Source organism: Cricetulus griseus, chromosome 5 (assembly GCF_003668045.3).
Source record: "Cricetulus griseus strain 17A/GY chromosome 5, alternate assembly CriGri-PICRH-1.0, whole genome shotgun sequence".
In the NCBI taxonomy this organism is placed as follows: domain Eukaryota; kingdom Metazoa; phylum Chordata; class Mammalia; order Rodentia; family Cricetidae; genus Cricetulus; species Cricetulus griseus.
The window spans coordinates 165661376-165733464 of record NC_048598.1 but is presented as its reverse complement, the minus strand read 5'-3'; the positions used below and the strand labels follow the sequence as shown (position 1 = coordinate 165733464).

At 42.6% G+C, this 72089-nt stretch overlaps 2 protein-coding genes across 2 annotated transcripts; one reads left to right on the top strand and one right to left on the bottom strand.

Moving 5' to 3' along the window:
* Positions 1 to 4824: 4824 nt before the first annotated feature.
* On the top strand, positions 4825 to 10779 carry Agr2 (anterior gradient 2, protein disulphide isomerase family member). Its single transcript, XM_035444886.1, has 7 exons — positions 4825 to 4963; positions 5212 to 5275; positions 5388 to 5440; positions 6641 to 6714; positions 7786 to 7849; positions 8563 to 8646; positions 10730 to 10779. The coding sequence occupies exons 1-7, from the start codon at positions 4825 to 4827 to the stop codon at positions 10777 to 10779; spliced, it is 528 nt and encodes a 175-aa protein (XP_035300777.1).
* Positions 10780 to 21173: 10394 nt separating this feature from the next.
* On the bottom strand, positions 21174 to 51112 carry Tspan13 (tetraspanin 13). The gene is made up of 6 exons (XM_027419750.2): positions 50860 to 51112; positions 30138 to 30305; positions 28927 to 29007; positions 27721 to 27834; positions 26426 to 26539; positions 21174 to 22195 (listed from the first exon to the last, which is right to left on the bottom strand). The coding sequence occupies exons 1-6, from the start codon at positions 50920 to 50922 to the stop codon at positions 22121 to 22123; spliced, it is 615 nt and encodes a 204-aa protein (XP_027275551.1). The 5' UTR covers positions 50923 to 51112; the 3' UTR covers positions 21174 to 22120.
* Positions 51113 to 72089: the final 20977 nt, after the last annotated feature.

Below are 72089 nucleotides of genomic sequence, written 5' to 3'. Positions count from 1 at the left end.
TGTAGCAAATCAGAGATGTGTTTAATTATCAAGAGATACGGCTGAGGTGTGTCTCAAAAGAATCCATGTATCGAAATCCTCAGTGCCTCAGAATGTGACTGTACATAGAGAGGGTCTTAAAGAGAATTTAGGCTACAGTCTGATGGCGTAGTTCTGCAGCTGCATCGGAACACTTGCTAATCATGTGTAAGGCTCTTAGTTTGAGCCTCAGCACCATAGTAAGTAAATAAAGCAGAAGCAATGGAGTTGAAACAGGTCATTAGACTCAGTTCTAATGTAATATGACTGTTCTTCTCATAGGAAAGAAAATTAGGTCACAATGGGTACAGAGGAATACCAGGTGCAGGCACATTAAGACTTTGTCTACAGGCCAAGGACAGAAGTCATAGAAAACCCTAACCCTGCTGACACACTAATGGTGACATGGAGGCTAACCTTGCTGACACACTAATGGTGACAGGGAGGCTAACCTTGCTGACACACTCATGGTGACAGGGAGCCTAACCTTGCTGACACACTCATGGTGACAGGGAGCCTAACCCTGCTGACACACTAATGGTGACATGGAGACTAACCTTGCTGACACACTCATGGTGACAGGGAGCCTAACCTTGATGACACACTCATGGTGACAGGGAGCCTAACCCTGCTGACACACTGATAGTGACAGGGTATCTAACCCTGCTGACACACTCATGGTGACAAGGTATCTAACCCTACTGACACACTCTTGGTGACATGAAGCCTAATCTTTCTGACACACTCATGGTGACGGGAGGGGAGGGGGCTAACCCTGCTGACACACTGATGGTGACAGGGCACCTAACCCTGCTGACACACTCATGGTGACAGGGTATCTAACCATGATGACACACTCATGGTGACAGGTTATCTAACCATGATGACACACTCATGGTGACAGGGAGGCTAATACTGCTGATGAACTCATGGTGACAGGGAGCCTCTAGAACCATGAGAACCTCTGATGCTTCAGCCTCCCAGGCTATGTGGCTCCTGTTGAGGCAATCCTAAGAGTCTAACGTTCCAAGTGTCTTCCCCTTCCTTAGTTCACTCTACACTCACAGGAGTTGTGAATGTCACTCAGATCAGTTGTATAGCACCCCAATTACATATATGGAAACTGCAGTTTCAGAGGTGTTTAATGCCATCTCTGATATCAACATCCAGGGAGCAGAAGAAAGATGCTGACTGAAATCTTGACTCTCGATCCCATGCATTTTCCTATTTCTAGAATGATGGAAGAGAAGAGCTCTGGCTTTGCTGGCACTGTGCCCTCAACCAGTTATAGGGTCTTCAAAAAGACTGTGTTTGTTTAGTATCTCCATTGCAAAATCTAAAAAAAAAAAAATGAGGTTTACACTGAAATAAGGGCCTATGTGAGAGCAATTCTAGTCTCAAGGCTTTAGCTCAAATCTTTTTTTTTAATTGAACTATAAAAGATGGTCTCTGTAGATTCTTTTAAAAGCAGAAGCAAATGCAATTATTTTTGAGTCACTAGCCCAGAGAATCCAAGCCTCTGCTAAAAGAAATGTATACACTTCAAAATACTTTTAGATATGGTGAGGATAATTCATTTTAAAAGTTACTTTCTAGACCTTCCATCCCACAGACTCTTTCCTGTTGAAAATCCCTCTGTTCAGTTTTTTTTAACAATTGCATATGGATTTGTGAGCAAAACACAGAACTGAATTTTCCTAAGAGAAAACTCAAATTTTAGTTTTTAACTTCTCAGTAACTAGATAATCGAGTAGAGGTGGAGTCTAGACATTTGTATGAAAAATGAGGTGAGTGGATTCCTGTTTGTCTGCCTAACAGGAAAGTTTGTCACTAAATAAAAAGTACTTCTGGAGTGTCTTTAAACTCTTTGGAGGAAACTTGCTGCACGAGCATACACACACACACACACACACACACACACACACACACACACACAAACACACACACACAAACACACACATATATATATATATATATGTATATATATATATATATATATACTGTGTATACTGTATGTATATATACTGTGTATATATATACACACTCACACACACATACACATACATACACACACACTCACACATAGACACACATATACACACTCACACATACATATACTCATACACACACATACACACACGCATACACACACTCACACACACACACTCATACACACACACACCAGCAGTCCAATTATTAGCCCACAATCTTAACTCTTCAATAACTTCTCCCAGTTTGAAATAGTCCATGGGTGGATGGTTTGTGTTTTTTATACCTGTAGTTAAAGCATCTTTTTTAAAAGAGGGAGCATAGAGTAGAAGGTAATGAGTACGCTAGTCAAGCATGGCCATCTGTGTGAGAGGATAAGAAGGGGTAGAATTGTGAGTCGTCATTTTTAAGCTAAATAAATGCAATCTGCCTGAGAGGGAGGAAATGAATATCTAGAAACCACAACTTCCATCCAATCACATAAAGACAAATCAACCTTCGGACAAATCAAATGTCTTCATTTAAAGCTTACCTGGATTTGGCACACTGCCCAGCTTTTACAAAACTACTGACAATAATACTTTCACCAATCGTTCCTTTATAAAAAAAAAAAGAAAGAAAAAAAGAAAAAGGAAGGAGAAGAAGTAAAAAGCTTTTGCTATGATTGCTTTAAAAAAAAAATCAAGACCCACATCAACAACAACAAAACTAAAGACCTTTTTAACCCAGAAGAGACAATTGCTTGGCAGGAGGAAAGTTTGCCTGTGAGTTAGCAGCTTGAGGAAACAGGATTAGTGGGTGGGATTGGGATGTGCTCTGCCCATAAATAGAGGCTCAGGGCTCTTCTGGCACATTCAGAAGCTTGGACGGCAACCCGGGCAGCTCACACAAAGCAGGAGGGTGGGGAGCCCAGGTAAGACAACTGACAATCAATTTGGCGGTGCACTTGCTAGAGAAAGCTATGGCCTCTGATTGCTTGCACAGTTGCAGGCAGCAACTGACAAGCTCAAAGCAAGGCTCCCAGGGCAGGAAGCAGGCTCTGGAGAGAGTCTCACCTAAGCGGCAGAAGCTTGCCCTTACTTTGGCTAAAAGTAGTGGAGAATGCCATTCCTGTCTAGGTTCAGTGTGATGCTTTGCCCCTCAGGAAACTGGAGGTTCGAGAGTCAGTGGGTGAACTCACGAGTTTTCAAACCTGTGTTAGGGTACAGAAAATTCCGTGTCCATCTCTCCAAATGCCAAGGGCTCTGGACTGTGAAACCTCAGCTCATATTACCCCCTGGGAATATTTCTTGCAAATCAGGAAACAGTTTTCTTTATGCTTCTGCAGTTTTCAAGACTGTCAGAGGGGAGAGCTGGCACTTTCTGAAGTAACAGCAACAGAGTCACTGAAACTTCCAGCAAGGACATTCATTAACACGAGATGGCAATGGAGTGACAGTAAAATGCTAGGTGTCGCTGGCTTATAAGCTTAAGTTGTAATTGCAGACTTTCAGAAGATGAAAATCATTATTAGCATTCCTGCATCCATACGAATGTAGAAACGTATGACACTGTGTTACTGCTTTAGCCTGTATCTTTTCTGAGCCTCTGTGTGGCCGTACATTGTGACTTGGATAACTGTTGGTCAGTTAATTTAAGGCATCACTTGGGTTGGTGACTGACTTCTTTTTACTACTCTAACGTCTAGCAAAGGTTCTCATTTGGGCTCACAGTCTATGAGGCTCTTCTCTCTCCTAAGCACTTACACCATGACACTCTACCTGCTTCCTTGGTAGAGTCTATTTGACTTAATGAAGAACGATACCAATACTACAGATGGACCCTCTAGTTCTGCATTGCTTTCTGGGCACCATTAGAATTTGGCATTACCAGATTCGAAGTCTTCAGTAGCCCAAGGTACAGACCATACGTACTTTGAGTGACATGAAACACAACCTGCTTGGCCTTCCTTCCTGCACTCATGCATTCTGTCTTGTCATTTAGAGCCCTACTCATGGTCATCTGCTGCAGCTTTTCCTAGTAATTAACTGTCCAATAGCAAAGGAGGAGAAAGGGAACTTAACACAGAAACATCCTGGGTTTTATTCTCCATGTCATGTTCATCACAGACTACATCTGTGTACTGGAGTGTATGCCTTCCCCTGCCACACAGGCCCAGACAAGGGCAAAGAATGTTCATTTTATGTGCCTTGATCAGTTCACAGCTAACACTGTTTGAGCAGATCCTCAATAGAGAAAAGGAACGAGTCTCCAGAGAAGAAGCCAGCATTCTGTAAATGAAGTAAGATGTGGTCATGTTATTGACATCCATTCTTTAAGGCAAGCTGTCGCTTCCATTGTAAGGGTGAATGTTCAGGAAAAGAGACGGGAGTTAACACTTTTGCTCTGAACTCATCCCCAAAATCTTTTCATCTCTCTGAACTTTAGAGTCTTCATCTACACAGTGAGAAAGGGGGGAAAGAGGTACCCCAAATTACCTACCATTACTATGCTTTTTAGTATAACTTTTAAATGTGCATTTCCCTAGCAGCCAAATATATGCGTCTACCTAGTTATATATTTCCTTAAAAAATATGTGTTATTCTACTGTAAGATAAGATACAACAAATATTATGTATTCACTGATAGAGAAAGTGAAGACAGTGAAGGCAGATAGACAATGGCTGGACACCTCAATAAGCATTCCTGGGAAACTCCTCCTCCTGTCCACTCCTGTCCCATCTTATCTCAGCGTAACCCGGTTCCCGCTGCTTTCCACTGTTGTGATACACTCTGTAGAGTCTAATTCCTTCCTGTTTATTTCCCGTGTAGATTGCCATGGAGAAAATTTCAGTGTCAGCATTCCTGCTTCTTGTGGCCCTCTCCTATACCCTGGCCAAAGATACCACAGTCAAACCTGGAGCCAAAAAGGACCCAAAGGACTCCCGGCCCAAACTGCCCCAGACCCTCTCCAGAGGTAGGTGTCAACTTTTTGCTGGCTCCCAGCTGCAACTTAATTCATAAAGGTATTAAATGTGTCTGCTGAAGATATTTGTGGATTTTTTTTTTCTAGATTTAGCATAGTTAATAATCAGGTCTTCCCGCTCCGGAGGCTTTTGTTCTTTAGTACTAAGTACATATTATCTGGGTTTTTACCATCACTTTTCAACAGGCTTGAGCCTGAAACTGTGGTGGATTTAAAGATACCAACTCCTTTTGTTCTAGGTTGGGGCGATCAGCTCATCTGGACTCAGACATATGAAGAAGCCTTATACAAATCCAAGACCAGGTAAGGCCGGTTACATGAAGCTCCTGGAGTCTCTCATGAGCGCCATCTAGTGGTGACTATCAGGTGTTCATGGCATCCTAATAAACATCCCATAATGTCTTCTCTCTCGCAGCAACAGACCCTTGATGATCATTCATCACTTGGACGAATGCCCACACAGTCAAGGTACTCTGTTCTCCTAAATTTCTTTTAGAAGCTTTTGTGTCGGGTCAGGGTTTGGATCACTCATCTTTACGTACCTAGGACCTAGCACTGTTTAAACAAGAAAGAATATCTTAAAACATTTAAAAAGACATTTGGATGTTTCCATGTTTTGAATTAACTATTGTTGCATATTTTGAGTATGAAATGCTGTGGATGGGGGTGCTGGAGAGATGGCTCGGCGGTTAAGAAATGCTGGGGTTCATCGATTAACTTCTTCCATCTTTTTCATGCGATATATCAACAAATACCATTGGATTTACTGTTAAAAGATATCTCCAGTCAGCACTAGCTTCCCACACATGCAACCTGCCCACTTGTTCAGGCTCCCCATGTTTGGTGCAATATACTCAATGCTGTCTTCACTTAATAATTCTAGCATGAGGGGCTCTGTATTTTCATTTCCCGCTGGTCTTTGTATATTAGGTAGCTCTTCTTGCCCAAATCCAAATGCCTTCTATTACCTCAATGCTACCACCTTAATCCAAGCCAACATGGCACCTTGTCCACCATACCAAACCTATCACCACTGACTACAGCAGTCAGCCCTCTACACAGAAGCCAGACTGAAGCTGTTCAATACAACTCAGATCCTTCACTCGTGTGCCCCGGGTGGCTTCTCATCACAAGAAAATTTAAAGCCTGATTCCTGGAATCCATCCAGCCGGAGCTTGGTTTCCCTTTCCTGTCAAGATCACATATTCCCACTTTATCCAGCCTGCCTTCATACAGCTCATCCCTATTAACCAAGGCTTTATAGCAACCTGTCCCCAATGGTCTGGACACTCTCTGACCTCAGAGTCACCTCCTAAAAGAGATGTGCCAAGACAAATTAGTAGCTCTTTAAGCCTTCACCTCACTTTATTTGTCCCCTGTGTATGTATAACTATATGAAATTACATATGTAGTATGCATTGGTTTATGCTGTGGTTCCCACACAAGCATCTGACCTCTGGAAGTGTGCTTTTCTGTTCAAGGTATTTTCCCTAGTGTATAAAATCATGTCTGCCAAAACATAGTTACTCAGTAACATCACAAATCATTTGCTGGAGGGGCAACGTAGGCATTGTATTTAAAACACTTTTCAACTTAAAAGAAAAGAGAAAGCAAAAGTCCTAATCAAAACTGAGATAAAGCACAATTGCTTTTTTTCTTATATTACAGCTTTAAAGAAAGTGTTTGCTGAAAATAAGGAAATCCAGAAATTGGCAGAGCAGTTTGTTCTCCTCAACCTGGTTGTAAGTTCCCCTCATCATCACCCATGTCTCCTCTGGCTTCAACGTCTGATTCGCCCTTTCTGTGCATCTCAGTCATGCTGCATTAACTAGAATCTCATCCCAGTATCCCATCGTACAGCTGAGAAACCCACAATCTTTTACTTTATTAATAATCTTATTTTGAAATTTTGCATTACTGGCATTGGGGCCAGCACCTGGCACATGCCAAGGAACATTCTGCCACTGAGTCATGTCCTCCACCTCTTTCTTAGTAATTTATGTGGCACACATGTTTTATTGTAATTAATAATCTTATCTGAAAAATATTCTTTAATGGTCAGGATCTCTGTGCTGCTATAGTAACCGGTTTTCGGTATTTTTGCAAATCACTGCCTTTGCCCATCTCCTTCGAGTCCTGGCTCACAAATCCCTGTAACTTCTTTCTCTCCATGGGCGAGAGCTCTGGTTGTCCAGATCTTCCCATGCGTCCTGGACTTTCGCTTCAGGAGGAATCCTGTCTCACTTCTCCATCACCAACCCTCCCGCCTTAGCCAGGCTTCCACTCTCTAACAAACGGTCCAATCACAGCTCCTCCAAGTCTTCCTCCTTGAGTTGTTTGGTTCTTTTTGAGTATCACATCCCTTCGCTTCTTGCCTCCTGCCCTGTATCACAGGCTGCTCTTTCTGCTCTGTGACACGTGTCTTCTCATCTGTGTTGTGAACTTTTGCAGAGAGGTTCCCTGGCAGTACCTTAGGCCCATGGTACACTGAGAGACACAGTCTCTTTTCTGATTAGCTTTTTAAATTAGTTTTAAATGTAATGGGTTCCACTATGGCACTTTCATATGCACTTTGTTTTTGCGCCTCTACCCCGACTAGTCTCTTTGCTAATCCCTAGAGCCCTACTTCTGTTTATATACTCTATAACCCTTTTCCAGTCCCCCAACCCTCTCTTAATTGTTTCACCACTCATGGTGAGTGCCCTTTCTAGTTCCAGAAAGATTTAACAGACACTTTTTTGCATTGGTAAGTTTGAAAATACCTAAAGAATAACATACAGCTGTTTTTCTTTTGTTTTGTTTTTTGATCACAGTATGAAACAACAGATAAGCATCTTTCTCCTGATGGCCAATATGTCCCCAGAATTCTGTTTGTGGGTAAGTGGAGGTTCCAGTGACACAAGACACACTGAAGATTCTGCAACTGCAGCCATAGCTTGTCTCCCCCAACATCACACCTCCCCACCCATACCTCACCAGCCACATCATTGTGAGGTCACCGACCCCTAGCAAGGAGCATGGGATTCTGGGCAGGATAACGCTAAGTGTCACATACACTTTCATCAGAAAGTGTGAACTATTATCTCCACAAACACTTCTCTCCCCTGTTCATTTTAACTCCCATCCTATGCTCCAAGCACATCTAGAAAGATAGGGCCATGTTTTCACCATCGGCTACCAATTACTCAGCTTTTACTTGGTCCTTATGTATTAACATGGCAGAGCTACGTGTTTCTGCTCTCCATATAAGCCCAGTGTGATCCTGTGATAAGTTCTCAATAAGTGTTCATTGAATGGCATCACAAATATATGACGTTTGGCTTTAACCAGTCATAGTCACTTAAATTGTAAGTAAGCCCACTACCTAGCAGAGCTCATCAAATGGGCATCCCGGGTAATTCATCAAAGCTTGCATTAAAAGTAAAAGACAGCACCGTGGAGCTAAGCTGTCAATGTTCCCTGAACTGCTCTGCCCTACTCCGGTGGTAACTCCCGAAAAGAGACGAGGTGGAGCAAGGACACAACAGCTTCAAAACACAATAGGGGCTCCCTGGAAGCAGAAGTGTTCCATCTTCATTCTATTTTTGCAGACCCATCCCTGACAGTGAGAGCGGACATCACTGGAAGATACTCAAACCGTCTCTACGCTTACGAACCTTCCGACACGGCTCTGTGTAAGTGTTGCCTCCAGCTCGGTCGGAGATCCCTGTTGCTATAGTGATGGGGAGAGACCCCGACTGAGATGGGCTAGACCTCTCTCTGTCCTGGGGTACCTGAGAACCAGTTTGACCTGTCCGCAAATCACATGCTTCACTCCACGTTGTAAACATCTCAGTGAAGGATGAATCGTTCAGTTGAGCTATCGGCCTCTCCAGGAGAAACTATCAGCACAGTCTGCCCCTCAACTTCTCTCCCTGCACAAGAGCCCACAAACCCTTCTGTCACAGAACTGCCGCAGAAGTCACCATAGGCTTGCTTCGCCGCCCCCCGCCCCAATTAATGAGAAGGGAAATAATTTAGTCCATGTTGCTGTGGTTAAACTCAGGTTCACCTTTGAGATCGTGGGCAAATGACCTGGAGAGTGGCTAACTCACTTTCTTGGCTGCCAAACGTGAGGGGGAGGGGAAAGATGAGGGAGAGGGGTTGACTTGAGGCAGATGAGGCCAACAATTCAAGAATATATGAGTTGTGACACTAGTTCTTCTGGGAAGACATTGGGTTTTTGTCCTAGGACCAGGTCTAGTCACTTGCAGTGGCTCCTAGAACCTCCCTGTGCGAATCTTAGGCATAACCCATACGCAGCTTGGTTTTGGAGTCACACCGGCCCCATTACTCTGCATGCACACTGGCGGTATGTTCATCCTCACAGAACTTTCTGTTAGATGGTCATTAGACTTAGGATAGTCATTACACGGGGTGGGGGTGGGGGAGCCTGGACCTAGAGAATGTGAGCACTCCCACAGCTCATTAGCAATGTCTCCAGTACAAAGGGCAGCATGTTCCAAGCGTGGGCATTTATGAGTCTCGGGGCTTGCTTTCATAAAGTGGAACTCATTAAGGGCAGATACCCAGACAGATAAGATCACCATGCCTTCCCTGTTGAATAATTACTTGTAGAAGTGAATAGTAGCCACTCAGAACATCCCCCAGATACCTTGCTCCATTTTATCAGGCGCTACTGAAGGGATAATGATCTCAAGTTTGGGCTCTGAAGCAGCAGTCTCATTACTTGTCCACTGTGTGACTTAAGTAAACAACCCAGCCTCTCTGAGCCTGTCCCATTGTGAAGTACAAAGTTTTTGTGGGGATGGGAGAATTCATCTGTACAAAAACCATTGGCAGGCTGACAGTCCTCATTTGGTATGCCACAGACTTCTAAAATAACTTGCAGTAGTTGCCCACACCTGCTAACATTTTTCATGAGCATAATTTAAAATCTGCTTTTAAGTCAGCTGTGGTGGTCCATGCCTTTAATCCCAGCACCCAAAGGGAGATCTCTGTGAGTTTAAGGCCATCCTAACCTACACATCAACTTCTGGACCAGCCAGAAGTACATGGTGGGCCTCTGTCCCGATAACTAATTAAATTAAAATTAAATTTGCTTCTACACTAACCAAAACAGTTTTCTGACACAGAGTTTGTGCAGCTCTGGGAAGAAGAAACTGAAAGAAGAACTACTAAAGAACTAAGAACACTGAGAACTGGGTTGCCAACGTTTTACTCCACTATAGAGAGAAAAGTAACAATAAGATTACCAACTATTCCCACTAAGACAATAGGACACACTCCTGTCAAACAATAGACCCAGTCCCCAAGTGCCTGGGTTTATTGTACCACCAGTGTCTGTCTCAGTTACTTTTCTATAGTTATAAAGAAGCACCATGGCCAAGGACACTTACTGTCAAAGAAAGAGTTTATTGGGGCTTGCTTACAGTTTCAGAGGGTGGGAACATGGCAGCAGGCAGGCAGGCATGGTGCTGGAGCAGCAGCTAAGCACCCACATCTGATTCATAAGCAGGAGTCAGAGAGAGAGAGAAAGAATGGGCTTGGTCTGAGGTTTTGGAACTCAAAGCCTTCCTGGCCCCAGGGATAAATCTCCAACAAGGCCACACCTCCTAATCCTTCCCAAACGGTTCCTCCAACTAGGGACCAAGCATTCAAATATTTGAGCCTCGGGGGGGGGGGGGGGGCATGCTCATTCAAACCACAATGTCATTTCTAATGGTAGCTTAACTGTCCTAATTTTTGTCCCACCAGTGCTGGACAACATGAAGAAAGCTCTCAAACTGCTAAAGACAGAATTGTAGAGCCAACTGTGCATTGCACCGGGTGATGAGAAGGCAGAAGCACTGTGAACTGGCTGATTACCTTACAGTTTAATGTTACAACAGATGTGTTTTTTAAACACCCATACGTGGGGAAACAATATTATTATCTACAGTGAAGCAGGATTTTCTAAAAAATAAAGTCTTGGGAATACGCCAACTGAAGGGTTGTTTCTATTGGTTTTTCATAGAAAAAGCTATTTGGACCAACCTGGCATAGCAGGCCATGGCTGATATCCCTGTAGAGGTGGGACCACTTTCCTGAATTAGAGGCGAGCTTGAGCTACAGTGGGATGCTGTCTCAAAAATTGAAGAAAAAAAAAACCATATTTTTCAAATTAAAAAAAGTGAGGAAGGAGGGAAGGAAAGGCTATTTGGTTCCAGTTGCCATTCACTCAATGGCAACACTGAACACAGGAAATGCTCATGAAGGAGCAAGACAAACCTAATTCACACAACAAAGATAGGAGCTAGCAATGTTGTTGCTGTCATCCTGACACGCTATAGGGGATTCTTGACAAGACGTGAGCTCACCCTGTAGAAGCAATAAACAGTGCATGCTTTAGTGTAAAGGATAATAGAGGAAGGCAACACCCCCCCACACACACACACCCATACAGAACAGAATCACATGCAGAAACAGCCATTCCCATACTAGTAGAAACCCCTAGGAACGCTCTTAGTAACTCAGTTACAGACAGATTTTTGCTCCACTTAGTGATCTCAGAGAAACTCTCTAGCACATAGAAGAGTCACTAGTGGGCCTGTTCTTAGCCTACACTGTAAGAACGCCTTAGAGATGCAGACAAGTGCCCTTCTCCAGGTGCAATCTGGAGGAGCTGGAAACCAGGCCTAGAGTGTGCTCAGACTGATTGCCTCAGCTTATCCGAATGGGACTGGAAGGAGGCAAAAGGCAGCAAGGGTCTGTGGTGAGATCTAGGTCAGAGGTCACTGCTGTTTGGAGAAGGAAGCCCAGCATGAAGCGGTAAGGTAGTTTTGCCTGCCCCACTGGATCTCTCACATAGTGTGGGCTTCCTGCCAGCTGCCCCCACTGGCCCCCAGTGCTCTCAGGGTGGGAAGCATCACTGGATAGTTTCTTTTCTGAACAGATGCTTTGGCACTGTTGACTTTCCCAGAGTGCTTTTCTGCCTCTCAGAGGGATGGTGAGCACATGGGTGACCTGGTGACACAAAAGCCTAAGCTGAAATATCATGGGGACATGAGCTTACCTCTCACAATCAGGAAACTTGCGTGTCTTGAAAAAGGGAGAGTATTCCATTTAGGAAGCTAGAGGTGCAGGCAAGACAGCTCAGCAGGTAAGAGCACCTGCCTCAGGGATCTGAGCTCAGTTCCTGGGATCCCCACGGTGGAAAGGGAAGATAACTCGTGCAAGTTGTCTGCTGACTATACATGTGAGCCATGGTATACATATGTACACACATACACACACACACACACACACACAGAGAGAGAGAGAGAGAGAGAGAGAGAGAGAGAGAGAGAGAGAGAGAGAATAAATAAGTAAATAAATGTTTAGGATGGCTTAAAGGTTAAGAAGACTTATTGCTACTGCAGAAGACTCAGGTTCAGTTCCCAGCCACAAGGTGGCTCACACTATAACTCTAGTTCCAAGAATGTCACACATTATTTTGGTCTCTGTGGGCACTGAGCACACAGTGCAGATGCACAAACGGATACAGGCAAAACATGCATTCACATAAAATAAAACTAAATAAATCTTTAAAATTCTTTGAAAGGTAATGAGCATAGAAAACCAGAAAAGAACTGAAAAGTTTCTGTCTTACATTTATAACTACAGGAAATATGAAATACATGCCCCCAAAACCCACAAGAGTGGAGATTCCACTCTGAAAGCACTTGTTGTAGAACTTGCTCATAGAAACATTGACAATATCCACTTTTTCTGCCAAATCCAACTCCCATCATACAGCATCTTCTATTTCTTTGACAGATAATCACAAGACTGGAGCCAAGTTTGGAGGGTATTGTGTCTAAAAGCTGAAGAAAAATGTCAGTAATCATGGGAGTGTAAAATGGTCTGAAAAACAGACCCGTGGTACCTCAAAACACTGAGCATGAAGTAAGAACCCTTGGTCATACATGTCTGTGCATGTTAGAAGTTAAGACCTACCAGGCTAAGAGTTGAGCCAACCTGGAGTCTAACAGTTGCTGTTAATGGTCCTGATCCTGCCCAACCAATGAAGGGGTGACCACGAGACCCTGCCTGAAGCCCCAGCAACAGGTACTGTCAGAGGTGCCTAGCCAATGAGGGACAACTATGCAATGTCAATGGATCAGAACACATGGGGGCTGGGAGGCTATATAAGTTTCTACCTATTGTTGAATAAATGAGTCTTGTTTTTCCTTTCACCTAACTCCCAGGGTCTGTATTGTTGACTCCATGTCTTCTCTTTCGCCCACCCCACTCCCTGCCCCAGGGAGCAGTTAGAACCCAGCAATATCTGATGCCCAGAACAGGAACTTCTAGCATAGGTTTTGAGCTCACCTAGTAGAGTCCTTTTTCTTTTATTATTGCAGCTATAATTTTGGGGTTTTGCCCAGAACAGGTTCTAGTGTTTCCCTCTCTTGACTCGTGGTGCTGTCCAGCACCCCCAAGACAGTATATTTCGGTGAGAAGGCCCCTCTATGTTGTGTGCTTTCAGTCCCTTCAGGCAGGTAAGTGTTGGGACCCTCATTGTTTCTTTCTTTTGTGTTGTCTGTCATGTTTGTCTTCCCGTCCAGTTAGGAAGGCACATATTTTTTCTGTTCCTCCCATGTTGACTGTCATCTTCTATCTGATAGTTGCTCACCTCTCCTTCACCTCCACCCCTTCCATGTCTCATCTCTCAATGACATCCAATGATGAGGAGACAGACAGTTCAAGCCTCACAAAACATGCTAAGGAGAACAAGGCCACCTTTAAGACCGAATGTACCACTTCCCCATGAACTCCACTCCTGACGCTGGAGGCTACACTTCCACTGCAACACCCTTGGACTAAAGTGTCGAAATGTCCACCAGCCTCTGAAGGCAAAAAATTTCCTTGCACTGTAGTACGACCCCTAGCCACCACAGCCTCCCTCCCCAGGCTTCAAAGGCCAGTGGAAGTCTTTCCCATCAACCTAGGATAAAATGCCATTAAAAGCTGTGCTGGAGCCGGTTGCCTTTCTTAGCTGGGAATCCGCTTACAATGGTCAAGCAGAAGCTCAAGCAGGAGCGCACCTCTTAATTAATGTTCACATGACCCTTGACATACATGCTCACTAGATGAGGAGGCTTTGGCCACCTCATCAATCGGGCATATTAGCCATCAAGCCTACTACCAACAGGTTTCTGACCTGGCCTTTAAAGCTCTTAAGGCATGCACCTGTGGAACCCTTCAGCTTACTCCCACAATCTTATTCAACAGCCAAGGAAACTTTCTACAGATTTTCTTGCACATGTCAGTGAGGCATTGGAGTGGAGAGCACACTGGGCTCCACTAGGGAATTGTTAATCAAACAATTGGTTTGGGAGGGGCTTAATGCCCCAACATGCAATGTGGTCACAGTGGTCTGTAATGAGGACATTCACAAGTGGTACTGGCCACAAGAGGTCTTGACCCAAGTTATGGTCCCAACACTGCTGTTACCACTTCCTGGGTGCCCTTCTTGAAGACAGGCAGCATGCTGATGACACACCTATCGGCCTCCAAGTAGACAGATATTGTTGGAGATGGCATCAAACCAAGCCATCTGCAGTGTGACTGCCCCCAGGCAAAACCTAGGACCCAAGTGCCCCAGATACAGTAAGGGATTTCGTTGGGGAAAGGATTGTGGACCACAGCCTGCTGAAGTGCCCACCCCTTTAATCTCCAGACCTCCAGGGAGAAGGGCACTTCTCAGCCCCCACCCCCACCAGTAAGAGGAGGCTCTGGTAATCCAAAAATCTATTGGAAATTGCCCATTTTCCCATGCTCCCCAATGTTGACAATCTATATTGATGGACAACCCATTAGAGTCTTGGTGGACACGGGTGCAGACATAACCATTTTAACAGAAAGAAGGTGCTCCACTTTCCCCATTGGAAATGTAGACGTGGCCCCTCTCATCGGTGGAGTAAGAGGCCAAGATTCACAACTTACCACCTGTCTGGTTCATTGGAAAGACCTTAATGACAACAAGGGAGCCATTCACCCTATCTTTTCTATGGTTTTGCCAAGAAACTTCTGGGACAGAGACATCCTGGAGGATATGGGCACTGTCCAGCATCCTGGCTCCAAATATATTACATATGTCATCCCTAACCCTGGTTCTGTTCAATGGGTGAGCTACTGGCCCTCCGAAAGGTCATAGTGTAGTGCCAGACCAAGCCCATTAACATTGTTTTTTCTGACAGCCAGTACTCTGTACAGGCAGTTCATGCTGGCCTTTTTTCAAGTCAAAGACTCACTGACCCCACTACCAGCAGTGTGCTGCTCACACAAGATATCGTAAGTCAGAGGACTGAGCCCTGGCACCTGTCACATATTAGCTCTCACTACCTATACATCTGTATCTCTTTACTTCTCAGAAAAGTTGTAGTCCCAACTCAATTAAAAGGCAAAGCTGGCTTTGGAGTTGGAGCATGGCTCTCTTCCTCTCAAAGCCCAAGCATGTTGTTAGAAGAAAAATTGAGAGTTCCTGTCTCATATCAGAAGAGACACCTAGTGTGGGACAGAAGAAAGTAAAAAATCTAGGGACTGAGCTCTGTTATCTCCCCAAAATTTAATTTCTCCCCTTACTTAGTTTTGGCTCTTCAGTACCTTTCTTTGGATAAATATCTATCCTAAAATTTAAACTTTCTGTTTTGATATTAATAATGTTTAGGTTTTCCACAGTGAACAAAAAGATTTCCTAACAGCAATCTCTGAAGTCTCCAGAAAGAAGATGGAGCCCAACAACATGGATTCTACCTGGTTCATAATGATGCCATCAAGGTGATAAACATCACTCAAAGTCCTGGCTGGAAATATAGCCTAGGAATAAAAGCAGGGGCTTGGACAGTTACATGTGTACAAGGCAGCATTATTCTTAAGCACCAAGAGGTAGAAGTATATATAAACAGACTGATAGGTAAAATAGATTATAGACAAATATATGATAGATAAATGATGGATGATTATAACGATAACTCTTTCCGCCAGTCACCTGAGTTCTGCCTCCACATTAGGGCCACAAAATAACACACAGAGATTTATATTATTTACAATGCTGCTGGCCAATGACTAGGATTTCTTATTTGCTAGCTCAGTCTTAATTATCAACCTTAACCATTAATCTATATATTTTATAAAGACTTACCTTACAAGGATGCCGGCAGCATGTGTCCTCTCTTGCCAGGATCACATAGCAATTCTGTCTCTACTGTATTTCCCAGAATCCTCCTTCTCTCCTAGTCCTGCCTAACTTGCTTCCCTATTGGCCAACAGTGCTTCATTTATCAACCAATGAGACAAACATACACACAGAAGGACTTCCCCCATTAGATGATGATAGATGTGACATATTTTCAGTAGAATTTTATTACATTTTTAACATATTTATCTTGTTTTTAATTATTTGTAAGTGTATGTGTGTCTATGTATCTGCATGTATGGCCGGCCCTGCCTATGCCTCTCAGCGTTGAGGTCATAGAAGATTTTCCATACCACTGGCATCCCCTGCAATCTGCTGGGACAAGCCATTGTGAAGAGGACCAACAGAGCTCTAAAGGAACTATAGGCCAGGACTATCTCACAGGCTAAGAGAGATCCTCATCTGGCCTTAACAGAGGTCCTTTTCCACATGAACTTTCTCAGTTTTGATGACAAGGAGCTCAGCCAGGCCTACAAGTATGGAGTATCACTGCAAAGAAACACACCCCTGCCCCTTTGGAAGGATCCTATCTGCCTCCAATGGCAGCCAACACTACCCCCCCCACCCCTGCTTATTGGTGGGTGAAGGTATGCTTGTGGTTTGCCTCAGACTGCCACATTTTCAATATGGATCCCAGGTAAGAGATGAGCACCCAGACATGGGTCAGCCTGCTTCCACCAAAGAGGCAATAACCCAGGATGGGTAATGTATATACTCCTTTTTCTTGCACCCCCCCATAGAAACAAATTGATTTATTTTAATTAAATCAGACAAGGGCAGAGGTTATAGCCTTTAACTCTATTTATTGAAAAGTTTGGCATAATATAAAAAGGCTACTTGATCCCTCCGGGATGATCTCATATGCATTAATTGGTGGAATGGTATTGTTAATGCTTGCTCTCTTTAAATGTCTCCTGAAGCATATTTGACAGCAGTGGACAGCAACTGAGGTAACACTTCAGTTGCTAATGGCTCTTAGGCATCCCTCTTGTTTTTTGTTTTTTTAACTGTTTAATGGATGTGGCATTCCAGTTCACAAGAAAAAATGAGAATGGCCCCATAGGCTAACATGTTGGGATGCTTAGTCTCTAGTTGAAGGAGCTGTTCAGGGAGGGTGAGGAGGTGCAGCCTTCTAGGAGGAGATGTGTCACTGGGGATGGGCTTTGAGATCTCAGAAGCCTGAGTCAGGCCCAGTCTCTCTCAGCCTCAGGCTTATGGATAGGATGTGAATTCTGAGCTACTGCACCATTCCTGCCCACCTGGGGCCTTGCTCTCCACCATCATGGCCACACAGTCACCCTCTGAAGCTGGAAGCAAGGCCCCAAATAAATGTTTTCCTTTGTATGTCACCTCGGTCACAGCATCTCTTCACAGCAATAATTTCACAGCAATAATAAAGAAACAAAAACAGGTGGTCATAACTGTGAAATATAAATGCACTTAATGCCATGGACCTCTATGTTTATCATGGTTAACATAATATATATATATCCACAATATTTTCTCCAGTTTCTACCTTAGACCCCATAGCTGAGATGGGCAGAAAGAAAACTGGCTTTAACTGACTGGGGGCATATCTTTAATCCAGCACATGGGAGGCAGAAGCAGGCAAATGTCTGTGAATTTAAGGCCAGCCTGGTCTACACAGTGAGTTTCAGGGTAGCCAGGGCTACTTAGAAAGATCCAGTTTCAAAAAAAAAATAAAAAATTGTCGATAAGGTGTATCGCCCTTTAAGGCAACACACTGGGGTTAGCCACTCCCACCTGCTGCAGCACCAGTCTCTCTTAAGTGATCATCTGATATGTTCTGATTTGGGTTTGGCATTTGTTTTCTTTTGTTTCCCCCTTGGATTCAGTAATCTTATGAAGCTACTGAGGTCATTCCTTTATCAATACTGAGAATGGGAGACAGAGCAGGAAGGACAGGAAAAGTTCTAAGTAAGACCAGAGCTCTTCATTCAGTTTAAGGAGCTGTGATCACATCAGCTTCAGGCCCCTTGCCAAGTTATGACCTCACCTCTTGGAAAAGAATGAGATACTCAAAGTAAGCAAAAGCAGCTTCGCCCCCCACAGATGGCAAAGCCCGTTCTTTGACACATATTTTAGCTCTGGCAACTCCCCCAAAAGCTTGTTTGACAATGAATTTCCAAGATAGTTTTCCTAAGGAGCATAGTGACAAGTGGCTGGACTCATAGCAGGGGAGCCTGACTTTCCTCTTTCCAGGTGTGCCCAGATATAACAGGACACTCAAGGAAAACTGCAACACAGGGCTGGAGAAACGGCACAATGGTTAAGAGCACTCAAGTTCAGTTCGCAGCACCCACATCAGGCAGCTCAGAACTGTCTGTGACTCCAGATCAGGCATTGCAGCACCCTCTTCTGGCTTCCATGGGCTGTTCTGACATGCACACAACCTACACTCAAAGACATAGACACATAATTAAAAATTCATTTTAAAAAGTAAAAGAAAAATGAAAATAGGACTAGCCCCATCCTTTCCACATCTCCTTCCCTCAACTACTGTTTGCATCAACCCCCCTCACTAACCAGGAGCCTGGTAAACTTGGTCTTTAATGCTCATGTCTTCTCCAATAAGACCACTCCTACATAAGCAGTCATGTCTATACAGTCACAGTGTGCTTTTCTATAAACTACTTGGTGGAAATGTGCTCCTGTCTCAGTATTCTCTCAGCTAAAAGGTAAAATAGTTTCACATATTTAATGTATTTATAAAGTGATGAATAAACTGAAGCAAGGTTAAACAAATATTTAAGAACACCAAGGAGGGTTTGGCTCAAAGAAACCAAGAACTGATCGCCTGGTTTCCTCTCCCTGTCTGAAGCATCCTGCCCGGTGGTTATTTGCAAGGTTGAGCATGCAGAACTGGTTTTCAGAGTAAACACAATGCTGTCCACAGATCACAGTATCAGAGATGAACTTCACCCCATGATTAGCTCGGATGTGAGCGGTAACAGCCAAACCTTTTCCCATTACACTAGCTGTATTTTCCTGAGTCCGAGGCTGACGGAGCAAATGTTCTAAGGAACATTCCTCTAAATGGGATGTGTAAACAGGGACTCAGAGAACTGCTTAGGCAGTGGGTTCCTTTTCAAGGAGATAAAGGTTTGGGTGGAAGGGAACCATCTTTCAGTGTAACTTGAGATCTGCACTCCTCTGTTCCAGACATCATGCTCTGTGACTGCAGATACACAGAGAAGCACCCATCCTGCAATCAGGAGGAGCCTTGCCTGGGCTCTGTAGGCTCACAGCTGGGCCCTTCATGGAAGAGGATGGGATGGACCTGTTCAGAGGGCTTTCCAGTAGATGCTGAGACACCATGAATTGGCAGATGTATGTCTTCAACCAGAAACAAACAGGGATCACGAGAGCATCCTAGAAGAGGGTGAATAATCCCCACCTTCACATCCTAGACAAAGGAAAAAGTCAGATTCATTTGAAAGAGAATACCCCAGCTCTTAAATGTGTGCATCCCAGCTGCCTAGTCATTTATTATTTGTTCGCTTAAATAACCTGGCAATTTCAAAATCCTAACGATTCACCCTGGTGTGTGGTAGCACATGAGTTAGGAGAATCACCTTAAGTCTGAGACCAGCCTGGGCTACATAGAAAATTCAAAAGCAGTCCAGGATATATAGCAAGACCCTGTCTCAAAAGACCAAATCCATAACTAACAAAAATACTCATCAGGGCCAGACCGATTTAAAAAACAAAAGCAAAAATAAATTTATTTTTCGTGTGTGTGTGTGTGTGTGTGTGTGTGTGTGTGTGTGTGTGTGTGTGTGTGTGTTGGGGTATGCAGGCACTTGAGGAGCCCAGAGGCATCAGATCCCCCTGCAGCTACTGGAGTTACAGACCACTGTGAGCCACCAGTGTGGGTGCTGGGAACAGAACTCGGGTCCTCCCCAAAAGCAGAGTGCTTTCTAGACAGCTGATCCATTTCTCCAAGCCCCCAGACCCTGATTCTAACTGTCTGACTGCAATAGAACCATGGCAATAAGAGAGAGCACAAAGCAAGTCACAGGCAAGTTTATGTTCTTTGTGCAATAGCCTTTCCAGTCATTTCCACCAAGGTGAGCCCCTAGAGTTCCAGAATCTTGTAAGATACTCTGAACTGCAGCTGAGTAAACAGAAAAACACAAGATGATTGAAAGGGAAAACAGAATCCCTTCCACACACTCCCTTCGTGAGTCACATCCCCATCGTATGGCATACGAAGTTCTGCCCAGGTGGCCACCGTCTCAGCATGACACCTTCAAAATAGCAGGGCTTGGCTTCTGTACAACACTAGCCAGCAGCAGTCACAAAAGAGGCAGAACAACAAAGTGTGCCCACATGCATTAATCTGTGGATCAGTGCTTTACCAGCTGTCATCATCTAAAACTTACCCCCTCCAAAAACAATCACCAACGATGTATCCCACACTACTCCACACCAAGACAGGAAATTAACTGTCACCAATGAGAAATAATGTGTGTACTCTTCCCATATAAATACCAATGACTTCTCCAAATACATACAAACACCTTTCTCATCATGCAGATAATATGAACCACTGAAATAGTTCAATAAAGCATTTAGGAAGCAGGAGGTTGATCAGTAGTAACAATGCCGCCCAGACTGATGACCAAATTTGATCCCTAGGGCCCATATGGTAAAAGAGAGAACCAATTCTTACAAATTGTCCTCTGACACCCACACACACACACACACAAAAGCACACATACATATGTTTTTTTGTTTTGTTTTGTTTTGTTTTGTTTTTTTAACCTAGGAAATGATTTGAAGATAACTACCAATAGACATCATTGCTGGGAGTTTATTTCCAAGGCCTGATTGAACACTACTTTGGTGTCCAACAGAAGGCCAAAGAGCAGAGGGAAAGATGCCTACTTACCTTAGTTTATCAACACTCCCCGTACCTCCTTTTGATTCAAACACCCATACACAAAGAAAGGTTTCCAGCTTTTAATTTTTAATGTAACATACAGAGCCACAAACACCATTTCTCTCTCAGTTTATGGGAGGTAGCGCATTTAAATAGGTCTGGATTTGACAACTCACTGTCACAATAACTTAGTTATTTTTTTTAAGAAAATCAAATATCTTTTTGTTGCACAGGCCAACATATTGATTGCACATTGCTTACAAATACAGTGTTTTGAACTTCAAATTATTAAAAAAAAAAAAGAATGTCCAATTATGTAGCTATCTTCTAGCTCATCTCATTTTGAAAGCTGAAGATAACTGTCACACTCCAGAACATTTCCCAAATGGTACCTCCTTTACCTCAACTATAAAACTCAAAAACTAAACTTCCGTTTCCTAAAGACACAGCTACTTCTAGAATACACAGATGTAATCATGGCAGACTACTAGAACTAAATGATCACTTATATGCTAACACTTTTCATTACAATGTAGCTTTCCTAAAAAGATATAAAGTGTAGGGAACTCAGATTTCTCCTAAGGACTGAACACCACAGACTCTTCTTTCCACTTCGTGAACTTCAAGTGTCTTTTGGGGGAGCCGCCCGCACAGCACAGTGCTCTGTACAACTATCTGGTGAGATGGAGATTGGGGCTCACAATTTCATTTCCCCAGGATGCCACACACAGTTTTACAGCACATAAAAAGGCTAAGAAAGGCCACAGTGGACAGTGCCAGACAAGAACAGTAGATTATAAGGACCACTGAGGGTCAGCAAACACCATGGATTTCAATTGCCTTTTCAGTAATGTCAACAAAAAAAGGTTTAGAGAAATGTTAGAGTGAAAATATTTAGTTCCACTGTTGATAGTCAGATACTGTTGCCTGACAGATGAACAAATTAGTTTAACTTAAGAACTTAAGATTAGAGAAAGTGAGCAAGATGGGAAAATACGGGAGAACTTTCCTCGTTTCCTCCTCAAAGGAAAGCACTCGGGTTGGCTCGAGGGTCTTTCTGATTCCTGTATCTGTAGGTCAGCCAAACACCCAGGATCTGGAATTAAAAGAAGAAAAAGTAAGTGTTGTGCAGATTTAGTTAATCAACAGAATAACTGAAACTTCTGAATTACTTTTGCATACTTTTTGTTCAAGGAAGAGAGACTTCGGGCAAATTAAAGGACAGGCCCTAATAACACTGAGATATGAACACTGTGGTAGACTGCATGCTGCCTGGGACCTGCAAATGCTACTCTCTGAGGTAAAGGTGTGGTTATGTGAGGAAGAGATCTTCCAGGTGGACTCAGAGGTGCACACACCATGGTCCTGAGAAGAGGGGAGCTGAGATGGCCAGAGTGGGAGAACAGAGATAAAGTGTGATGACGAGGCAAGAAGGCAGAACATGCTCCACACTGGCAGCTGCATTTGAAGCTGGAATAGCAAGTTTGACTTTTCCATTTTGATAAATAGCCAAGTGTGAACTCTGGATGTTTTTTACATTTATTTTTATTGCTCTTAATTATATGTGCACATGTGCAGGGGTGCCCCCAAGAGTCCAGAGGCCGTGGAGCCCCCTGGAGTTTGAGTTACAGTGACTATGAGCCATCTGATGTGGGTACTGGGAACCAAATTCTGTAAATCTTCATCTCCAATGGTAACTGCCCTAAGCAGCAAGCATTACTAACCCCTGAGCCCCCTCTCAAGCCCTGTCAAATATCTTTAATAATAAGAATATCTAAAGTTAGTTATTAAATCAAAAGTTGGTGGTAGATTCTTCTCAGAAGACAATTTACCAATACAGAATTTCATTCTTTTTTTGTTTTGTTTTTTTGTTTGTTTGGTTTTTGGTTTTGGTTTTTGTTTTGCTTTGTTTTTTGACAGGCTCTCACTATATAGATAGACCAGGCTAGCCTGGAACTCAGAGAGATCCACCTGCCTCTGCTTCTCAAGTGCTATGATTACAGGTGTGAGCCACCAAGCCCTGCTTATCAAGATCTCTTGACTATTCCCATACTATGCTGTATTTTATACCTAGAAATGTATGCCTAGGGGAAAGCAAAATGACATTCCACACACAGGAGTCAACTGTGTAAATATTTACCTATTAAAAAGAAACCAAGTGGTTGGACTGACAAGATAAAACAGTGGGTAAAGGCACTTGCTACAGAGCCTCATGACCTGAGTCACTGGACTCTGATGTCCAGGGCCCACATAGAGAAAAGGTAGAACAGACTCCCAAAAGTTGTCCTCTGACCTCTACACATGCATCACGGCACGGGTGCACCCACACCCAGGTAACTAGAGAAATGTACGCCAGGTGGCAGTGGTGGGGGCACAACTTTAATCCCAGCACTCAGGAGGCAGAGGCCAGCCTGGTCTATAGAGCAAGTTCCAGGACAGCCAGGACTACATAGAGGAAACCCTGTCCCCAATAAATGAATGAATAAATAATTAAACTTTTCTAAAAGATGGGATGAGATGGCTTTAGGCAGAGGCACTTTTTGCAAAGCCTGATGACCTGAGTTCAATCTTCAGAAACTATATGGTGAAGGAGGGAACCGATTCCATAGGACTGTCCTTGTGGTCCTCACACACCCACTGTGGCACAAGCATGTTGCCCCCCCATCCCCAATACACACACACAATAAGTAAATGCAATTTTTAAAAAAGAAAATTAAAGGATCAACAGATTAAGCAATCCCATTCATGGCTAAATTCTAACCATATAAAATGCAGAGTTTTTTTTGCAGTTTTGTAAGGACATATGTTGCTCCTCTAAGTAACCTACTCTGCTTCTGTAGCTATACATACAAACTCTGTTAGAAGAATTATTTGATCCATATTCTGCTGTCTGTTTAAAACAGATGTGTGATGTGGACAGCTCATGTTTTAGCAGCGTACCATCTTTTTCTGATAGGGAATAATATGACATATGCTAATACTTTACCAATGGCTACAAAACACTAGCTACCCCTCATGCACCAAGTACTCCTCACAGCACCCCAGTTTTCCATCACTGGCTCTCTGCTGTTGTGATTCTCCTTGGAGGGTGAGACACACAGCAAGATTAAATAACTTGCCCCAGGGCACATAATGAGCAAGTAGGTGCACTCCGTTTCCAGCCCCGTCCTGTGACACACATATGTCTCAACTGATCCAGCATACTGCCAAGAAGCAAAAAGGGCCCAAAGATTGATCAGAAGTAAATATGGTGAGGGCCAGAGAAACTGCTCAGCAGTGAAGAGATTACATGCTACTCTTGCTGGAGTTTGGTTCCCACAACACCTCCACATCCAGGAATTCTGACAACCTCTTCTGGCCGCCACACCCATGTGCATGTACCTACACACAGATACACATTTGTGCGCATAATTTAAAAACCTTCAAAAATTGCTTATAAATAACCTGTGTATTCATTTTATGTTGTTATATAATTGTTTCCATGAAACAAAGTATCACACATGGAATTCCTTTGTTAAAAAAGAAATTTTAAGGCCATCACGGTGGCTCACACCTATAACACCAGCGTCCAGGAGGCTGAGACAAGGGGAATTTAAGACCAGCAGGGACTACATAATAAGAGCCTGCCTCAAAATCAACTTTTTTCCCAATACATATTATCAACTCAGAAGCATCAAGAACTGTCCACAGATATTGAGGATTTAATACAGAATATAGAATTAGCATTCCAGTTCTGCTTACTAGTTAGTATATGAGAGTTTACTAATTCATGCAAAGACATTAATATAATATAAACATACAAATAATGACAGTAGCTACCTACAGGCTTTAGAAAGGTAATAGCAGAGGAAAGTTTCTGGTCATCCTCAGCAGCCTGCCTCTGCCTTGGCCGTGGCAGTTGCGTCATCACCTTCTGCAAGGTACCACCAGGAGCAGCGCACTTCCGCTGCGAGCTAGGCCACACAGGCACTCCTTACAAGTGGTTTGTCCATCACAGTGCCTCTCTAGCTCCCCTCTAGCTTGTTCTGTCTGTCTGTCTGTCTGTCTGTCTGTCTGTCTGTCGCCTGCCTCTTTCATGTCCCCACTCTGAGACGGCCTTTCACTCTTTTTGCTCTCCCTTCTCCCTTGCCCAATAAATCTCTTGCATTAGATCTGTTGATCTGGAATTTCTCTGTGGCACACCTTGGCAGGGCCCACCAAAGGTACCCTTTCTGCTCCATTTTATCCTTTCAGTTTCAGAGGAAAATTTTTTTAAGTTGAAAGTAACACAATTTTTTTAACTTATTTATTTATTTATTTATTTTTATTATGTATACAGTGTTCTGCCCAGGCCAGAAGAGGGTACCAGATCTCATTACAGATGGTTGTGAGTCAACTTGTGGTTGCTGAGAATTGAACTCAGGACCTCTGGAAGAGCAGCCAGTGCTCTTAACCTCTGAGCTATCTCTCCAGCCCGAAAGTAACACAATTTTTATATTTCATTTTTTACGATTATAATATTATTACATTTCTCCTTCCTTTCTTCTCTCCAAACCCTCCCATATATCCCTTGCCACTCTCCTTCAAATTAATGGCCTCTTCTTGCATTGATTATTATTGCAAACATAAATATTTATGTATATTCCTAAATAAATCTTCTGGTCCTTATAATGCTATTCTATGTATGGTTTCAGGGTTGACTATTTGGTATTAGATAACAAATTAATGAGTTCTTCTCTGAGAAAGATCACCTCACTTCTCCCACTCCCAGCTTTCTTCAGTTACAGGGGCATTTTTTTTTTTTCAGAGACAGGGTTTCTCTGTACCTTGGCTGTCCCAGTACTCACTCTGTAGACCAGGCTGACCTTGAACTCAAAGATCCGCCTGCCTCTGCCTCCTGAGTGCTGGGATAAAGGCGTGCACCACCACTGCCCAGCAACAGGGGCAATTTTTACAAACAAATCTTTGTCTGGATATATGCATATGTGTGTTATAGTATTAACACATACCAAGTATAACATATACTAAGTAATGTTCTACTTATGACAAAATTAAACTATAATTTATCATATAAGTCTAGAAAGATGAAGAAAGCCCAGAGCTAATCCAGCCTAATCTCTTCATTTATTACAATTTACTCAGGGAAAACAGATCAAGAATGGCACCCTATCATAAAGTTCATGCTAGATCTGTCAGATTTTCCTATTCCAAGTTAGGCTGTTCCCATAACACTGAGTGACCTAAGGAGGAAAGGAGCTTTTGAATATTAGCTGTTATGCTGAAGTGCAATGCTGTGTTTTCTTGACATACAAAACAGAACTCTCTATGACAAAGGGGAAGGACAAACCTCTGTAAAACTGAAGAAAAGGCCAATGCCACCAACGAATCTCAAAACCTCTCCAGCATACGCTTCGATTATGGGGGCACATGGCAAGCATTTGTGTGCCATTTTATTACAGCTCTGCATCAATAAAAGAAAAGGCCCATTAGTTGCTTCAGAGTACATTCACAAAAAGATAATCACATTCAAAACTAAAATTACACACACACAAACCAAATTCAGGTCTAGGGTGCTACATTTAATTTAAGTATAAATTTTAAACTGTGTGTAAATTTCCAAGATGGCCATTTCCTGCGCATGCTCTGTAGTATCCATCCCCATCTGGGAACTATCAAGATGATGGGCAGGTGTCCAGACTACACTGTGTAAGACTCCATCCTGCCAGAACAGAGATTCTCGTGCTGATACAAATGCACTGTAAGACAACCCAGCTGTGGTGGTCTGCTTAAGGATGTCCCCCAGAGGCTCATGTATTTGAATGCTTAGTCACCAGGGAACGGAACTGTTTGAAAGGGTTATGGATTACACAGATTAGGAAGTGTGGCCTTTGTTGGAAAAAGTGTGTCACTGCGAGTGGATTTTGAGGTTTCAGAAGACCGTGCTAAACCCAGTTATCTCGCTATATATGGATGCACACACCTGCCTGTAGCTCAGAATGTAACACAAAACTACTTTCCCAGCACCATGCCTGTAGGGCACATTGTTCCCCTCCATGATGACAATGGAATAAACCTCTGAAAGTGTAAGCAAGCCTCCAACTAAGTGCTTTCTCTAATAAGAGTGGTCTTAGTCATGGTGTCCCTTCACAGCAATAGACACCGGCAAACAGGACAATGCTACAAGAATGAGTCTACAAACAACCTTTGAGCAACAGGGAGGACACCAAGCCTAGAGTGATGCAGAAGGCAAAGAGAGGAGGGTAGTTTTATGTGTCTTCTACCTTGGAGGTATTGGACTAGTTAAGAGAGCCAATTTAAAATAGACCCTTCTTTAGCTACCTCCCTAAAAAACTGCATAGACAGAAATCTCCCAGACTGATCATTTCTCCTCTCAACTTGTTCCAGGAAAGAGCTGAATAAGAAAGAATTACAGGAAGGAAAATAAACGCAGTGTGTCTCACTGGACATGGAATGGGTAACTGTGACAGCGGTTCACATACAAAATATAACAGGAGCATATGTCAAACAATCTTGAAATATAATTCAGTATCAGAAAGGCCACTTCTTTGCTAATCATTACTGAACTGTATGTAACACATTCAAGGAAAAAAAAAAAAAAAAGCTTTTATAGTTTGGACTTACAGCCAGACAGGTGTCATTTGGGTTATAACTTCGGAAGCCACAGCAGTTCAAGTTCCTCTGGAGGTCATTTCGGGCACTTGCTGTATTGTTCCAACCAACCTCCAGCAGCTGACCCTAGGAAACGCAGTTCATAGATACATTAAAACATATCATCCCAGCCGGGCGTTGGTGAGGCGCACCTTTAATCCCAGTGCTGGGGAGGGAAGCAGGCAGATCTCAGTGAGTTCAAGGCCAGCCTGTTCTACAAATTGAGTTCCAGGACAGTTACACAGAGAAATCCTGTCTTGAAAAAAAAAAAAAAAAGGAGGAAAGAAAGAAACGTATTTTTCTATAGTTAGCAGTAGAATGTACATGAAATAGTCTCTATAAAATTATTACAACTTTTCTAAAGCATATACCTTGTTCTGCCAAAAAAAAAAAGGGGGGGTAGTATTTCTATGCTACAAAAGAAAAAGTCCTGGATTTTTACAAGCAATTTAAAAACAGTACTTGCTTCAAAGGCATAATTTTCTAAGTGCAATAATACAAAGTTTCAGTTGCTCCAAGAAACCCATTTTTTGTCTACAAATGGTGCACGCCTTTAATCCCAGCACTCGAGAGGCAGAGGCAGGCGGATCTCTGTGAGTTCGAGACCAGCCTGGTCTACAAGAGCTAGTTCCAGGACAGCCTCCAAAGCCACAGAGAAACCCTGTCTCGAAAAACCAAAAAAAAAAAAAAAGAGTAACTGCTACAAGGAAGCCACAGACACTTTGGAGCTGCATGGCAGTGGGGAAAGAAGAGACATCTTTTAGCAGCAGCGGTTTTCACCCAGTGCCGTACCGTAAGTCTTACTTAAGGATACAGATGACCAAGACCTGAGGCACTTCCCCTGCAGCTGTTCCCACGAACCCCTCAGGAGGGAGAATTTAGGTATCCGGTTAAAATGGCATTCTTGGCAAGAAGAAATACTTATTCTCCAGTCACTTCCTCCCATCATTTTCATAGTTATGTTGTATAATAAAGTAAAATAATATAAAAAAACTTCACTCAGCTGGGTGCGATGATGCATGCCTTTGATACAAGCACTCAGGAGACAAAGGCAATCTCTGTGAGTTTGAGGCCAACCTGGTCTACACAGTTGTAGGACAGCCGGAGTTACACAGTAAGACTCTGTCTCAAAACAAAAAGAAAAAAAAATATATATATCCTATATATATCCTTGCTTACCTGTTGGTCCTGATTCAGAGCTAAACAAGCACAAGACACCGAAAACTGAACAATAAACACGAGGAGGAGAATAATCATATACTGAGAGTTTACAGGTTAAGGACTGTTTTATTTGCCTTTTATCATCACACCTATTTGTTCACTGTAAGTATGAGTGTGGCCAGGGCGGGACTATACACGCATGAGTCTATCTGCATGCGCCATGCTGTTCATGAAGAGGACGACTTGCAGGAGTCAGTTGTCCTACCACCATGTGGGTACTGGGGATTGAACCCTGGTCCTTAGATTTGGCAGCAAGTGCCTTTACCTGCTGCTAGAAACACTGCAAATGGTTCTGAAAGAGCATAAAGCAGGAGTGTTGACAGTACACTCTAAGCAATTCACCTAGAAACTAGAACAATGTTACCTAACTTCAAAGTGATACACTGTATTATTTTGCAAATACACTACAATTTTAAATTCATTTAGAAAAACATAAATAATTCTATACAGCAAGCACAGGTGGCCTAAGGAGCAGAGACAGGACTGCCCAAGCTTGAGGTCAGCCTGGTCTACAGAGACCCTGTCTCAAAAAGAAAGAGAGATAGAGAATTAGATTTTGAAAAACTCACATCCAAAATGAAATACAAATTCTGAAACCTGTAAAATAAAAAACAGATCTAGACAAATGTATAAGCTGTCTCAAAACTAAACCTAAAGAATACACTGTTAAATGGTGGTGCACGCCTTTAATCCCAGCACTTGGGAGGCAGAGGCAGGAGGATCTCTGTGAGTTCGAGACCAGCCTGGTCTACAAGAGCTAGTTCCAAGACAGTCTCCAAAGTCACAGGGAAACTCTGTCTCGAAAAAACAAAACAAAACAAAACAAAACAAAATTCTCAATGGAAGATCAATGTGCTAGGAAGTAACGAGCTTCCAGTAGTGTGCTAGAAGTAACGAAATGAGTTCATTTTAACTCTGAGTTTGCAAAGGAAAATCAGAAGTGTGCCCAACGCATACAACACTATGATGTGATGTGGAAGGGTTGGGGACAACTAAACTTAAGGCTTTTTCCTTGCAGTTATCCCGACAGTGTCTTTCTAAGAGTTGCTTCCTGGCAATGAAATCCGTAATGAGAATATTAAGTTAGCAGCAACCATTGGAACATAATTGATAATGAGTGAGAACTTCGCCTGATTGAGATAACAATCCTGATTTTTTAAAAAGGATACAAAAAACAGCAACACCTGATGATGTTTTACAGCGCCAATCAGTCCCACCAATGCAATCAGGAACAGGAAGATGCCCACAGCAATGACCACACCCACCACCCGGAGACTGGAGATCAGTCCAAAGCCGATGCCCCAAGCAGCAATCCCAATGAGCAGCAGACTGACCAGCTGTGGAGAGACAGGAGAGGTTCAATTATACAGTACCAGAACTGTCCAGGTGTTTACTTCGTAGCAATGTTCATACGATGGCAGGAGTCCCTCAGGATCTCCAGGGTGTTGGTTCCATAACCTGCCACATACACCAAATTCAAGTTGCATATAAAAAGTTGTCATATTTGTATAATTTCTAACATCCTCCTTTAAGCATCAAACCACCTCTGGATGACTCAGACTAACTAATGCAGTGTCAAGGCTACGAAACATTACTTACCCATATTCTCAGGGGATTCGTGACAAGAAAAGAATCTGTGCTCATGAAGCAATTTTTGATCCAGGTGGTTGAACCCACAGATACATAAAGCAGACTGAATCTCACAAACTTCCGTGGATATTATTGTTTTCACTAATTTAATGTAACCCTGGATTATGCCTTTTAAAAAAAGACTAACAATAATCCAGAAAGCAACCACAGAATCTCGGAGGTCATCTGGATTATAAGGTTTACACTCCAGCAAGTGTAAACTAGCGCAGGACCAGCACATGGAAAACCAGGCAGCAATGCACCTCAGTCCACAATTCTGCTCTGTTCACATGAAAATTATTTATCTCTTCCTTCACAACCCAGTTGGCTCGCACCCCCCTTTGTCTTCCCACTCCCCAAAAGGCTCAACCAATCCAACCTCCCCTGTTACCCTGTGTTCCTCAAATATGAAGCTATTGTTTCTGTTCTTGCACTACAATCTCTTCCCCCATGTGTCTCTCCAGGAACAAGAAGCAATTCGCAAGTAGTACCCCTATGTTCTTACCTCCAGGTACCCCTAGAACTTACAGGCCTGAGCTCTGGAGAACACTCGAAAATTGTTTTCAGAAATACTGTTGATGTTCATTGTATCAACATCAAGTATGTTCAAATATAGAGGGACAAGAGACCATGAAAGCCATGCAGATGAAAACAGAGTAGGAGAGCTTAGCTATTTAAAATGAAATGGCATTTGAGCAAGAAGAAGTCATGTCATGTCTCAGTCATTTTATTTATAGGTTTGTCAAGCACTATCAGAAGAACTAGCACATCTTAGGAATTATAAAACTCAAGCCACAATTACTTTAAAATAAGAAAAACAAATAAATAGTAAACCACAAAGGGCTCATAACTAACCCACAGAAGCATATCTAGCTTAGTCAGGTTTCAGAGAAAGGGAGGAGGGGTCTGCAGAGCAGGGTAGAGCACCTTCAGCACACGTGTGGTCAATCATCTCCTGGAGTAATGTGGGAGTGCAATGCTCAGTTTGGAAAACTCAAAATTCAAAACTAGATTTTTCTAGTATCATTACTGGAAGGCATGGGAAAATCTGTTTAGAAATATATAAATTACCACTTGATTTTTTTCTGCTAATATGTATCAGTTTGTGTTAAACAATACTAAACATGTTTTAATTGCACTAGTTTAAAAAAAAGATATTTAAGGTATGTAGAGATACAAACAAAACTGCTAAGTAGTGTGTTTAGATATTCTATTTGTGTTTTTATTCAAAACATTTCCTCTTTGGAATCCTGGTCAAAGAGCCAAAACTTAAGAACAAAAAAAAATCATCTGTAGGACCACAGAACCAGTTTCTGGTGACAGGGACCTGGTGGCCTCTACCACTGTGACTAGCACACAGAGAACAACGAAAATATTCCCTGAGTTCCATTTCCCTTCCTCAGCTGCTCCCTGTCACTTCTGTGCTATCGCTCCCTCAGTCTCCTCACAATTTCAAACAATGGTGAACTGAGAAAAAGTCCTCTGCCCCTTCACAAGTGACCTTATTTCTGACTTTGTAACATCCAAACGTGGTCCATTTCCTTTCACAGTCGGTAAAAGCAGAAGCCTGAGGTGGGTGTGAGGAAGGCCCCCACCTCTTCCTGGCTTAGCAGCATCACTTGGTATGGGGCACAGACTGCAGTCCACACACACACACACAGAGTAGCTAGGGGTCTCCAGAAATGGACGCAACAGAAAATGTGTGCATCTGTATCTACTTATCAAAAGAAAACGAGGCTCTTGGACAATAGAGGTTTTAAAGATCTGGCCCACACAACTGTGACTGACCGGGCAGAAATGCGTAGGGCCCAGCACGCTGGAAACTGAGCAGAACGCCCTTTTCCTTGGGAAACTTCAGAGGTTGTGAAGTCTTCCCACCCACACTGTGGAGGGTAGTCTGGTTCACTTAATCAACTGATGGTAAGTGGTGGTCATAGTTACAATACCCTTACAGCAGTATCTAGACTAGTGTTTGACCAACAGCAGGACACCACAGCCTGTGTCCATGGTGTCACAGATTCCTCACCCCCTCTGCTAACACCAAGCTCTGGGTGGGAGGCTCGCTCACTAATTCAGGTGAACTCATGGGACAAGACCACCAACCTGCATTTCATTCAACATAAAAAACCCTTCTGGGCAAGGTTCAGCAGGGAGAAGCACTTGCCACCTAAGCCTAACACTCAAGTCTGCTCTCAGAACCTACTAAAATGCCAAATGCAGTGGCATCGGCTGTTCTCTCAACACCCCTCAGGCAGGAGACAGGAGAACCAGCTGGAAGTGCTCAGGTCACGTGGTGTGGAATACACAGCACAGCAACAGAAACAGGAGACACACCCTCAGCAAGGTGGAAGGCTAGAAGCAATCCTCAAAAGCTCTCCTCTGCTCCCATGGGCACACTGGGTGGTATACATGTATACAAACTCAGCTTTAAAGAATCCTTCCAAAATCATGCCAAATGCTTATTATATTAATGGAATTTTTAAAAATTGAGAATGTTAAAAGTTAAATATTCTTAACCACTAAACTAAAAAGTCAGTGAAAGACTTAACGATGGAGCATATGATGAAACAGAAGTTGGGAACTTTTTCTGTTACTTAACCTGGTTGTGCAGATTGTCAGTCCTGCTGGGATCACTCAGTTCTGATACTGTACAGTGTGGAGACACACAGTACAAATGGGATGCCCGGGCTTTGCTGACACCACCCCCATCTTTTAGTTTTATTTGGATGAAGTTTTGATTTTTTGTTTTGTTTGGGAGTTTTGCTGTTGCTGGTTAAGGTTTTGCTTCATTTTTGTTAGGACAATTTTAGGATGGTCAGGTAGCTCAGGCTAGCCTCCAAATCAGGATTGTCTTGCCTTGGCTTCCCAAGTACTGAGATGACATGCATGTGCCACCATGACCACCGACACTTTCATTTCAGACTGTGGAGTCATCAATTTTCATGTATCATGAAGTGGTTTTCTTCTTAGATTCTTTTCAGACTATTTAAAAATATGAATCCCGGTCAACAAGATGATGCCTCTGCAAGCAAGGGTGACTGCTGCCAAGCAGGACAACCAGAGCTCAATCGCCAGGACTCACACAGTGGAAACAGAGAATTCCTACAGTCCTGGAAACTGTCCTCTGAACTGTACACTTGTTTGGGTGTACTCTCTCTCTCTCTCTCTCTCTCTCTCTCTCTCTCTCTCTCTCTCTCTCTTTCTCCAGAAATAAGCCATTAAATCAAATAAATACCATCTTATAATGAACTCACAAATAAAAACACCATGTATCTGCATTAGGGTAGCCATTTATAAGCCAAAGAATGCAAAGAGAAGAAAGTACATTAAAGTACACTCCCCTTTATGAGACAAGTGTGTCCCCCTGATGCCCCAGATAGCTCCCACATTCTTCCCAGACTCAAGCAATCCTCTGTGACCACAGGAGTACACCATGACGGCCAGCTCCAAAGGTCAATGTCCACAGGGTGATACTAAAGACTGGCCAAGAGGACTTTGAAGGTGTGCAATTGATAATCTCAAGATATGGCTACTCTGGATTATCTGAATAAGACTTCAACAGTTCCAGAGTCCTTGCATGAGGCAGGAGGAGGGTGCGAGTCAGAGAAGGACTTTGCTGTGGGAAGCAGGATGGAGTCTGAGAGATTTGGGGTGGCATGTTGTGGGTGTTGAAGGCAGAGGAAGAGCTCTATGCCAAGGAATGCGAGGATCGGACTCTAGGAGACGGGGTCTGAGATCTGCAGTGGCTCCTGCTGTCGGGTGTGGAGACTACACCCCATTGCTTTCGGCCACTACACTTGCAGTAACTTTTTAACAACAGGAAACCTCGGTCTGAACAATGGAAACAGACTGGAAAGCATATTGCAAACCTCAGAACCCAAGATTATGAAGCGCCTTTGAGGGCAGGCATTACTTGGCTTACCACAGGCAGTTCTAAACTATTAGGAATTCTACCATCGGGGCATGATGGCCACACTTGCAATCCCAGCACTTGGGAGGCGAAGGCAGGGGGATTTCCAAGAGTTCAAGACCAAGGGGACTGACTACATAACAAATATCCAGCTAACAGCCAGACCTCCATTGTAAGACCCTGACTCTGAAAAATAAAAAAGGAGGGGATGGGAATGGGAAGACAGCTCGGCCATATAGAGCACTTGCTGCTTTTCAGAGGACTGGGTTCAAGTCTTGGCTCACACGTGGCTGATTACAACCTGTAACTCCAGTTCCAGGAGACGCAATGCCCTTTTGTGACTTCTATCTAGGGGCACCTAGCATGCATATGGCGGTACATACAGGCAGGCAAAACACATGAAACATAAATAAATAAAAAAAATTTAAACAATTTTTAGAAGGGAGGGGGTGGATGTGGGGAGATTGCTCAGCAGTTCAAGCCCTTGCTGCTCAAGCCTGAGTTCCATCCCTAGACCCCCCTCCCCAAGTCCCCTGAGCACAATGGCACTTGCCACACTCATCCGCACATCATGCAAATTAGCTGATTAATGAATTAAAATAAAACAACAACCTGTCCTGCTAAAATACAATTCAAACAAATGAAAAAGGACTTAACGTATACACAGACACTACAGGAAATCCCATTAACCCCCAAAGCAAGGAGAACTGAAAGTCTCCGCTGTCCTGGCCCAGTTGGTAGAGAGCAGCCTATGGGGGCAGCAGAGTCTAAAGGAGACTCTGGGTTCAGGCCAAGCAGAACTGGGAAGTGGAACCCTAACCCACCCACATCTGGGAGCTCAAGGTAAAGTGCTATGGAAGACTGCAAAGATCTCTGGGTATCTTCAAAAGTCAGGAAAGGAAATGCCTAGTCTTCTAGGCGCTAAAATCCACTCTCCCCATGCATGCAGGAATCCGAATGCCACAGTTCAGATGGAAGCTGGTCACCAGCTGGAATGACAGGGTATGAAGACCTGAGAAAAGCAAACTAAATGACTCTGAGACATATGCAAACCCCAATCCCCAAACAGGTCCAGATTTTAAAAAGACAAGTTTTGCTGTCAATCAAAATTCTCAAACACCTAAGGGAAAAAAAATCTATGAGAAAGACGACAATAATAGAGCTCCCAAGACCCTGATGTAAACACAGCTGAGACTTAAAATGGCATATTTAAACTAATGAGGCTGGGCGTGGTGGTGCATGCCTTTAGTCCCAGCATTCAGGAAGGCAGAGCTCTGTGCATTCAAGACAGCCTGATCTATGTAGTGAGTTCCAGGACAGACAAAAATAAAAATAATTAACTAAAGGGATTTAAAAAAAGAAAAGAAAGTGGGAAGTCATATTTTATAGATGTAGACTTGAAAATGAGCCAAATACATCAAACCAAATAAAGGGAAACAATAGGACGTCAGTGACTGAAAACACTTTCTACCAAGTTGACAACCTGAGTTTAAATCCTGGGATCCACACAGTGGAAGGAGAGAAGCGAGTCCCAAATGTTGCCCTCTGACACATGCACAGTGACACAAACACCTATACACAATATATATAATCATAAAGGATTAATTTAAAATGAGAGATCAGAAGGAGAACCAGGCTAAAGCACGAGTGTGTGAAGGGGTCCTCACTTACAATCCCCGGATGGCAAAGGCAGAGCAGAAGGATCAGGGGCAGCCTCAGTAAAGAGCAAATCTGAGTCCAGCCTGTGCTCCAAGAGATTGTGCCAAAAAATGGGTACACACTTTTTCAAAGAAGGAAATATTATTAAGAAAAAGAGTAAATCCCACAAAATTTCCCTGATAAGGGACACCCAACAAAACCCAGAGCAAAAATTCATACTCAGTGACAAAACATAAAATTCCCTTCAAATTTCAGGAACACAATTTTCTCCTAAGAGGGGATAAAAAGCAAAATTGAGGGACAGCACCATCATTGTGAGTCATTAATGACCACGTAGAGAGGAAATCCAAGCATCTACACAGTATTAAGATTTGTAAAAACAAGTGGTTACCACCAATAGGATAAAAATATAAAAACCAAAAGCAGGGCTAGAGAGATGGCTCAGCAATTAAGAGCACTGGCTCAAAAGTGGTTCAAAGGAATTAAAAATAAGAAGCAATCAGAGAAAAGCCCAAAGGCCAATCAACAAACAAAATCCTAAATATTACACCAAACACAATCTCATACACACTAAAGTCACAAAAATCCAGTGACACGGTCAAGAGTATCTGAAATTCACCTCCAGGCAAAAGGGTTAACCCCTGAACACCTTACAGAATAAGAATTTGGCAGGAGCCCCAAGTACTCACTAGCCTAGCAATTCTGTTTTCAGGCTATCCTCAAAACTCATTCCCCCTGCTACACACTCCAGGACACTGCTGCACCTAGTGTGGACCAGGACGTCAGTGGATTCAACCCCACACCTATGACTGGGCATCCATCAACCCAGTGTAATCACATAGTAGAATACATGTGATTTGAATCTATTACTAAGAGATCAAGGGACTTCAAAAGCAAAAGATAAATCAAGCATTACAGAAATCTTGATAAAATATGTCAATTTCCAAATACAAAATAGCAACACAATTTCCTGTGGCTCAAAAGTTGTCTTGTACATGCCAGGTATGGATTTCAAGACAGTGACCACTTACACTGTCTACTATGGGGTCCACGGGGTGCAGAGTGACTGACTGTTGCTTCCACTAACATTTACTTCTTAGAGAAGATGTCATGACAGAACACTGGGCTTCGGTAAAATTCAGCTGCTAAGTTCACAGGACTCTAGCATGTTATTTTCTCTGTATATGAGATGCCTAGTTCATAAACTATGGAACATTAGTAGCACTTTCTTCTATGTGCACCAACCTGAAACCTTCTGCTTTGCTTTTCCTTACAAATCAGACCATCCTGTTTCATCCAAATCGTTGTTGATCCTTAGCTATGAGTCATCGAGTGCCATCCACATTCCTTCTTACACCCAAAAACAGGCCACTGGCAATCACTCACTGACTCTCCATGTACATACAGCCAAAAGCATCTCCAGGGTTGAGGGGACAGCTAGTGGCAGTGCTTTTCTAGTACACTTAGGGGCCTGAGTTAGAGTCAGCACAAAGATAAACAAATGAAGTCCTCTAAGTCCATCATACCTAACAGTCTGAAATGTGAATCACCCTAGACCCTTCTCATGCACGCACAGGCACAAACACACAAATACAAATCACCATTTGTAAGGGATGTTCTTAAAGTAAAAAAGAATGTAGATTCAATCCTCTAATGCAAAACCAATTCCACATCTATTACTGCAAACAGCAAAATCACATGACCGTGAACTTATGTGAACTAATTAACTTCTCTGACTAAAACCCAAACAGGGGCTGGAAAGATGGCTCTGCAGTTAAGAGCACTTGTTGCTCTTGCGGAGGACCCAGGTTTGGTTCCCACATGACAGCTCACAACCATCTGTAACTTCAGTTCCAGGGGACTCAACATCCACTTCTGGAGGTCACAGGTGCACCTATGCATATATGCAGGCAAAACACTCATACACATGAAGTAAAAATAAATCTTAAAGAGGAAAAAGCTGAAGAATGGACGGCTCATCAGTGAAGATTCAATACTGCTCTTGAGAGGGCCCAGACGGTTTCCAGCACCACTCGGCAGCCCACGACTGTCCTGGAGGATCCTGTGTCGTCTACTGAGCTCCATGGGCTCTACATGAATGTGAACAAATCCACACCCAGACACCTACATACACATATAATTAAAAATAAAAATAAATCTTTAAAAACAGTAATAAAGTAAAATCCCGAAACAAATTAAAGTCTTTTCATTTAAATGAACTGAAAATGATGTATAGGCTTGCGGGTGATTTGTGTTTGTAACATAGCATAACTGAAACTCACCAAATAGTCACAATTAAGTTTTCAAGCTAGAAATAAGACCAAAAGAGATTCAATGTACTTCTAAGATAGATCATCAATGTTTCATTTTTACTAAAAGGAGCCTTTACCATATAATAATGAAATGACTTGTTTCTCAGAAGTGATAATTAAATGTTACCATTGGTTTATAATTTTAAGGAGAATGAGATTACAAATCCAAATCAGTAATCTAAAAATTACGGCTTCAGATGAAATTAACTGTAGCTGCATAATTAAAAAATCTAAGCCTGTCACTACACCTTGGGAGACAAAGCAACTGCAAAGACTCTTTTGTTCAAGAATAATAACAGTTTTCTTATGAAAACAGTTGTAACTGAAAGTAAATTTAGAGCAATGACAAATAGTTTCCTTCCTCTGGGAGACAGAATGCTGATAAAAACAGATCATGGCTCCGTTAACTCCTTGATAGTGGTGTTTTTATGAGCAGGAAGCACCAACCTTTCCTGTTTTCTCTTTAAAACAAAGAAAACTTGATATATAAAAGGTGCTTTAAAGGGGAGTTAAAAGGGCTGTGATGGAAAAGGCACAACAGCAAGATTATGAAAGTGTCTAAATCTAGCATAGCTTCCCCTAGACAAATCCCCAGGAGGAGTGCCAGATGCGTCAGTGCGCCATTAGGGACACATCTCCAGCTAAGGCTCAACACAGCACAGGCTAAGGGATAGCACCAATGTGCCCAATCTTAACGGGAAAGGGGGCTTGTGGAAGGGGATCCAGGACAGAAGCGGTCCTGAGGGCAGGGCCTCAACGATGGTTTAGAAGCTTTGTGTAATCAGTAAGGGCCCTGAGTTGCCCCTCTGCTCTTGTGTCATGGGAGACCTTCCTCCACACAGTAATGGAGAAGCATCAGTATGTGACCTTGGACTTTTTACCCTAGAGAAACTGTGAGGAGTAGGTTTTTTCCTTACTAATTTCCCGGCCTGTCATATTCTACTACAGCAACAGAAAATGGACCAAGACACTGTCGTAGTTACTTTTCTATTGCTATGATGAGACACTGTGACAAGGCAACTTAAAGAAAAAAAGAGTCTATGGAGGGCTTACAGTGTCAGAGTTAGTCCACGAGCATCAGCACCATGACAACAGACAGGCAGGCATGGCACTGGAGCAGCGGCTGAGAGCTCACATCCTTATTAGCAAATGAGAGAGAGAGAGAGAGAGAGAGAGAGAGAGAGAGAGAGAGAGAGAGAACTGAGAACAGCCAGGGCTTTTGTAGACCCTCGATGCTCAACCCCCAGTAACATGCTTCCTCCAACAAGGCTATACCTCCCAATCCTTCCCAAGCAGTTCCACTAACTGGGGACCAAACATTCAAATATATGAGTCTATGGGGGCCATTCTCATTCAAACCACCACAGACACTAACATGTTTAATTGTTCCAGTTCCAGGGAATTTGATGCCCTCTTCTGACCTCCTCCACGGACACTAGGTGTGCACATGGTACAAAGACATACATGCAGGCAAAACACAAGACAAATAAAATAAAAATAAATTAAATTTTAAAATAATAATAAATAATTGAAAATTTAAAAAGTAGAGCTGGAGCAGGGCGGTGGTGGCTCACGCCTTTAATCCCAGCACTCGGGAGGCAGAGGCAGGTGGATTTCTGTGAGTTCGAGACCAGCCTGGTCTACAAGAGCTAGTTCCAGGACAGCCTCAAAAAGCCACAGAGAAACCGTCTCGAAAAACCAAAAAAAAAAAAAAAAAAAAAAAAGTAGAGCTGGAGAGATGGCTCACTGGTTAAGAGCACTTGCTGTTCTTCCAAAGGATCTGGGTTTGACTCCCAGCACCCACATGCTGGTTCACAACCATCTGGAACTCCAATTCTAGGGGATCCTAGACCCTATTCGGGTCTCCACAGACTCCTACACACATAGGGTAGACACACACACACACACACACACACACACTAAAATAAACACAAGGAAAGAAGGAAGGAAAATGGAAGGAAAAAAGGAAGGAAGGAAGGAAGGAAGGAAGGAAGGAAGGAAGGAAGTTAAGAAGGCAGGCAGGCAGCTCATCTGTCTTGGTATGGCACACATCTTCAATCCCAGCACTCAGGGGGCAATGGCAGGCAGATCTCTATGGCCTTCAATCCAACTTGCTCCAGGCCAGCCAGAACCACACAGTGAGACTTTGTCTCAAAATAAACTGATGAAGCAGCAGGCAAGAAAACATTGAACATTGTTATGAGAGTGTAGGGTTGTACACTGCCAACGACATACAGAACTTGATTTATACATAAACACAGGCCTCAAAACACCTTTCCCCTAACCCTTCAAGCATTTTGCTATGAACCTGGGATTTCAAAGATCAAGCAAACAGATGTATTTATAACATAACATCTGGCTGAAAACATGAAAGCCCATGAATAATCCAGATATTTCTAAATAGCTAGGCATTTAGCATGAAGCCAAAATCCCAGTTCTTTCTTCATTGTAAATCTTCAAGTGACACAAAACTGAAGTGCTCTTGCATGTATCTGCAGGATTCTCCACGTTACCATTGTTTTTTGCTTACAAGGCACAAAACACAAAGCACTTGACTCCTGTAATGAAATTATATAAAAGGGAACTAAAAGTAAGGCGTCCTAACTGAATCATTTTCCAAGGTCAATTATTTTAAAATTGTACCCATGGCTGCCAATGAAAATCCACCCCTTTTTCTTTGCAGCGGTTACAAAAATGAGGTGGGGTTATTGGCAAAACAGCCCTTCCTGACATCTGTGCTGAGTGCAGAGTGGAGGGCTGCACTGTGTGCTCAGAAAAGAATATGGTAGGGACATGGTCCTTACTTGCTGTTATTGGAAAAGAAAGAGGGTGTAGTGCCATCTTGCCGGTCAATAGACTTGAGGAAATGGGTCTCTGATGGAGTTGAAGACAGATAGTTATGGTTTTCCTTAGTTATGTTCAAAGATAAGTCACATATAAAACTTTAGGCTCACAAAGATAGAGTAGATTATAGAATATTTTCTTTCAATTTTGCCAAATGTTAATGGACTAAATATTATAACCATAATCTTGCTTGATAACTGCTTTGTTATTTATAATTTTACTATGTTAAAGTTAAACCTTTTTATTTAGACAGAAAAGAGGAGAGGTTGGGGATGTCCTTGTGTATGCTGTGAATATGTGTTTCTCTTATTGGTTGATGAATAAAGCTGTTTCAGCCAATGGACAGGAAGGATTTAGCCAAGTAGCTACTGAGAAGGTAGGACACCCCGGCATTCTCCGGTAAACCAAGACCACGCAGAGATACACAGATTAACAATTATGGGTTAATAATTAAAAGAGGGGGAGCCAGTAAGAAGCCTAATCCAATGACCAAACAATATCTGTAAATAGATATAAAGTCCCATTCCCCCCTACTGACCCCCTCTTTATCCACTCCCCAGGGAAGGTGAGGCCTTCCATGGGGGACCATTCAAGTCTGTCATTGGATGGCCTAGGCCCTCCACCATGTATGTAGGCTGAGAGAGCATACCTCTATGTGGAATAGGCTCTCAAAGTCCATCCATATACTAGGGATAAAGACTGATTCCACTGTCAGAGGTCCCACAGGCCTCCTAACTGACAACCACATTCATAAGGCTTGGTTCAGTCCAATGCTGGTTCCTCAGTTTTATGACTGTGCTCCCACTTGTTCAGATCAGCTGTTTCTGTGGGCTTCTCCATCCTGGTCTTGACCCCTTTGCTCATCACTCCTCCCTCTCTGCAACTGGATTCCAGGAGTCCAACTGAGTGCTTAGCTACGGGTGTCTGCTTCTACTTCTATCAGCTACTGGATGAAGGCTCTAGGATGGCATATAAGGTAGTCATCAATCTCATTATAGGAAAGGGGCATTTAAGGTAGCCTCTCCACTACTGCTTAGATTGTTAGTTGGGGTCATCCTTGTAGATCTCTGGAGATTTCCCTAGTGCCAGATTTCTCTTTAAACCCATAATGGCTCCCTCTAGTAAGGTATCTCTTTTCTTGCTCTCCTCTATTCTTCCCCCGACTCAGTCTTCCTGCTCACTCATGGAGAACAGCTCTTTTTGATGACTTCTTCATGTTCAATGATTAGTACCTGGGAACGGAGCACAGTTGGTAGAGTAGCTACAAGCATGCACAACGGTTCAGTCACAGGAATCCCGGGGCTCAATCCCCAGCACCAAATAATTGGTGGTGAGATCATGAAATGACAGCTAAGTCAGCCTTAGCTCCTTTATCAGCACCACTTGGCACACAGGTTCAAGCCCATTTCCTTGCTGCTGCACTCAGCTTCTCCAACAACTAACTTTATCACGTTCTCCTCCCCTAGAGAGATTCCATTCTCTGCTCCTCTGGAGAATTCACCTTGTCACCTAGACCTCATAATATCACTGCTTCAGTAAACGGACCACTGCCCTTCTCCAAGTACCTTCACTGACTTACGGTTTCATCCCATCACAACCCTGCTAATGCCATTCATATGCTCGAGATACCTTCAAAGGCATCTCCCGGTAGCCCTTTCCCTTGAAGTCCAGGGCAAGTGAGTCTCAAATGCTGGTTAACAACGGTCTGAGAATCTCTGTCATCACATCTAATGCTGTGTCCTGCTAATCTGGTCCTGCTAATCCTATTCCATCTTGCCAGGGGACTGACTAGGCCACACCCATGAGGCATCTATCATTTGCCCCTTTCTCTAATACCTCATTTTCAATCCAAGAGAAATCTTCTTGGCCCCACCCTCAAAACGGCCCAGAATTTGCTTCTTTCACTTTGGCTGATACCATTCTATCCCAAGCCTCTGTTAGAGCAACAACTTTGTGATTACCCTCAGTGCTTCTGTGTGTACATCTGTAACCTGTTTCCCTCTGAGGAAACCCTCAGTGCTTCTGGGTGCATATCTATAGTAAGAAATTACCAATATGGAGTCAGGTAGAAATATAAGGGTATTTAATAGGGAAAAGCCTTACTTACAGAGCGAACCAGCCAGCCGGTGGTAGTCTGTACAGCAAGAAGCAAAGAGAAACCGAAACCAAAACGCAGTCCCCCTACTCACTCTGACCACGCCCTCACAAGCCCTCAGGTACTCTTGTAGCCAGCCCCTAAGAAGGCGTGGCTACAGCTTCCCCTACACATATCTGTAACCTGTTTGACTCTGAAGACACTACTGGTTCCAAAGTAAAAGGCCACAACAAAAGATAAGCCCTTTCCCTCCATCTTCTGGTTCTGATTGCTGTTTCATGTTGGCTGACAGCCAGGAATTTTGATATCACTAACCAGAATACTACAAAAGAATTGCACTCCCCTTTCTCAGAAACTTCACAAACAAGATTGTTACAATGACTAATGGCCTGCCTATACCTGAAGTCCAGTGTCCTTGTGATCTAAGTATCAATGCCTATCTTTCTAGGTCCTGTGTGTAAGCCTAAACAAAATACGTTAAAAAAAAAAATACTCCTCAAGAACAGAATTATGTGAGGAAAAAAAAGGATTATAGCAGAAAATATTAAACTTAGTTGCAGTTTATGGGGGAGAAGGTAACTCTGCTTCATTCCAAATTGTAAGCTTCTTTTCAGTGGTGAGTGTCAAGGACCAGGTGAACCTTTAGTGATATAAATAATAGGGACATTACTACACCCATCTAATCACACAAAGTAATTTGAAGAGCCTGGTGTTGTGGCACATGCCTATAAACCGGCACATTCATAGCAGAAGAAGAAATTAAATTTGAGCAGCTCAAGCTACATAGCAAGACCCTGATTCAAAAATACAAACAAAGCTGGGTATGGTATCGCACACCTTTAATCCCAGCACTGAGGAGTCCTAGGCAGGCGGATCTCTATGAGTTAGAAGCCAGCCTGGTTTACAGAGTGAGTTCTAGGCCAGCCATGATTATATAGTGAGACCTTGTCTCAAAATAAACAAACAAATGAAGCAAAGCTAGATAAATAAACTTACATAGCTTTAAAATTGGTCAGAATTTTGAAAATTTCTAAATGCAGTCATTGGAAAGCAATTTCAACAGACCCTCCTTAACTGGAGTACTAGTGTGTTTGCCAGAATTCTAATGACTAGACTAGGACTAAAAACTGCATTAAATATAAAATATTTTAAATACATTTCATATTAAAATATATTTAAATAAATATATAATAGCTAAATATAAAATCCAGGAACTGGGGATATAGCTCAGTTGAACACTTGCCTTGCATATGAAGCATACATACACACATTTAATTTCAAAAAGAAAATAATCTAAAAATTGTAATTCTACACTTATAGTCAACACATCCCAGTGGTTACTTTCTCACAAGTAAAAGGCCATTGTTCTTATTTGTGGATATGAACTCTTGCTTTCCTGGAGCATGTTACTAGAAGCCTGTATGTGTCAAAATCCCCATGGCTTGAAAAATCCTTCATTATAATGCACAAGTTTACAAGTTCAAAAGTTATAGGTCCAGAAGTTTTGAATAATTCCCCTTTCGTACTTGAAGCTGTAAGGACTTAATTCTATTTCTACAATATACCTAAGTGTTTTACACATACTAAGTTATTTTAAGTTAACCACAATTCCATGAGGGAAGAATGAAATTATCAATGTGCAAATGAAGAGACTATATATAAAAAAAAAAAAAACAAACAAAAAAAAACATGCTGTGTGGTTTAGAGGTAGAGCTGGAAGAACTGACTACCTCAATAAATACACTCACATTTTTCTCCTACCAGTTTATGAACTGTTTTTCATTCTATTATAAAACACATCTCAATTTTATTTTTAAATTACATCTATTTATTCATTTACTCATTGTTTGGGGTGGGCATAGTACACGCATGCCATGGTGCACAGGTGGAGGTCAGAGGATCACATGTAGGAATCGGTTCTCTCCTTCCATCACGAGGGATCCAGGCTCCTCCCACCCAACACTAATGTTAGACAAGTTAAAACAGAAATCTAGAAATCAGTATAATTTTTGATGTTTCACAGGAACTCTTCTCAAAACAAGCAAAAATTGAAGGAAATAGAAACAATAGAAGGAAAAATTGTAAAGTGGGCTACTTACCAAAGAAAGAAGAAAGTAAAAGAATTCAGCTGGGCATGGTAAGGAATGCCTGCAATCCTACAGGAGACTGAGGCAGGAAGATGACAGCAAGTTCAAGGCAACCTGAGCTAAACAGTCAAGACTCTCACATTAAGAAACAGTGAAAGAGAAAAGGCCTGGGAAGATTTCAGAGGAATGAACACACACACACACACACACACACACACACACACACACACACACACACATACACACGCATAACTTATGAAATTTCTTTCTGATTTTAACTGTTATTTTCTGAAGTTAAAACCCATATATATTAATCCATTTATATTACATATCAAACCATGCCTATAGTTTAAATCACAAAATGATTTTTAAACATATTATACCATTCCTATATGTATAAAACTGGCCATCCATTTCTCTTTTATTTGGGATTGGAGGATAAGATATGGTCTCTCTATACGGCTAGTTGTCCCCATACTTGTGGCCATCCTCTTGCCTCAGCCTCCCAAATGCCAAATGCCATGTACTACCACCCAGAAGTTGGCAGTGCAATTTTCTTTTCTTTTCATTAATTATGTATCTGTGTATATGGGAGGGATACAAGTCACAACAGATGTGCAAAGGTGATAGGCTAACTTGTAGGAGTCACTTCTCTCCTTCCACCATGTGGGGTTCAGGGGATCAAACTCTGGTTGTCACATGTCTTTCTTTACCTGCTGAAGCATCGTGTTGGCACAGCAGGGCAACTCTGAAAGGCCAGAGTACAGCGAAAACATTTTTGGCATATTTTTTCTATTTGATTCTAATTCACAAAATCATCTGCCCAATTACTTAATTTTTAAGTTAAACTCTCTTTTATAGATAAACACAGAAAATATCTTATAAATTATTAACATGCAGGGCTAGGAACATAGTTCACTGGGACGCATGTGTGCAACAGGGGTAAAGGACCTGGGATTAGCTCCAGTACCAGAAAAATACAAATTTCAAAAGGTTACGTATTTTAATACATTTACTTCATATCTCTTACAATTTCCTATAAATAACAATGTGTATATATATATATATATATATATATATATATATAGCTTTTTACATTTTTTCAACATTTATCAAAATATTTTCAATTAAAACATATTCAGAGGCTGGAAAGATGACTTAGTGGTTGAAGGCACTGGCTGATCTTGCTGAGGATCCAGGTTCAATTCCCAGCGCCCAACATGGTGGCTTCCAACCATCTCTAACTGCAGTTCCAGGGGATCCCAGGCCTCTTCAGGCACTAAGCACATACATGGTACACAGACATATATGAACATAAACACTCCTACACACAAAAATAAATAAACACATGAATGTAAAAATATATCACATTACAGAGCATGGTGGTAGATTTCTACCCTGGCATTTAAGATTCTGAGTCAGCGGCTTTGAATGCAAGAGGCATTAGGGTCTTCGAGGTTCAAGGTGGATTACTTGCCAAAATGAGGCACCAGGATTTTAGGTTCAGAGGGTTCTGGAGTTTCAGCTTTCCATGGGAAATGTGATGAATGGCTGCTATCATAGTTAATATCTGAAACATTTCCTAGCTCTTGCTATGAAACCTGGAGACAGTTATTTGAATTTGAGATAAAAATAATAATTCTGTTTCATAACTGAAAGTAAAACTTATCCTGCTACCCTTGAACTTTTGGAATTCTGCTTTAATAGGAACTAATGTATTCGATTAACTATTTAATAAATGACTAATTAATTTGAAAGGAAAAAGAAGCTAAAGCAGAAAGATTCCAAGTTTGGAATCTTTGGGCTACATAGTTCAAGAACAGACTGGACAGTACTCAGTCTCAAATAAAGAAATAAAGTAATTAATTTCCCAGGCTTATTTTAATTTATATGTATTATATGTATGACTGAAGATATAAAAGAGACTAGCTACTCTTTCATTTCCTCAATTCAAACACCCCTTCTTTATTCCTAACTCAGGAAGATTTCACTCAGTCCTAAATCTTAAGGTTTGTTTCTAAGCTTCCCCATCTGATACCCACAACTAGAGCTTTTATTCCTACATGGCAAATAAGTATCCATACAGGGCTTCTATATTAATTTCCCTGGGGTTTCAGTGCAGTGCAAGGTAGGTGGTAGAGCCTGGCAGTGGTGGTGCACGCCTTTAATCCCAGCAGGGGGGGTGGGGGCAGAGGCAGGAGGATCTCTGTGAGTTCCAGACAAGCCTGGTCTACAAGAGCTAGTTCCAGGACAGGCTCCAAAGCCAGAGAGAAACACTGTCTCGAAAAAACAAAACAAGCAAAAAAAAAAAAAAAAAAAAAAAAAAAAAAAAAAAAAAAAAAAACCAAAACAACAACAACAAATAGGTGGTAGAATCCTGTCCTCAACTTACTTAGGAGCCCTGTTTAGTTTGCTACTGCATTCCCAGGCTAAAGTCAACACACAGGAGACACACAACCAACACAGTTGACTAAAGAAACATTCCAAAGGATACAATGGACTCTGGTGACCCCCCATATGGAAGGACTCACCCTCCCTGGTGAGCAGAAAGGATATGGGATAGGTAGGGTTTTAGTTGGGGGGTGGGGGTTGTAGGGGAGGAGGGGAGGGAGAGGGAACTGGGATTGACATTTAAAACAATCTTGTTTCTAATTCAAACTAAAAAAAATCTGGAAAGAAAGAAAGAAAGAAAGAAAGAAAGAAAGAAAGAAAGAAAGAAAGAAAGAAAGAAAGAAAAGTCGTCATCTCTAAATACAGGAAGTTCTGAAGCAAGTGGTCCTTTCCCTTACAACACTGCTTGGGCTTCCCCTTTCAATCTACACTTAGAGATCGATTACATACTCTACATGAATCTAAGGTTATTCCAGTACTGGGGAATACCCCTAGTTAAAAGAAACCACAGCAGAAAAGAACAAAAAACCACCATTAACCTCCACAGGGTCACTGAATTCCCAGGACATATTAGGGGATGTTTTGGGGACCTGCTTTCTGTTTCTAGACTGGTCATACTGTCAAAGCTCTGGCTCGTCAGATCACTTGAGGATGCACACGACTCTGCTGCTAGAGTCCCAAGTTCCTCAGGAAATGCTTCAAAACAACAATGCTGACATCGAACACAGGCTTGGGCCTTTCCACCTGCCACTCCCACATGCAATCGAGGCTCTATCACTTGGAGAAATGACCTCATATTTAATCCTGCAGCATTGAGCAGATCTTAGAGGCAGTTACCATGGCCCAAGTAAAACCTACAAAGGATCTTTTTATTCCTGCCCTAAAAATTACCTCCTAGGGCCCAAGCTCAACTCTGCCAGCAACCACATAAAAAAAAAAAAAATCTTAAAATGTAGAGGGAGAGACAGTGAAGACACAGAACTTAATTGACAGCTGCAGAATATTTTTCTACCTTTTCAAATCTCATCCAACTTTACCTCTCATTCACCTCCCACTTAAACTGTTACATTTACAATATTATAACCTATTTGTAACAGGCAGAAAATGCCATATTTTAAGAACTATCTCTTTGTTTAAAACAGCCTAGGATTTTTAAAAAACTAACCATACTTATAGTCCCATGAATTTCCAACTAATTAAGTTTTACTGTGCACCTATTAAAAATCACTTTTTTGGGTCAAATTTAGGACATATATTAAATAATCTTAACAAATCCCTCAAGAGTCAACTTTTCTCTCTCCTGGCGTTCATGACATGTTGTAAATAACAGCGGGCGGGGGGGGGGGGGGGGGGGGGGAATGAATCTTGAAAGCAATGGTACTTGGTTTGAAAAAACCTTCCGGTTTTTAAAAATGTATGTATTGCACATTGATGTTTACAGACAGCCAACAAGCACAGAAGCGGCCATTGTACTGTGTGTACGCAGGCACAGTAAGATGGAGAATCAGGTAAACAGATGACCGAATCACTGGAGGGGGAGGGGGCTATGTGGCGTTTCAAGCAAATCGTTGATGCTAATAAGAGAAAACAGTTGAACAGGGATGGGAATTAAAAAGCGACATGCTCAGCATGCCTCACGTGAGACTGGTGGATTTCAATATGAAACATGGCATGTATCTCCAATTACAAGGTGCTACATCACCCTGCGTTCTAGACTCCTTTCTTCCAAGTCTACCATTTGTGAACATGCTGTCCAGATTCCTATGAACAAACCAGAAAAGCTTACGCCACTGATGCCTATTTCTGGCTTGCCTTCAAAGCTTTGCCATCTTGTTCAGGCACGCACCAAAAGAAAAGAAAAAGAAAAAGAAAAAAAAGGTAAAATGACCGGTTGCCTCTGCTCTTAACCCCAAGCAGCCAGCCTCGCTTGCTCATGTAACCTAAGCTGGCCCAGATGGCCTGGCTCCGCTCACGCAGGGGAGCCGGGTTTGTTTTCAGGGTGGGTGCTGGAAGCATCAGGTGTATTTATAGAAGGGAGCACGTCTGCGATGGAGTGAGATGGCCTAGAGGAAGTTTCGTCCTCGCAGTGGAGACAGCTTATGGAAAGATCTAGATTCCACAGCTCGGTTCCACTCCAGACCCACCGACTACCAGTATGAAAACGTAATAAAAACCATTTTTTTGATCTTTACCGTTATAACATATAGACATCTCGGCTTGCCACCCAAAAATAACAGAATGACAAATGTACATGAAAAGGAATGTAGGTTTTCAATAAACGTCACCTGTCTTCCTCCTGTTCAGACAGAATTACGTCTCAAAAATGAAAACTGGGAGGCATGAGCTGATAAGCAGGGAGAAGAACCAAACGAACGACTTGGGTGGAGGGTTACATCCTAAATGGAGTTTGGACATTGATAAAGGGGGAGGAGGAAGAAGGCATGGGAAAACCATCAAGTTGGAACCTCGCTGGCAGGAGCATCAACAAAGAGACTTTATGTAAGCACGAAACAAACTTCGGAAGCCACGGATATCCTGTGAGCTCGCCTGGAGGCCTCCATTCAAACCACAGCGCTCAGACGGGAGCCAGAAGCGCGCCATCCACAGGCCGCCTAGCCCACAACAGGCCACGCTATCTCGCAAAACCGTCCTCCAAACCCGGGCCGTTCTCCAGCCTCCGATCACGCTCCAGATGGCTGGAGGGACCGGGATGGAATCCTGGGGAGGGATGCGAGAGCGAAGGGGATGGCAAAGCGAACGGCTGCAGAGAGCCGGGCGAGGGGCGAGAGCCTCCATGAAGGACGGGGCGGAGACTGCGACAAGGATCGGGGTCCAGGGCGGGGGCCGCGGGCGAGGCTGGGGCATGGGAAGGCTGCAAGGGGCGCGGGACAGGGCTCAGGCGGCCAGTCGGGCTGGGTGGAGGCCGGCGGCCAGCTCAGGTGCCGCGGGGCGCAGGCTACTTACGGTGTAGAGCAGGTTGAGCGCGCACAGGCAGTTCTTGGAGCACGAGAAGCCCCCGCACACCATCGTGGCGCGTGGGCTGGCGGGCGCCTGCGAAAGCAGACGTCCTCGGTGGGGCCGGGCGGGTAGCCGCTGGATCCTAGCCTCCTGGGCCTGTGGCGAGAGCTGGGTTCGGGGTCCGGGTTCGGGGTTCAGGCTCGGGGCTGCAGTGCCGCGCCCGCAGCGGCTCCCACCCGCTCTGCAACCTGCGGCCGCAGCAGCGAAGCCAGCACACGCCCCGCCCCGCCGCCCCGCCTCGCCCCGCACTCTGATTGGCCAGGGCCGGGGAACAAAGGTAGAAATATGCAAATCAATGCGCTCGGCCGACCGGGATCCGGGAGGGGCGGGGCAGCTCTGCAGAGGGGGAGGGGGTCAGGACCGCCCGGAGGGAACAGGGCCTCGGGCTCGTGACAGTGGCCTCGGTGTCATGTTCTCTCCCTCCACCCCCAGCAGGTGAGCAGCAGAGGGCGGGGCTCCACCCTGACAGGAGAAATGACAGCACCTTTCTCCTTTGCCCGGTGTGGGTGGGTGACGTGGCACCATTTTGAATGAGATGATAAAACAAAACGAAGCACCTGGCCTCGTTTGAATGAAAAGAGACAAGAATGAAAAATTTAGAGAATGAGGGTGGAGGCAATGAAAGGAAAAAAAGAAAAAAATAAGTGAAAGACTAAAAGGAGTAAACCAAAACCTGTTTCTCTCAACGTAGGTAGGAAATGTGTCCTAAAATTGTGACAGATTTCAGGTCAAGAGGACTTATTCTACCAGGGATCTGAGAAATACTAACAAGCCTCATGAATACATATGTGCAAAAGCTATCAAGAATCGTTATTCTTGTGGCAGGTTGCTGAATTTTAGAAGGCTTTCTTGCATAAATAAGAGCTGGGGAAGCCTTTCAATAACAGATGCGGTTAATTTATTATCACTTGATTTGCGGCATCTTGAATTCTGATTCCTTGCCTCTAACTAGAATATTAGAATACCAAGCACTTTTTGACAGACCATTGCATAGAATAAAGTGTCACATCGATGCTATCAGCTCCCTCCTGATGTGTTTTAAGCACCACTGTTGTGTTCCGACGGCTAATTTAAGCCGGTAGCTTGGTTATTTCATAGTACCAACAGAAGATTTTATAAAGAGCTTTTCAAAGGCATTAAGAGTTGGTTCAGCATTTAAGAGCACTTACAGCTCTTGCAGAAGACCCCAGCACCCAAATATCACTCCCAAATGTAACTCCAGTCCCAGTGGAGCCAATGCCCTTTTTTGACCGAATACCTGCACACACACACACATGTTCCAGCACACACCACGCATGCACACTGACACACAAGTACATATCCACAAACAAAACTTGATTTAAGTAATTGTTGGCTACTGTTTAAAGCTGGTATGTTTTCTGTCAGCTGAGTTGTTAAGGGGAATATGAAGGCAGGCTCTATAAACTGTGTTTCAGTAGGAAGTACATGATCCTTTCCTGAAAAGTGAATGGATTGAATGTTTATGTCACTCCAGTAGAGCAGCAACACTGACGTGGCCACCTCCTATCCAGGAGATCTGAGCTCAGCTACGCCTCTGTGGCACTGCTCCTTCATTTAATTTCTTTTGGAATCAGAACTGGTAGGAAATATTTTAATAGATAACCATTTAATTAACATTTAGAATAAAAAGGAGGCAAACAATTGAGATGGCTGAACCCACTTCTACCCTCTCTCTGCTCTCTGCCCCCTTTCTATCCCCTTCTTTCTTCCTCACTTTCTTCCTTCCTTCTACTTTCTCTTTGTTCTTCCTTCCTGTCTAGTTTTTGTCATATTGTTATTATTTTCCCTTGTTTTTGAGACTGTGTGTGTGTGTGTGTGTGTGTGTGTGTGTGTGTGTGTGTGTGTTGTGAATCTGAGTAATGGCACCGACAAAGTCTTGGGAATCTTTCCTGATCTTCAGAGTCTAAATGCCAAGAGTGAGTGGGTTAAATGTGCAAGGTGTTCATTGGAGAGGAAACCCCAGTGGAGGACCCAGGAAGGAATGGGAGTCTCAAAATGGGAAAAAACAGACAACCACCAGGCAAGTATACCTGTGCAAGGGCAGCGAGAAGAAGAAAAGGGAATGAATGGCAGAAGGGACAGAGAGAAAGATTTTCAGATCTGCAGAGGCAGTTACGATTTGAATGCAGTTTAGTGTCTCCCTAAGACTCTAAGGATTTATTTATTTATTTATTTATTTATTTATTTATTTATTTATTGTAGACCAGGCTGGCCTCGAACTCACAGATAATCTGCCTGCCTCTGCCTCCCAAATGCTGGGACTAAAGGCATGTGCCACCAATGCTCAGCGACTCTATGGATTTAAACTGATTCCCCATTGTGAATATTAAGAAGATTAGAGAGTGGGGTGGGAGCACCCATGATTGTACCTTGATGGCATTATAAAGAGAATGAGAAACTTTGGTTGCAGGACATGAAGAACTCAAGTCCAACTAATCAGGAGACTTTCTGCTGGATAGCTTCCATATAGCCAGAAAGTGCTATGCACATAACTGGGGAAGAAAAGGCATCACCAATCTTACCAAGATGTGAACTCTGAGAGCTGTGTCACCAATCTGCCAGGCGAGACAATCTGAGTGTCCACAGGTATAATAGTGGCATGACTGCTATGGAAGAAAACAACTGCTTTCCGTTTGCATTTGGGGCCTCCGTAGGAGGGAATATATGCCTCATGTTATATAACCCATCAAAAGTGAGGCCCTGAAAGGGAGATGCACTGCAGCTGTAGTCTTGTTAAATGGACATGAGATGGAATTGCCTTCTCAGTATGTAGTGTATAGCCACAGAGCATACTGCTCTAACATTGGTCAGAGAAGCTTCTGTACAGGTGAAGGCTACTGCAGAGGCTGATAACTGGTCACAGGCCTGAGAATAAGCGACTGCTGAGTGCTCAGTCACAAAGGGAAACATCACCCTCTTCTAGGCTCAGGGAATATCCCAGAGGAGGGGGCAGAAAGAATGTAAGAGCCAAAAGATGTTGGGTAGTGCTTCCAAAAACTGATATCCGGATATAGCATAGCATGGCTGTGGCACTTAACAGCAGTTGTTGTGACTTGCTCAAGCTGGGGCCACATCAACATTCCATCACAGATGGGGGAGGGGCTCCCTGAGAAGCTGTTGGCAGTTAATGATTGCTGGGGGAGGGGAAATCATAACATTCAGTGGCAAATTGCCTTGATCCGGTAAACCCCCAACCCCTTCCCCCACTACTCATGCTCATGCAAGCAGCGCTGAATTAAAGTCAGATGAAACAAAATAAATAATAATAATAATAATAATAATAATAATAATAATAATAAAATTAATTCAGTGGGTCACAACATTAGCGACAAAAAGGATTGAAAGTAGGAGGTGACCTGTTTAAAGAAACAAGGGGCTCAGCAGGAGAAGAGGGGGCAAGGACGCACTAAGGGTGAGGGGATGACCAGAATGCATTATATACTTTATACATGAAATTATCAAAATAAACTCTTTTTTTTTTTTGTCTGCTAAATTTCACCCAGTCTATGATGTTGTGCTACTGGCAACAGAAAAGGGATGAATACCAAGGCCTACAGAATGTCTTTGAACTCAGAAGACTCCACAATCCCATCCACCTCTCCGGAATGAGTAAGCCATTGACTGACAAGTCACCGCGGTGCTATCTATAACTGACTTAAAATGAGGGCATGAGACCCATCTTCTTAGACTACCCACAGTGGGTCTGAGGAGTTCATTTTCTAGAAAAAAAAAAAAAAGCTATGGTTACCATGTTTATATACTGCAAATATGGTCACATTTCAAACTTGTATTCTTTTTTTGTCGTCACAACTTATCATGAAAGGAAATCTGTGATCTTAGCTAATTCGGATGTTAATAATGCTTACTCAAAAGCCCTTCATCATTTAGATTTAGCTTGACATGTTCTCAAAAATTTTTAATAATTATCATTTAAGCTAAAAGGTAAACATTTTGTTTGATTGTGAACCTTGCCTTTAATGATTGAGCCATCTCTCCAGCTATGCCTAAGGCCCACTGTACTATTTCCATAATCCATGAAATATTATTAATAGGTAAATTACCAGTGTTTACATTTTCAATGTTTTAATTGCAATTGGTATAGTTAAATTGTTCTAATAACAATTTTTATTACAAGTTAGAGGCCATTATTCCTTTGATAGTCTAATAAGCAAACAAAAGAGAATATGAAACTGCAAATTTTCTTTTTCTTTTTTTTCATTTTGGCATTTTGAGATAGGGTTTCTCTGTGTAGCCCTGGCTGTCCTGGAACTCACTCTGTAGATCAGGCTGTTCTCAAACTCAGAGATTTATTTAAGTGTGTAAATGTATACAGGTGACTGAAGAATCCAGAAGAGAACATTGGATACTCGGTAGGTGGGAGTAACAGGAGATTATGAGCCACCAGGTATGGGTACTGGGAATCTTATTGTGCTTCTTTTATTTCATTGTATATGTATGAATGCATATAAGTGTACCACATCCATGCATCAGATGCCCTGGAACTGGAGTTGCAGATGCTTGTGAGCCACCATGGGGTGCTGGGAATTAAACCCAGGTCCTCTGCAAAAGCAAAACATGTTCCTGACCACTGAGCAATCTCTCCAGCCTCATGGGTACTGGGAATCTTACTCTAGTCCTCTGCAAGAGCAGAAAGTACTCTTACCCACTGAGATATCTCTCCAGTCCACCAGCCTATTCTTTCTGATGTTTTGCCAGATTTCAGCAATTAAATGTGACACATTCACCATTGCTATAACAATGTTCTGTCTCCTTTTGCTACACAAGATGGTTCACCATTCATGCCAGAATACTTCAATCCAGAATTTTGTTTTTCAAAATTTTTTTCTAGCCACAAATTAAATGTCAAGTTTTCTTCTTCCTTCTTCTTGTACTTTTTGTCATATGTAAATGGCTCTCTTTTTGGCATAGGAACCAAATCCATTATGTATGACTATCTGATGGTGTGATGTCAGCATGAACATCTCACTTCTGAATTTTCGAGTGAGAATTTTTAGAGGCATAATAACTGCTGTAGCATTGCATGCATTTTGAGAGATCAATGGGCAAGTCGAGCTTCATAAGCAGGCAAATCCAGTCTGGTCACTGATCTGGAGCCTTTGACGAGGGGACTAGCTTTAATAACAGGTAAATACTTACATCTTTGTAGGGGATACCCTAGTCACTCCCACTTGGGGCTAGAAACAGGTGGGCCTGGTCACGCCCACTTGGGCGTGGTCAGGGTGATATGAAGAAGGTTTAAGAGTTAGGGACATGCATGTGGGGTCTCTTCTACTTACCTTGCTCCCTGCCGCCTGATAGGCAGATTTGTGAGTACCATTTCTTAATAAATATCTGCTATCTATCTAGTCTGACTCCACAATTAATTCCCGTCAGATCTGGTGTCAGGAGTGGAATTCCAAACAGACTCAGGTCTCAGAATTCAAATAGGGAATGTCTGTAGGAAATTCTTTAGGGGTTGTAGAATATTGAGAATCTTCTCAGTTCACTCTAACTAGAAATCTCATGAGTACACCGTTGGCATGAATGGAAAGAGCTTCCCTTTTGGAAGGGAAGATGTGGAGAAGAGTTTCCATTTATTGATATATTGACTTAACTTATTATGTTTCTAGGAATTGAATCTTGGACCTCGTGCATGTTAGGCAGATGCTTTACCACTGAGTTCCATACCCAGCATGTGCCTGGAACTTGCTATGTAGACGAGGCTAGCCTCAAATTCTTAGAGATCTTCCTAGTACTCTGTCTCCTGAGGAGTAATTGGAGGCATGTACCACCTTGCCTAGATCTTATTCTATTTTTGTTATTGTGGGTTAATATTTATTCAATTCACTTATCCAATAGGAATTTCAAAAATATCTGAATTCTTTAATCTAAATGTTAATAAACAAGCTTAATTCATGTATCTCACAGAGTAATAAAATGATTAGGAACGAGGTATGTAGCTCTGTGGTAGAGTGCATGCTTAGCATGTACAAGGTCCTAAGTTCAGTCTTCAGCACCACATAAACCATGGGTCACAGTGCAAACCTGTAACTCCAGCCTTCTGGAGACAGAAACAGAAGGATTTAGTCATTAGTGCTGGCTAGTCTTGTTTCAACCTGACACACAAACTAGAGTTCTCTGAAGGGAGTAAATGTTAATTGAGAAAATGATTCCATAAGATGCAACTGTAAGGCATTTTCTTAGTTATTGATGGGGGAAGGTCCAGCCCACGTGAGCGGTTCTATCCCTAGCTAGTGGTCCTGGGTTCTATAAGAAAGCAGGCTGAGGAAGCCATGGGGAACAAGCCATTGAGCAGCACTCCTCCATGCTCTCTGCCTCCAGCCTCCTGCCCCATTTGAGTTCCTGTCCTGACTTCCTTCAATGATGAACATTGACCTGAAAGTGTAAGACAAATAAACCCTTTCCTCCCCAACTTGCTTTGTGGTCCTGGTGTTTCATCACAGCAATAGTAACCCTAACTACGACGTCATCCACGTTTACTCAGTGAGTTCCAGACCAGCCTGGGCTACTTGAGACACTCTCTGCCTTTAAGAAGAAAATGAGGGGAAAATGCAATCAAGTTGGGCCATGTAAGTCTGTTTAATGTGTGGTCCTATTTGAGACAATAGAAGTAAGTCTGCACTTATTAAGGATAATTAAACATTTAAAATATTTTAAAGAAACATTGAAAAAATTTCAGGAAGATACACTTTTAAAGGAAGATACACTTTTTGTATCTTTTTGACTGTTATCTCTGAGCAGCATAAACATTCTAAAAGCTAGACAGACAGATGCAGTCTGACTCAGCTCCTGGTATGCTGGTAACCCTCCAAGCTAGAAACAGCTAAATATCCATCCAAAGCAGAAATCACTATCCCAATCCAGGTACATCCACCAGTGAAAAACCTACACAGGACCAGGAAGCATGGCCACCTCAACAAATCCCTTGCAAGACATGAAGTAGAGTAAAAAAGGACCCAGAGATACAAAGGCATGATAATATTATATGATCTTGTTCACGTAAAGCTGGAAACATTAGCTGTTAACAGCAGGATCTAGAGATAAAACTCTATACAACATTGAGCACTTAATAACCATTAAAATCTGGAGAGCAGGGCATATTAGAAGGAAGGAAAGGTGGAGATGGTGTCTAAGGAAGGGCCAGGTGGCATTCTGGGTGATGAGGATGTACACAGGCTGTTGCCTTGCATCTGGAGAAGCTGGTGGATATGTGTACCACTTATCTGGTTTTGAATCATATAAACAATGTTATTATAGGAAAGTAATGATAAAACCACCTGTGTTTTTCAGACAGTTTCCTGCACTTAATCTTCGTTAGAATGGTACCTGTTTACCAGGAAATTCAGCAGATGAGATGGTCTTTATCATTTCACATCTGGCAGCTTTGAATACTGACTGCGACTGCCAAAAGTGCCAATTTTGTCTTTTTTGATATTTCTGGCAAAGACTAACAATCTAGGGCAAAGAGACATCATTTTTGGAAATAAAAGTATATGGGCCTTCAATCATATCCTGTTACATAACCACAAATGTACTAGAACATGTTGTTTATTACTTTCCCCAAACCAAGTACATGGCAAAAGTTTTAGGACTTTGTATGCCATTTGAGAAATACATTTAGCCTCTTCCTGCTTCCACTGTGAGTTTTGCAGTATAGCCAGTTTCTAAGTTTGAAATTATCTCTTAGAAACCGAAAGCTTTGTTCTTTACCAGTTCAAAGATACTGTGATGGCTGATACTCTGTTTTGTAAAATTTTTGCCTTCTCTTTTGGAAGCTAACAATCTTGTCTTTGACTGAAAATACTGGAAATTTTCAGAAATTCTTTGTGGTATACAAAACAAGATTGGGTACAACAGTAAATAATGAAAAAAAGAACAAATCATAATTTTGCAAGTAAGTGATTTAAAACTACAAATTTTCCAAAGCCCTGAAGACTATGATACATGGGTGTTTTGTTGTTGTTATTGTTAGTTTTTTTTTAAATCAGAACATTTACTTTATGACTGATTGTTGAAATCCTCAAGTTGAACTGATCCTTCAGCAGCTACCCTCCAGCCTTGAGCTCCTGTTCCTTTGTGGAATGCTGATGGTCTCATACCTCCCACATCCGGGGACTACAAATATATGCCACCACACATGGCTAACTGTAATTAATATTGTTATTATTATTACAGTGTTAGCGATTATACCTAGGAGTTTGTATATGTACTCTATCACTGAGAAACACCAACCCCTTTAATTCTTAGCAATAACTTAAGTTAACTTCTTTCTGCTTCACAATTTGAAGTCTCAATCTCTATAGGTAATACTAGGTACATTTGGGAAGTCTCCATCATTTGTCTCTCTATTATAATGATCTCTAAATTTAACAGCTTAAGACTGTAACCATTCTATTATATCTCTCAATTTTCAGCAAGACTTGACTATCTTGTTGCTCTGCTTCCTAGAAGAGTACTAGGAGGGAACTATTCAACTGATATCCAGGTTGGCCTGGAGGGTCCAACCTTACCTACTGGGAATCATTACAATGTTCTGTTTTTCCATGTATTCTCAGGACCTCTCTGCAAGGTAGAAAAGAAAGGCAGACAAGGGAATAAGCTATTTCAGACAGTTCAGTCCTTTGTTTGGGGAACAACCTGCAGAGTGATCTCTATAGGAGCTAGAGCTGGTATCCACTTACAGGTTGGGGTAGTTACAGTGCAGAGTGGAGGGACAGAAAGGACACTGAAAGCTTCCTGTTTCTAGCCAGAGACTGGTCATTGCTAAGAGTGTCCCCCAAATGGAGAACAGTGGTAAAAGGACATCATATGATTGATAACAGCTATTACCAGGGAGTCTTTGACAAGAATTTATGACAAATCTATGACAAGAATTTAAGGAAATAAGTGTAGAACACTATCTCTGTGGTTTCAAGAAATTGTCACCATTTAACCAAAATGGAGGGACTTTTCCAAACAGTTTGGCTGTGGCAAGCCCTCTGCATAAGATCTCTCCACTGAGGCTCATGGGCTTCCTACACCATGCTGAGGCACAGGTGGGCCTCTCAGCACAGACACTGTGTCCCTTCTGCTGTGATCTACTGGACAAAGTAGCTATAGTGAGTCCAGATAGAAAAATATAGAAGGACATAGGAAAGAAAAGGAACTCTTCACTCGAAGTCTGGGTGAAGCCTTTTGTCAACCGAGAAGCAAGAATTCCAGCACAGTTAATGTTTGCTGTGAGGGCTGCCTATATAGAAACCACATCCCTTCCATATAAAGATAAAATGTTAAAATATAACATATATAAATATAAGTATTTATATTTATAAATATAAAAAGATAAAATGTGAAGATGGACAGGAACCATGCTTATGGCCTGAGCCTGAGCGTACATAGCATTCAGTGGGGCCTTTTTTTTTTTCAGCTGTTTTTTCTGGAAACCACTGGAACAAGACCATCAACTTTTGTTTACAATGAAAACAGCTTAACTTTCCCTGCAAGCCTTGTGACCTAGGGAATTACCTCAGCAGCTATAATCCTACTTGGTCCACCTAAAGAGCTGCCTTGTGATCTCCTGTAACTTCCTAGCAACACTTTAGAAGCAGTGGCTTCCAAAGTGGTCTTACAAGTTTGCACTACCACTTTGGAAATCAGTATGGCAGTTCCTCAGAAAAATGGGAATCAGTCTACCTCAAGATCCAGCAATTCCTCTCTTGGGCATATACCCAAATAATGCATGTTCATACAACAAGGACATATGTTCACCCATGTTCATAGCAGTGTTGTTTGTAATAGCCAGAACCTGGAAGCAACCTAGATGCCCCTCAACTGAAGAATGGATAGAGAAAATATGGTACATTTACACAATGGAGTACTACTCAGCAGAAAAAAGCAATGGAATCTTGAAATTCGCAGGCAAATGGATGGAACTAGAAGAAACCATCCTGAGTGAGGTAACCCAGTCACAAAAATACAAACATGGTATGTACTCACTCATATATGAATTTTAGACATAGAGCAAAGGATTACCAGCCTACAATCCTCTTCACCAAAGAAACTAGGAAACACGAAGGACTCTAAGAGGAAAATGCATGGACCCCAGAGAATGGGAAGGGGCAGGATCTCCTGAGCTAATTGGGAGCATGAGGGTAGGGGACAGGGAGATGCCAGAATGAGAGGAGAAGAGGAAGGGAGAGGAGCAAATGGAGGACCAGAAATGTTGAGTTGGGGGAAGAATAGAGGAGAGCAGGATGAGAGATACCATATCAGAGGGAGCCATTATAGGTCCGAGGAGAGATCTGGCACTAGGGAGATTTCCAGAGATCTACAAGGATGACACCAACTGACAATCTAGGCAATGGTGGAGAGGATAACCTAAATGCCCTTCCCCTATAGTGAGACTGATGACTACATTATATGTCATCCTAGAGCCCTCATCCATAGGCTGATGGAAGCAGAGGCAGACACCTACAGATATACACTGAACTGAACTCTGGAACCTCGTTGCAGAGAGGGAGGAATGAAGATCAAAGGGATTGGTACCAGGCTGGTGAAACCCAAAGAATCAGCTGGCCTGAGCAAGGGGGAGCACATGGACCCCAGACTGCTGTCTGGGAGGCCAGCACAGGACTGGACTGAAACAGACCCGTGAGCGAAGATGTCAATGAGGAGGCCTTGGCACTCTATGGGAGCCCCTGGTAGTGGATTAGTATTTTTCCCTGGTGTAAGAAGGGACTTTGAGCCGGGCGTTGGTGGCGTACAACTTTAATCCCAGCACTCATGAGGCAGAGGCAGGTGGATCTCTGTGAGTTCAAGGCCAGCCTGGTCTCCAGAGAGAATGCCAGAATAGGCTCCAAAGTGACACAGAGAAACCCTGTCTCGATAAACAAACAAAAAAACAAAACAACCCCCCCCAAAGAAAGAAAGAAAGAAAGAAAGAAAGAAAGAAAGAAAGAAAGAAAGAAAGGAAGGAAGGAAGGACTTTGAGCACCCATCCCACGTGAATGGATGCACTCTTGGCCTGGACACATGGGGAGGGGCCTAGGCCAGGCCCAGGATGATGATGCAGTGGACTTTGGGGAGCCCCGTCGAGGGCCCTACCCTGCCTGGGGAGTGGAGGGTGAATGGGGTGGGGTCAGGTTGGGGTTTGCAGGGAGGGTTGTGGGGGAGAGGAGGGAGAAGGGATTGACATGTGAAGCAAGCTTGTTCCGAATTTGAACTAATACAAAAAAACAAACAACAACAACAAAAAACCAGTGGCTTCAGCGCCTCATATAATCATAGCTATATCTGGCTATTGTAAAGAGAACAAAGGACAATGACAGTCTTTGGAGAAGCCCACATCCGTGTTCTTGGGTGTCTTAATCTTTCCCTGAACATTTCTCTTTCTATTAACCCTAGCGGTTAAGTCTATGCTAAAATCCCACTTTAATAAGCCTGAACTCTGCTCTATACTAACTCATCCTGAAATTTCTTTATGCCTTGAAGTCAGGATCCAGCTTTACCTGAGTTTCTGAAAATAACTCCTCAGGCAGCAGCTGTGGAGTGTGGAGCTGCGTCTCCAGTGGACCTCACCACCGCTCACGTTACGTCACCCCAAATTCCAGGGCAGAGGAAGTAGACCCAACTTCTTGTTCAGAAAATGACTTGTTTACTTTTTTAGTGGTGCTAGGAGTCAAACCCAGAGCCTGTGTATGTCAGGTGAGTGATTTAGCAACTGAGATTCATCCCAGGCCTCATTGGTTTACTTTTGCAGTTGCTAGGGATGAAACATGGGACTTAAACATGCCAGACACAGTGCTCCAATACAGAGCTACTTCAACTCCTGCCTTTTCATTATCTTCTATTTCCTCTCGTTTTGAGACAAGGTCTTGTTATATAGACTAGCCTGGCCTTCTGTTTCAACTTTGCAATATGACCATGGCATTATCTCATAAGAACCAACCTCTTGCTGGAAGTTACAGCCAAGAGTTTGTGGCCAATATCATTAACTCTGCAGTGACTCTATTCCAGAACTTCATTGCTACCTAGTGAAGCAGCCCCATAGAGTTAAAACTGTTACATTCTGAAAGAGGCTGGGATTGGAGACATGAAGGCTCTCATGGGCTACAAATACAGGACATCTTCTTTACATTATCCTGAAGCCTCAGCCAGGATGGCTAAACTAGCTGGGAGGGGCTGTCCTTTAATGCATGACTTAAACTTCCTCCAAGTGCAGGGACATCCTGGTAGTTGAGCTCCTTATGTGTTATCTTGCTTTCTCTATATTGCATGTCCTAAGGAGCTCCAGGACATATCCTAATCACTTGCACTATTCTGCACCAAGCCAAGTAACAGCCAGCATAGATGGAAGAGAAGGAGTCTTGTAGATGCTACATACTAACTATACCAGGTGAGAACCAGGAGACACTGAGGGTGATAGAGCAGGACTCCACTTCCTGCTTCTGGCTTACACACACACACACACACACACACACACACACACACACACACACACACACACACAAACACACACCCTTATATTTGCAGATTTTCATAAAAGCATTGGACTTTGGAAACACATTTGTAGACCTCCTCCAAGACCTTATAAGAGACCTGCTAATACTCTTGGACTGCCAGCTGCCCTCCACCTCTAGCTTCTGTAGCTATGTTCCTTAGGCAAGATTTTAATTTCCTCCTATCTGTTCCCCACCCAGGATCAAAACTGATCATTTTAAAGTATAAATGTAATCTGATTGTCATTCCAGTTTAAAATCCTCAACAGCATTTGCCATCATGAAAGTTTCTTACTATGATTTGAAAGCTTTTCAAAGTTCAAACTCTCTTCCTATTGACCTTCTACTACTCTTTGATCTAATAGCATTGGAATGTTTTTAATTGCCTGGTATCTTCTAGTCTAATCCTTCCCCACTTCTAGGTCTGTGGTAGGCAGTGCACCAGTGAAATACGGTAAACCTTACTTTAATAGGAAATTTGATTCTGAGGTTGCATAATTGAAATCATGCAAACGTTTATTCAAGCACATGGAAAATTGGGTCTGAAGAGCTGTCCTCCATGTGCCAACCAGCAACCTAAGTAGTTTCTATTTCACCACACAGTGGTACCTGAAGCACATACACGTGCTCTTAAACCCTCCACTCAAAAATAGTCCCTGAGGGCCTGGAGGCATGGCTTTGTGGTATAGTTAGTATGTAGAATCTATAAGACTCCAGATTCAATCCTAAACAAATTCTAAACACTGCAAAGAAAAACAGAACTATATAGCTTCTGTTCATTGGCTATAATGAGTCAAGTGGACAGAATCAACACAGTGATGTGATGTAGGGAGAAATGCTGTTTAGAGGTACTGCTGGCCACACCCGCTTGCGGCTGGGCACAGGTGCAGCTGACCACGCCCTCTTGGGCATGGTCAGAGTGACATAGCCAGGGTTTAAGAAGCAGGGAGGTTTGTGCACCTCCCTTTTCTCTCTTCCGCCTGGCTAAGCAGACTAGAAGGCATCTTGTGCAAACCTGGTGGCTGGCCACCTTGCATGAGTGCTTTCACTTAATAAACTACCTATTATCTATCTAGTTCTGACTCCACATTTTGTTTGGCATTAATGTGATGCCCAAACATAGCCCTAGTACTCAGGAAGCTGACCTATGGAGAAGATGGGGCAGTTCAAACCAGCCTGGCTCATACAGGAATGTTCACGGCAAGACTGGGCTATGTAGTGAGACCGTGTATCAACAACAACAACAACAACAACAACAACAAATACCACCACCACAAAAAACAAAAACAAACAAACAAAAAATACCAAACTGTCTGGAATGATGGGTAGTGACCAGTAACTTGGTCACTGCTGTCTCTTCACCATGCCTACCGATTTCTTCATCGCCCTGTCACACCTGTTTCCAGCTGCTTCCAGTATCTCACCATTCACTACTGGATAGGAAATCCCATGATGGGATAAAAGTGTATTTGTATACTTGAACATTTTGCTCTCTCCTCTAGTCCCTATCAAGGTTTAGATGGCTAATGAATGTTTACCGAATGAACAAATAAATAAAATATTTAAATTGGCAAATGTTTATTACAATACTCAACTCCTACTTACCATGATCATCTCAGTAAATTGTAGAGCTCATTTATATCCATCACACATCCCTTCCCTTCCTTTGATTATTTTGTTTTATTGTGCTGGGGTCTACCACTGAGCTATCGCCAAAGCAGTTTTGTGTGTGTGTGTGTGTGTGTGTGTGTGTGTGTGTGTGTGTGTGTATTGTTGTTGTTGTTATTGTTTTTAACAGGGCCTTGATATTTAGCCCAAATTGGCCACAAAATCAAGATCTTCGGGCCTCATCTTCCCCAGTGCTAGTGTTACAGGTGTGTCCCACTCTGCCTGTTTTTATTTTTCTCTGATGAGAGTGGTATGGTTCCTTACGTTACTAACTCTGTTTTAAAGATGGTGAAGCTGAGGCTGGGGGATTGCAAAATCTTTATCACTGGCTTCCCAGGAGAACTGTTGTATTCTCATGCCAAATCCTGTGCAGTGTCCTAGCAGTCCCGAGTTGCTTTAACTCTACACATTCCAAACGAAGGCCACTCTTGAGCCCAGCAGTGGCCCAGCTCCTTTGGAGTACTTGATCCAAATAAGTGTGAAGTGCTTTGCATGCCTGAAGTTTTGGGCCATGCTGTATTTATGGTGGCTGCCTACTGATGCACTGAGAGCTGAGAAGGCCCCAGAACAGTCTGAACAGCTCTTATCACACTACTGCTGCCGCGATACACAAGTGACCTCTGGCAAATGCTGGCTCTCACAGCAGGATGAACATTTATAGCTTGTCACATTTTTCAAGAGTTGTCACACATCATTCCTAGAATTATGTGTTTCCCATGGGACTCCACTGGGAGGAGACCCCTAGAAACTCACAACTGTCTATTCTAGATATTTCCATATGTACCCTTTCTTTTGTAGTTTCTTTTTGTGTTTAAATATTTTAAAATTGTTAACATATATTTACTCTTTGAGAACTTCACACATATATGTATTTAATCATGTCCATCCCCACTGCCCACTTCTAACTCCTTCCAGGCCTCTTTCCCACCCACTGTGCCCCGCTCTCCTAATTCATAACTTCATTTCCATTTTTTGTTTATCCCCCACCCCCTCCAGATCTCATGATGGAGCTGTGGCTGGCCTGAAACTCACTGTAGACCACCAGGCTTCCTGAGTGCTGGGATTAAAGGCATGTACCACCATGCTTAGCTTCATATACTTAAAGTCGCATCACTGAGTCTAACTGGGGCTGCCTGTGTGCACAGGCTGTGGGGCCATCCACTTAATCTTGAGCAGCCTAGGGGGGCCACACCCCTAAAGAAAGCTCACTCTCCTTTCCCCAACAGCCATCAGCTGCTAACAGCCTGAATAAATTATGAAACTCAGCCAGAGGTGGGGCATTGTGAGTTCCTCACTCATGCTGGGATTTTGAATGGCCTGCTCTTGTGCAGGTCTTATGCAGGTAACCACAGCTGCCAAGCATTCATGAGTGCAGTGGCCCTGTCATGTATAGAAGATGCTGTTTTGCCCCAGACCCTACTGATGCCTGGATCTTAGAGTCTTTCTATTCCTTCATCCACAAAGTTCTCTGAGCCTTAGGGGAAGAGGTATGATATCGATGTCTCATTTGTTGCTGAGCATTTCACCATTGCTTACTCTCTGAAATTTGTCCAATAATGCGTCTTTGCATCAACCAACATCCCCTGAATAGAAACTTCTCTGATGACATCCAAGAGGTACACTAATGTATGTTTATAATGGTAAGTGTTTGGAAGAAATGATCATATGTCCATTTAGCTAAATAATAGTAGTAGATACTACTCTATGGCCTGTGATCTCCCTGGCCACAGGTTCTTGGCCAGATATAGAGTAGCAAGCAAAAGCTCCACTCTGTGGAGCAGACCCTAAAAGCAATCATAAAATGGTTGCTTATCCCATTGTGTTTATGCCACTATTACATGAATAAACATATCTTTATCTTTTCATTCTATTAAGTTTCTATCAAGCATGCAGCTGCTTTTCCACTTCCCACAAGCCTGTATAATGAATCAGCAAGCCTGGGTGTGGACTTGAGGAGCCTCTAGTACAATTTTTAATATGTCTGGCTACCTACCTGCCTTGTCAGATTCCATTATAAACTTGGGCTTTAAATTGGAAAATGAGTGCCTTTTAAAATGGACTTTTCCATCTCTGTTCTGGTTAGGAACTAAATCTAGAGTGTCACACGTGTTAAGTATGCGCACTACCATTGAGGTATACCTCGAGTGCTTTAACTTTTTAAATTAACATATAGTAACCATACACAGTAATAGGTTTCATTATGATGCACATATAATGTATTTTACTCATATATTCTTCCTTATCGCTCTCTCTTGTCCCACGTCTGCCGATGCTTCCTTCTTCCCAGCTAGTTCTCCTTCTACTTGTACGTGTTTTTAAATTCATTCTTTCACAAATTCATACACATATGTAGTATTAGTCACCTGTTATCCTCACTTCCTTCTCCTGAACCTCTTCTTCTTCCCAAGTAATCTCTATCCTACTCTTGTCTTTTTTTTTCTTGCAGTCCACTGTGTTTAATTAAAGATACAGCATGAACAAAGGTGGGTAGGATATTATTTCTTTGAGCAAGGGCTACACCATTGAGAAATGTGACTACCCCTACCCTAGCAACTATTAATTGCCTGTTGTTTTCCTCACCTTCTGTAAATCAAAACATTGCCATGCTGTTTCCCAGTGCTGTGTAGTGCTTCCTGTGTAGTGAATTTGATGAAGAACTCACTAAATGACGACACAAAGCAAATAGCCCCAAATCATTCTTGGGTTTCTTGACCAGAAAAAATGCGATAAATAAGTTAATACTACTAAAAGTTAAGACTAATTATAGGCTCATCTGTTTAGATAATTATAGGAAACATGTATATACATACAAATACACACACATAGGGTTTATTAGAGTGGTTTACATGCCGTAGCTCAGCTAGAGCAACAATGACTTTCCACCAATGTAAAGTAAAACAATCCAGTAGTTGTTCAGTCCACAAGACTGGATATTTCATCTGGTCTTCAGTTAATGCCAGCATCTCGATGTGGCTCCTGATGCCAGTGAAAGAATGGACTTGCCAGTGAGAGTGAGGGCAAGCGGGCAAAGAGCAATAGTTTCCTTCTACATCCTCTTATAGGCTGCCATCAAAAGGTGTGGCTCAGATTAAAGGTAGCTCTTCCCACCTCAAAAGATCGGGATTAAAGGTAGGTCTTCCAACTTCCAATGATTTAATTAAGAAAATTCCCAGCCACTTGGGTTTTAATTAATTCTAAAAGTAGTCAAGGCTTTTTCTATGCCAGGTAATATGTTGTACATCTTGCCCCAAATTTACTCCTGGGTACAGGCATTTGTTAGGTGTCACTCATGAGAGTAATATAGACAATTCTGAAATATTGTTACGAGTCAGAGATTGAAGTTGGGCAACCATCCTTTAAGAACCTGGGAAAGGAGAAAAAGGAAATATTCTAAGTCAATGGCAAAGCCAAGGAGCAAAAGAAACACAGCAGAGTGGAGCGACTAGGGTTTTTTCTTTTTTTTTCATTTAGCAGGCTCATGCCAGTGTTATAGCCACCATCAATTGCAAATCATAAGATCCCAAGCATAAACATCAGCATGTGAATTTGGCTTTACCCAGACCTCTGAGTATATTGCTATTAGTCTCTTCACTGTAGGTGTCTGAAATTATCACAATACTGGAAGCATTGCAGATCTTCATGTTCATAGAACTGGCTAGTACCCAACCCTATTAGTTAGCAGGGTTATTGTTTTGGTTATAATTTTGAAGAAAGAAAGCATTGAAATGTGAGGAGAATGATATGATTAAATTTAGCATGCATACATATGTATGTGATCTTTTTAAATTTTTAATTCAAGATTATTTCCACTTAACAGAGATCAAATAAGTGAAAAGAAAATGAGAAAGAAAAAAAAAAAAAACCAGACAGACTGGCAGAGAACAGGAGGAAATTCATCCCTGTTGCATGAATGTATAAGAATCAAACTTATTATATCTTCTGTTTGATATCCAGGATTTGGCACAGAGCCCATACCAACTAAAAGTTAAATAAATGTTTGTTTATAAGAAGTACCAGAAGGCAGAGTGGCTGAACTGGCTGAGAAAATGGGAAAAGACAACCACAAAATGATCCTCAAGACAAGAAACAGTGGGCTCTTCAGTCTGTAGGGGCCCAGGAGACTGGCAGAGAGCCTAACGCTTGAAGGTGCAGAAGAACCAGAAAGCGAAACCCGAGCTAACAGGGATACAGAGAAGAGAGTAACCGCTGAGAAACCTTTTATCTTTGACCTTTGAGTTGCTAACTCACTGAGTAAAGACTTATCCTAAGTTCTCTATGCTTAGTTGCTATTGGTTGAGAAGTCTTGGCTCCTCTGCTTGACCTGAGAGTGAAGGATGAGGTAATGGCCACGCCCTCCTGATCTCCCTCTCAGGCTAGCTCTGTAGAATGTGCAAAAGACACTCTGGAATTGGATACTTTTCCTCTGAAAGGTTATGTTTTCTTTTCATGTGGATCTTTTTGTTTTGGTCATGGCATCCACTGCCATTCTTTCTTTCTTTTTAATTATTTTATTTTTAAAATTTTATTTTACATTCCAACCACAGTTCTTCCTCCCACTCCTGCTACCACCCCCAGTGGGTAAGGGCTCCAATGTGGAGTCAACAAAGTCTGACACATTAATTTGGGGCAGTACCAAACCCCTCTACCATACATTAAGGCTGAGCTAGGCATGTCACCATAGGGAATGGGCTCCAACAAACTAAGTCATGCACCAGAGATATACCCTGGTCCTACTGCCAGGCCCTCAGATAGTACAAACTTCACAACTATCTCCCACATACGGAGAGCCTAGTGTTCTTGGAAAGAAGCAGAAAATGTCCTTGGTTTTGTCTTGGTCAGAGGTCAGTAATGCCAGAGATGTTTGGGGGCTCTACTTTCTGGTCTAGTTTTATCAGTCATAATTGTCGGAGCAACACTATTAATCTTTGGACCTTGTGTACACAATTGCTGTCTTAATTTATCTCACCTCATTTACAGTTGATCTATGACAGAAAGAACATGTCTTCCCATCGAGAAATAAGTCCACACACTTAGAGATTAATAAAGAAAGAACACTTTAGTAGATAGAACTTGTATGGCTGTAGCTAATGCCCAAAGAAGAGCTGGCCTAAAGAAGAGCTGGCCTTGAATAGCAGGTTTTATGTTGCTTTTCACCCAATTCAGAGGCTGCCTCTTAAGCAACTCCTGTCCCAATCAGCAACTGAGGCCACAAGAGCCACACTCTGGCAGGAATTCTGTTCCCTCATACACCGGCTCTTGGCTCTCTCAAAGCCACTAAGGAAAATTTTATCTGGATCTCTAGCCCTCTATAGAACTCAGGATTCAAAGGTTGAGGTGAAATTCTGCTAGCTCAGAGAGGCTGAATCAGAAGTAGACAACCTTCTCTTGCTGAGTCTCCCAAAAAACCCCACGACCTTCTGCTCAGCCCCTACTGAAGAACACTGGATACATCTGGTTCCTCCTTACACTTCCTGTCGGCTACCCGCCGACTCAGCCTCCTGACCGTGGGTTAATTTTATTTAATCAAACAAATGGAACATGTGTTTGCATTGTAAACAAAAGCAGTAGGAAGAAATGTAACACACCGTAAAATAATGTTCCACAACAGTTTTACTCCCTTATATGTACACTTTGGCTTATGCATTTCAAATACACTATCACCCTTAAATCTCTTTTAGGTTCCGGCCCCAGGAACAACTGAAACAGAGATAGGAGACTGAAAGTCTGGCAGATGGGAGATTTGCATGACAATGATAGAGCCAGGATATTTCTTTCTTGTTTGTTTGTTTTTTGAGACAGGGTTTCTCTGTGTATCCTTGGCTGTCCTAGAACTAGCTCTGTAGCTCAGGCTGGTCTCAAACTCAGAGATCTGCCTGCCTAGTCTGCCTCCTGAATGCTGAGATTAAAGGCATGCACCATCACCTCCTACCATTACCTCTTGGCCAGATTCTTTTTTCTGGTTTTGAGACTGGGTTTCCCTGTGTAAAAGCCCTGGTTATCCTGGAACTCATTTTGTAGACCAGGCTGGCCTCAAATGCACAGAGATCTGCCTGCCTCTGCTGCCCAAGTGCTGGGATTAAAGGCATGCGCCACCACTGCCGGGCTGGAATATTTCTTAAGTATACCAGTGTTGTTCTGTTCTAATAATTGTTATCCAGGATCATCTGCTTTTCCCAGGAAGAGAACTGGAAGGTTATGGCAGGCTAGGACTTAGCTGCCTATTAGAGGCATGCTCTTTGGTGATGGTCCTAGTGGCTGGGTAGTCCTGTTGAACAGACATTTATGTCTTAGCATCCTAAATTTTCCTTACCTTTATCAGGCCTGGTTAGCAGGCTACTTATCTTTGTAGTATTTGGGGTGAAGGGTAATGTGCCCTTAGCTAAATTCTACCTCAAGTGGCTTAGTGTCTCCTAAGCAAATGTTTTAACATCAATTCTCTAACTTTGAGTTTTTCTACATCAGATCCACACTTAGTCTTTCTGTGATCTGATTCTTTCTATCTGGGTCCTTGTGATTGCCCTTCAAGCCCGAATGTCAGCAATAACATAACGGAAATCCTAAACCTTTCTATGCTCCAATTTCAGCGCATCACCTAAATGATCTGGGGGTCTCAGCTCTTGAGGAGGGAAGGTTTGGTAAGGTAGCTGGACAGGAATGAATAGCCTTGGAGGACGTTGAGGATAGAGCCTTCCCTCAAGGTCAGATATGGGCCTTACACCCCATTTAACACTAGGAAGCATCACAACTGCCCTTCCTCAGGCCTCTGGGTCAAAAGGATGGAATATACTTGGCTCTTGGTGGAGAAATGGTATTCTGAGCTTCTCTCACAGATTCCCTTTTCCATACTGTTGTCTCTTCCCTAAGAATTAGCCCAGGTGCTAGGAAGGTGGCTCAGTCGTTAAGAGCACTTGTTGCTCTTGTAAATGATCCAGATTCAATTCCAAGCACACACATGAAGCACATACATACTTGCAGACGAAACACTAGTAA

Coding starts and splice junctions, on each gene's coding strand:
- Tspan13 (XM_027419750.2), bottom strand. CDS start 50,922: ATGGTGTGCGGGGGCTTCTCGTGCTCCAAGAACTGCCTGTGCGCGCTC. Junction 29,008..30,137: donor ATCAGGTGTTGCTGTTTTTT/GTATCCTTTTTA, acceptor GTAAACTCTCAG/TATATGATTATTCTCCTCCT. Junction 26,540..27,720: donor CAAATGACACCTGTCTGGCT/GTAAGTCCAAAC, acceptor TTATTGATGCAG/AGCTGTAATAAAATGGCACA.
- Agr2 (XM_035444886.1), top strand. CDS start 4,825: ATGGAGAAAATTTCAGTGTCAGCATTCCTGCTTCTTGTGGCCCTCTCC. Junction 4,964..5,211: donor GCCCCAGACCCTCTCCAGAG/GTAGGTGTCAAC, acceptor CTTTTGTTCTAG/GTTGGGGCGATCAGCTCATC. Junction 8,647..10,729: donor ACCTTCCGACACGGCTCTGT/GTAAGTGTTGCC, acceptor TTGTCCCACCAG/TGCTGGACAACATGAAGAAA.